We start from the raw sequence: 72,089 nt of genomic DNA, 5'->3' as shown, positions 1-72,089 counted from the left end.
TAAAAATGAAATTTTCCCAAAGAGGATGAGAAGCTTCGTGATCTAGACGCTTCCAGAGCGGCGAGCTGGAGGTTATTCGACACAGATGAGGTCGAATCCTCCCAACTTGGCCTCTCGGTCTTATCCCTATGAGCTACCTCCTTGATATGAGGGCCTAATCCTATCTTTGGAGAGGTCCTAACTCCCTTTCCCAACCTATATATTCATCCTCTCCCATTCCAAAATGGTTGGCTAGGTCAGAGGTTGGTTCGTCTATGTCTATTTGCACCCTTATACTAAGCTTGTGCCTAGAGGTTATTCATTAGACTTGGAGAAGGAGTACTTGGAGAGTTCTTTGCTTGGACTTGGATTACCACTGAAGGAGAGCCTTTCACCATCAAGGCTTTGGTTGCAAGCTTCCTTTTATTTCCTAATAATATACAACTTTTGGTTCATCTTCCAAAAATATATATGTTCATGTATTATTTAGCTTGACATTCCTTGATCAGTTAAGTAGGTTATTATTGGATTTGCTATTGGATTTGGCATGCTTTGTTGTCTCTTAATCACTTTTGTAGGTACATAAATGCTAAGAGAAGCAGGAACAAGTTTGTGACACAAGCGGTTCGAGGCCCTTAATAAAGGAAATTGGAATATCATCAGAACGAGGTAGGTCATCTCTTTTATTCTACTTTTCAATTATAACCTAGGAAGATGTCTAGTTGATTGTCACTTTGGTTGCTAGACCCACGCATTGGGCTAGAGGGATCATCACTATCTGCAGAGAGGATTAAACTTTTTAACATGAGGGATTTGTACCCTTACTTACTTGTTGAGTAAAAATAGACTTTTGGTGGTTCAAAAGCTTTCAATGGGGAGGAATGATCCCAGGGATAAAAAATATGCTCAAAAATCAAAGTGCTCATAATATCCTGAAACTGGTGCCAAGTTGTAGATCTCATTGTTCTAATTCCAATGATGCTAGAATCACATCAATTCAACACCGTATGAGGAAGTTATCACGTTATAAAGTTTTTGGCAAAGAACTGAAAAGTCAACTTGTAGGGTTGACTGGGCAGTTTGTACGATGATGTTAACAGGCTGACTCGGTAGTACATTGGTTGGATGACCCAAACTAGGATTGAAAAGTGTCACGATGTGATTAGTTGAAGGAGATTTGGTTTGGGTCAACCCCGGGCTACCACATTGGCCAATCAGAGGGTGCCACATGGCCTAATGAATGACTGCCACATGGCCTCGGGAAATGTGCCAAATTTTTGTTATTAGGATGGCACGCATTTACTAGGTTTGATCGTATGACCTCATACTTATCAACCAACCTTCGAACCGTTGCACCACCAGAATTCCTTGTTAATTCATAGTGGAAAATTTATATTTAAAATGAAGCCGTTTTGGTGTTAGTGGAAGGGGTGGGGAACATGGTCCCAATCACAGGTCATGTGGAGGTGAGGTGACTGTGGCACCAGGTGAGAGGACCAGGGAGGGAATCTCTACCCTCTGGTTTGAACAAACACCACGTAACCACCAACGGGTGTTGCGTAGGAAGGCTAATGCGTGGTGCCTAGCTTGCAGCCCCATGGCCCATCATATGACCAAGAACGTGGAAAGAATGGGCATGTGGCCTCTAGCTTGCACCCCTGGCTAAATTTGGAAGCACATGACAAACAAAAGGGTGAAGGAATAGGGCGTGGGGGCCAACTAACGGTCCGACATTTTTCACCATTTATGGCAGAATCAACACAAAACCCGCGCCAATTTATTGCCTAACAGATACACCAAGGAAGTATTTCGTTGTCAGTTTAGCCAATTTTGTAAATTTTGCAAAGAATATCAAGAAAATGAACAAGGAGGCCTAACTTGGCCATTTTCAGCCTTTTTGAGCACAAGAAGAGCTTACACAAGCGCTTTTGGGTGTTTGAACGCAATGGAAACATTATTTTTGTGATTTGAGCATTGTAAGTTGATGTAATTGACATTTTGAGAATATATTTAAAGGGCCAACATTGGAAGCTATAACCGAAGTTGTATCCCAGGAGGGGTGAACTTCATCATAAAATTATTGTTTTGTGATGCTACTTGTTGTCTATTTTTCTCTCTTTAAATATGCAAAAATGAACTAAGTTTAATAAGTTTATGTGTTTTTGAAAATTCGATTCATTGCCCACAATACATAAACTAGCTTGAAAACGTTTTCAAGAAACCTTCAATTTTTAAGTTTCAGATCAAGGATGAGTTGCTCAAGAAACAACATGAAGAAGATGATGAAAGGAGAAGAATAGAGATGAAAAGAAAAGGTAGTCCCAAGAGGAAGAAGCATCTCATAGTATGGAGGAAGAATAGTGGACTCAGGAGATAGAGGAAGAAGATACCACCTAGCTAATGGATGATGAACTAGGTTCCCCTGAAGAACCTCCTCTCACAGGTGGTCATCTTCTATTTGAAGAAATGGGAATCACTCCTCCACCTGCAGATAGAGTCATGGATGTGTGCAGTGTCACATTTGACCAAGATACGAAGAGGATTGTGCAATAGAGACGAAGGCACTTCTCAAATGATACTTAAAACCTAGTTTGAGTATTTACAGAAAAGGTGATAATTGTCGATACCAAAAGGAATCCTAGGGTAATCATGGTGGCAAATGTTTCTTTTGATAAAAAAGTGCAAGACAACTGTGAATATTTATTGTGTGAGAATTCTAGATTGAGGAAAGAACTGGTTTCATTGAAGCAACAGGAGAAACTCCTTGAAACAAAGAATCAACGATTATCTTCACATAATTACAACACAGCAGAATGGTAGTCAACCATGAAGGAGGAGCTAGGGTTGGTGGAGGACACCATGGCATGGTTATATGATGATATGATACTTATACATTGTGTGGTGGATCCTCTCATTGGCATTCATAAGAAAGCACAATAAGTGGTAAAAATACTGAACGTGGCAAATAGAGTAGTTGAACATATTCAAGAATGGGTTTCCAAGCACCCGGATGCTTTGCAGCATTTGGAAAATAAAGACAGGATTGTCGCATAGATGAATAGAGTTCATATGGGACTCCACCATCAGAACTACATGCGTCTTGCAGAACATTCGATTAGTACTATTTCTGCTTATAATCAACTGCATAATGGTTTCGAGTCTCTAACACATAAACATGAGATGACCGCAATAGGATCACTTGAAGAAATCAAGCAAGCATCAAGGAAATAATCTTCCAAGAGAAATCAGACAATATATAGAAAAAATCAAGCAAGCATTAGAATAGGAAGTCTTAGCGATTACCAAAGACATCATTCTCCAATATGCCATCGCATGAATCAAAGCTTATATGAAGCTCTCATGGCTATGGAATAATGTATGGTGGAGCTCCAATACTATATTGACGGAGGCACTGGAGGTGAAGATGTGTTATATAGGGGACTTTCCAGTTTGGGTCAAATTCATCTCAACGGAGTTCAGATAATGGAACACATACATCGTAAATGAGCTTCATGAGGAAGCAAATGATTTGTCTATTTGATAAGACTTTGTCCTATTCTCAATTTGTCTTATTAGGCCACGGTCTCATAAATAATTTGTCTTTTGTAATAAATGTTATGTAATGAAGTCCAAAAGACACATGTGGAATGTGAAAAGCATGGAATGTAAAGAGTTATGTATAGAATATGAACAACCATAGAAGTTAAAGAGTCATGATGAAGCTGAAAGGTCATTATCATTAGTTATAAATAACTCATCATAACTCAAGCTAAGGGCTTGGATTTTGTGTGTCTTGCCTTCGCTTCTCTTGTAGTGCATAGGAGATAGACCATTCTTTAAAGAATCAAGTTTTGGCTTCATGTTCCACTACTGGATATAAAGTTCATCCATGTAACAATGTAATTGGGACCTTTCATTCATAATCAGAAGCTCTATGAGCCGACACTTCTTCATACATGTATCACAGATATAGTAGGAATATTCTTGTTATGTTTGTGGTATATGTTTCTTTAATTACGTACTAAGTTTAATGAACTAATCCATTGCTTAGATGTGACTATTATTAAATAAGTGATGTTATGCTTTCGTGGTTTTTGTTTATTATGTGGACTAATCTACAGGTAATCAACAATCCTTTCTCTTTATCCCTGGGTCCCCCCTTTAGGATAATATTATTTCTTTTCTAACCAGGGGCTTGTTTCCCTTTACCAGTCATGGAATTTCCCTTGTGCACCTTACATTGGGTGTCTCACAATGTTTACATACTTTCTTCCCAAAGTAATGTTGTGATCTCTTTCTTGTGATTGCAACCAAGGCATATATTTGAAACCTTTCCAACAACAGCCAGATGATATAGTTTGATGGGACTCCCACACCAAATGATGTGAGGTCTATTTGGGACTTCACATTGGGGAGATCCCCTTACATGTTGGTGATATCCAACACCATCAACATGTCCTTTCATGTCTCTGTCATTAAGGCTCGTCCTCCAATGGAGTCTTTAAATTTGATTTGTAGTTTGATTGGAGTTGTTAGGTGAATGATGTAGAGCCTGATTATGTCTGATATTTTTTCACCATCAATGATTAGATCTAAAACATTTTCATTATCCAGGGTAATTTACTTGAAGGATTTGCCTCCCCTGCAATGGTGCCAAAATGTTATCACTTCGTAATTTTCCTAGCTGTGAAAGAAAATCCCAAAGCTAACAGTGAACTAGTCTTGGAGTTTGAAATTTATCCCTTCCAATCCATAGATGGGTCTCTCTTATAACTCAGTCACTCAATGTCACCACAACAACTATTTATTCAATTAGTACAATGGCTAGGTCTTTTGTAAAATGGGAAATGTAGGGTTTTGATTGGATTGAACAAAGTATAAACCATTGGCCATGGAGTCAAGCGTGAAATATCAATCAAAAGTCTTATATATTTGTTTTATGAGACATTACTTTCAAAATTCAAGATATATATTATTCCACTAGACCTAAAATTGTTGCAATATGGTGTTTGGAAAAAATAAAATTTCAATTAAAACATAACACTATCAATAGTGGATTATGTAATAATATTGTAAATACATAGAGAAATATCTGAATGTAATAGAGTAAAAAATGAAAGATGAATTTTATTCCAATTAATTAGAGAATCAAAAGATGAATTCCAATTCCATATAAGTTCATTTAGATACTAAGGAAATACAAAATATGAAATATTGAGCATGAAAACCATACACTAAGAAATAGACTGTGAAAACATCATAATATGAATCTTTGGAGTAATGAGTCAAGTACTTCTACTTGAATTGCTTTTATTAATATCAAATAAAAACATACACAATAAAAATCTCTAAATTTTCAAAATCCCACCCTCCCATTACAAATTCTCAAATATATAGAAATTACATAAGTTGTTACTAGTAGGAAACTAGCTTATCCATAAAAATAACAAAAGAACTACTTCGAACAACTTGCAAGATTTATGGAATGTGGTGCCTTCAAATATGGAAATAGTTGGAACTTTGATTATTCCTTGTCTTGAAATCTCTAACTAAGCCTTGAATCTTGAGTTTACCATCTCACTGTTGATTCTCATCCATAAAAAATGGGATTTGATTGCCAGATATGTCCGGTAACATTTGATTGTTTGGTTCTCTACTTGAAAACCTCTACCACATGTGGTTAATGACTAATAATATGTACCTGGAAATATTCGATTTTGATTCTTTGATGATATTATGCCTGAAAATGCTCAACTGTTGATTTCAATCTACCTTTGGGAAGTGCAGGAATATATTTATTGGCGAATCCTATAAAATATTTTCCAATGGATACAAATGATTGTACAACACCTCGTGTACCTTAGTTGCATTAGGAAGCCCTGTATTATTAAAATCCATAATATATAATCAACAAAATATCTAAAAAAATGATCATTGAAAGACTCAATGAATACTTCAATTGGAAATCTTTTGTTGCAACTTAGAGATTTAAAAGGATCCAACCAATCATCCTAGCTAGAACTAGTTTCAAGAACACATGCAACCTCATTAAATACCAAAGTCCTAGACCTTAATAATTACTTCCTTTTTATCAATCATGTCTTGTAGAATCTAGCTCAACATACAAAAATGAGGTTCTCCCTTCTTCCTGACATTGAAGAAAAATTGTGTCCAAATCAACTCCAAGGGTTTTCAAAGGGTTGTCTTCAACAACTTATGCCTTTCCCTTAACAATTTCCTTCACAAGAAATTTCAACCAAACTTGTACTTCACAAATATCTTGTCAAATAATTAATAATTTTTCATATGTAATAACATCCTACTGCCAGAAATAGTTGATTGTGGGAAAACTCTAACTAAAGAAGAAGGAAAATAATCCAATTGTTTTGTTGCTTTTAATAACATGCATTAATATTTCAAACATGGTGACTTCAACAGATTGGATGATAATTAGTTGTACCATGCTTCGGAGGCAATTTATGATCTCAAAAGACATTTGTGTTTTTGTATGTTGCTCTATGTGAAGACCTCCCATATAATTTCCACGCAAATCTTGCCTAGGTATATCTATTGACTGTTGGCATTGACAGGTTGACTAGCAGATGAATGCCCTGTTTCTAGTATCCTCCTAAAAATTGCACACAATTCCTTACACGTTGGTGACATATCCCTAGCAGACTTCACACATGGCTTTCATTTTGAAGGCTTTGTGTCATTAATAAGAATGACTAGGAGAAAATAATTTGAGGCACAGGTGGTCTCTCATTGAAAAATAAATTTCTTACTATCATTTGGCACTATGATTTGGGTGCATAGAGTTTGGACAAGAATTTTTTTATATTATTTATTATTTATTGTGTGGCTTTAATCCCACATGTTTGCGAAGATATTGAATTAATTTCTTTTTAATGCTCCTTAGCCACAAATTATTTCTCTACGTTGTTCACTTTTTACTCTCCTCTTCAACACTGGGCTTGGCACTTGACTTGGGTGTCGGGTTTTAGTATTGTGTTATGTTGACTTGTGGTTTGTGGTAATGCACATGTGTGGTTTGTAAAAACATCTTGGAGATTAGGCCGACAGACCCAATATTTTTAAATGAAACCTTGCATGAGCCCGAGAAAATTTAGGACCTTTTGATGATTAGCCTTCTTAACCTATTACACCCAATTTTCACTCAAATTATAATTTTTTTGAGAAAATTTATAAAAGAATGCATGTGATAACACTGATGATTAAGATGATGATTGAATAATTATAACTTATCTTCACCATGAAAAAAAATAATAAAGTTATTATCTATGAACCTCTTCTAAATCTTCGGTCAAAAGGGTGAAGAAGCCAAGGCCTTGGTTTCAAATTCCTCCATGAGAAGGTTTTCCACCACTTGGGAGAGAGGAGAGCCAATGGAAACCCAATAAAATTTTCTCATATAATTCACACTGAAAGCTCAATAAAGTGGAATTTGGGAAAATTATGGCTAACTTAGTGATATCAACATTAGTTATGAAGTTATTAACATCAATGGATTCATTAATGAGAATTTTCATGAATGGAGAAGGGACGTCAAATCTCACCAAAAATATTAGAGGGGTCAAGCTTGTTATCTTTGATCTCATTGACAAATGAAGGGAGTCCTTAACAAAGGAGTTGGTGAGGCCCACAAGGGGTTTAAGTTTTTGGACCAAGTGCTCAATGAGAAGATAAGTGGGCCCACCTATAGTATTAACAATGGGTTTCAAGGGGTGATCTTCTTTATGAATCTTGGTTGGGCCATAGTTTCTAGGTGTGAGGGGATTTATCTCAACTGGTTTCTTCCTTATATGGTTGAGGGCACTATCAAATCATATAGCATCTGCGATCCCCCTTGATATTTTCTTATGGGGACCCTTTACTTTTTATAGCTCCCATTATTGTTAAGGTGGTTCAACATTTTTTTCATAGAATCAACCATTTCTTCAATAATAGTACAACCTTATTAGCTTTAAGAACAACAATTCTATGGTTATTATTAATAACCTTCAAGTAAATGAAACAAAATCTTACTATTGTTTCTCTTAGGAGGCTTATCTCTGAATCTAAGGATAACAACACAATCCTCCATAATTACTTCTTTAGTGATTTATGGTAAATATTTAATACCAAATTCAATACTCCACATAATATCTTCAATAGGTATTTTTTTAGGGTTGATAGAAAAATTTAATCCTTTTCCTAAAAGATTACACATGTGTTTATCCAAAACAAAACTAGAGAGATTGACCACTTTCTTTCTAGGGGAAGAGGGAGTAACACTATTAGTAACTTCGTCCCTAATTAGGGTTCTAAGAAAGGGTAAAAAGAGAATAGAAGGAGGCAAGATGCAAGTATTAGAGGTAGGCGGCAAGCTCATGAGAGAGGAGGAATAGGAGTCGCACAAAGTAGAAAAAAGGGGAATGGACCTAGAGGAGACCAAGTTTAAGGAATTGATGACCATGGAAAGGGAAACCATGTTGGAGCACATTTGGTGATAATTTCACCAAATGACTTTTTTCAATAAGGAATTATTCTTAGAGTTGATATATTTTTCCATGAGAAAATTGAAATTCACCTACCTTAAAATGGACATTGAATATAATATTCACCTCCATTTATAAACTTTATGAAAAATATCACACCCTTAAAGTTTCCCTTGGTCTTCCATGGCATGCTAGATTTGGACATATTAGTTATAACAACCTTAGTTTATTGAAAATGAATGGTGTTTCTGATTTTCCTACTATATACCTAGGATGAAGCAATTTTATGCTTGTATCTTTGGAAAGCACAACAAACAACGCTTTCATGATTCTACTTCTATCACATGTAGAAAACTTGGAATGATACATTTTGATTTGTGTGGCCCTATGCTTGTCCCATCTACTGATGGAAACAAATATATGATGGACTTTATTGATGATTATACCAAAATATGCTAGGTGCACGTGTTGAAAAATAAATCTCAAGCTTTTGAAACTTTTAGAAATTTTCATGCATGGATTCAAAATGAAGCACAATCACTCATTGGATGTCTTCATACAGATAATGGAAGATAATATACATCTAATGAAATTGAACATTATCTTTTCCAACATGGGATTCAACATCAAACCACCATTCCACACAATCCTCAACAAAATGGTGTTGTTAAAAGAATGAACAAGACTATCTTAAATATGGTTCACTCCATGATGTTTTTCAAAAATATAAAGTTGATGTTTTGGGTTGATGCAATTCTTTGTATAGTATATGTCAAAACTAGGTGTCCATTTCATGCTCTTAAGAATACGACTCCTCTCAAAATGTTATATGGAGACATCCATTTTGTAAGGAATCTCAGGGTCTTTCGCTCCACCTAATATTCCTTGACTCCTAAGGAGAAAATAAATCATCTCAATGTGAGGAGTCACAAGTATATATTCTTCGGGCATTCAAATACCACTTACGAATATGGACTTTACGATGAGGTAAACAATAACATTATTCTTTCTAGAGGTGTATTTTTTTCTTGAACCTTCCAAGATTAACAATATTTTTGATGAACAACTTGATGATATTGATAGATTCACTAATGTAAAGACACATCATGAATTTAATGAGATTTTACATCTTGAATGGGGGATCCCTATCTTGGATCAATCTTTGGAATGTCATCTTGAAGCACTATCTTCCGCTCATGAAGTCCCAAACATTTCATCATATTAGGAAGATTATTTGACAGACATGATTGAGAGGATTGAAAGGTCAAATCTTGATGTAGCCCCATGCCAATTAGTGGAGCAACCTGTACCATCTCAGAAAGGTCCCCCAAAATTTCTCATCAAAACAATTGAAAGTGTTCATATTGATGAGGTCAAAAAGTTAGGAGCCAGATATTCCACTAAAAAATATGGAGGTGATGTAGATACTTCTGATTTAGTTGTTGATATGGATGTTCATGTTATTGTGTTTTAAATTTATCTACTAACTTTGAAGCAACTTCTTTTAAAGAAGTTACTTCTCATGATGAGTGGAATGCAAAATATATATGATGCTCTCATAAATAATGGAACAAGGAAGTTGGTGGATCCTGCATTTAGAACAAAACCAATTGGTTGCAAGTTGGTCTATAAGAACAAGTAAAAATCAAATGGCTCACTTGAAAAGTACAAAAAAAGGTTCATGGAAAAATATTTCCATGGATGATCTGAAATGCGGAAAATTAGATCATTCTTTCTCTCCTTGGCAAGAACAATTAAATGATGCTTCATGCAACTTTGTTAATTAGTTGTTAATTATGGATGGCTTAATCACATGTGAAATTAATTGTAAAGAACATTAAACAAAGGTTACACAAATCAACAAGATAGAGAACACCGATGTTGATGATGGAGTTCACCCTTCCTGAGCTACATCTCTGGGCCTTGCACAAAAGGCTAGGCCATGACTATTTTAGTGAAAAAGAGGTACATGACAATTGCTGACACAATTGCGGCTTTTTCCTCAAATTGGAAATGCTCTAGTGCAGAGAGCTCTCGAAACTTTACATAGACTTTCTTCAAGTGAATTAGTCAAATTCAGCAAAATAAAAGAGTCTTAGAATGTAGACTCAAACCTCTACTGAAAACAAGAAAACATCAATAGCAACCAGAATACAAATCAAACCTCCCTCAACTTGACATAGGAGTCAGATTGTCTTTGTACTGAAATTTGGAATTTCGGCTGCTTCATTCACTAAAAGGACCCTGTCAGTGTCTCCGGAGTACCTTGAAACCCTTGTCTAGGCTTTTGAATCACTCCATTTGGTTTACACATGACTCTGGAAAGCCCAAAACTAACTGGCTTATGACTTCAAGCTTCTTGATGCCTTGATCTGGCGCAATGGTTCTCTACCTTTTGCGCTCAAATCTAAACTTCAATTCTTGTAATCGAGTTGAGTCTACTACATTGTCTCTGTGTATGGATGGTGCATTCTTGCCTTCTTATAATCCCTCAAAACTATAATGGTAGAGTGTTTGTTTTAACAAACTATGTGATGACCAAATGAAATGGCTCAAATATAGTTTTAACAAACTATATCATAATATAGCTCCAAATAACATATGGTGGATTTAAAACTATTTCCAATAGTTTTGCACCATAATCAATTCAATTATATGTTTGGATATACTCCATAAACTTTGTGGAATCAATGTTGAACTCCATTTGATTTGAGGCATTAATGTTGTTGACACATAGTTTTAATGAACCCTATGCTAACTGCATTCTGCAATATATAACCACATTAATTTTAATCCTCTACACTTGTGACCCAAACACGTTTTCTGTACTTCGATGTTGGCATATCGTTGTAGCCACATAATGGAGAATTTTCAACGATGGCGCAATCACAATTTGGTTGCCTCAACTCCATTAGTCGACACCATTCTGGTGCATCAAATCCGATAGAATCCCTGTGCATGCAATCCTACTGCATTATCTCCGGCGCAGTCACACAAGTTCTGGTGCTTCCAATCTGGCAAGATCCTTGTGCATGCAATCTTGTTGCCTTATCTCACAATGTCGGTGCAATCTCGATGAATCCTTCGTCGATGAATTGGTGTTGGTATATCTCCACCTTCTGGTGGTTTTGACCTGCTCCATAGTGCCACCTCCACGCTGCTTAACTGTTGGCATACCTATTCTGGTCGCTTAGCACGTCAGTCCCGCGGTGATGTTGTGGCAGATCTCCATGGAAGAGTCATAACTCCCCAGTGGTTTCGTTGGACTACTTTCCAACACCTTTGTGCAGCTGTTCTGGATATCCATGCTACGTGGACCCTTCCATGGACTCCGCTGCAATCCTATTGACGTAGACGTAACAATGGTCATCCCCCATGGCACTATTGACTAACGCTGAATGGGCTAACATGGCAATGCAACATTCTTGAAGGCATGTTCGTTGTCGTTGCATATAACCTTCGAATTCGCCTTCTACAATGGACTCCGCGGTGGAAATTGATGTAACCATATTACATTCCATCATATGCATTTTGAATATGCCATTAAAATGACAGTTTTAAAAACATTCTGTGAAGGCATGTTCGTTGTCGTTGCATATAACCTTCGAATTCGCCTTCTACAATGGACTCCGCGGTGGAAATTGATGTAACCATATTACATTCCATCATATGCATTTTGAATATGCCATTAAAATGACATAGTTTTAAAATAATGTAACATTTGTTTTTGTATATAGTTTATAAACTATAACAATGCGCTATGTAAAAAGGTATTACAACCAAGGTTTTTACATATGCGCCTTCCTTGCCATTATTGTATTACAACATGTAGTTTTTCCACATAAACTTGAATATGACATTTTAAATGCAACATAACCTTTGCCACCATGGTTCTATATATGCGCACTATTATCATTTCAACCTTTGCACTAAGGTTTTTTGAAATAATTCCGACTTCACACTTTATGATATGGTTTTGTGACAAAGTTTTGTGCCACAACATATTTAAATATCATGTGCCCATGCTATGAAGTATAAACCCAAAATTTACCTTTCAATCTGCAGATGTGCACTTGAGATAGGATTCGACTTGATGCCACGTGTCAAATGATGGAAATACCATGTCGAGTGATGGAAACTCCATATGACCAGCCATGCCTCTTTTGTGCCTGTGCTTCATAAACTTTGACAAATGATTTATCCATCATCCGGAATCCAAATGAGAAACTGTAAGAAGCATCGGATTCAGAACGACAGACACTTCAACTTGATGTTGTTTTCAGGATGATCTGGGACTGCCCATTTTCTACACAAGTCGAAAACAAATTTGCTACATGGGACCATCTTGGTCATTAAGAAAATTTCGACTTAACCTACAAGATCCATTTTGGATCACTCCCAACAGAAAGAACTTTTGGTCCTCCAAAAGTTTTTATTACAAACATGAACTTGATTACAAACATGAGTTAATGTAAAAACCATCTAGACTCTAGTTACAAACTTTGACTAGGCCTACTATCAACAATTTACAAACTCACAGTTTATACATATGGCATGTTATTTGCCCAGTTCCAATCTGGAGACTTGCATTCCTTGGCTCCAGGTGCTTTTTTGATGTCTCTTACTTTGTTGATGTTGATGTTGTCTCTCGGGGTAGCATTAGACATTTGCTCGTCGAATGCCCTTTCAGCTTGCAATGTTGACAAACTCATTCTCTGGAGTTTGTGCTAGCTACCTTTTTATTGGACTTTTCCATACTTTGTCTAGATGTTGTAGAGTCCTTGTCTGACTAGAGTAAGATCTTCCCAGGATGCTTCTTACTAGCAGTGCTACATCATATTTCCATGGCTGAATTTTGATAGCACTTACTTTCTTGCTAAAAATTTTCTGCTTCCAACATTCTTCTACACAATGTGAATTACTACCACAAAATGTACATGGGTAAATCCTCTTGATAGCTTTTAACATTAATTTTTGACTTGAGGACTCAGCTTCTAAATCATTGCTTGATTGATTCAGCAGCTTACCTTTTCGGTCTTGCAGCTTTTTCGACATTAGATCTGAGTGTAAGGACCAACATCGATCCGCAATGTGACCAAAACTTCATGTTGTGGCTTTTCCTACATGGAGATTGGTTGGAGTCTACCCTGACCATGCTTTTCGAGGCCTTGTCCTTCCTGGTAACCCTCTTCAACATTAGCTTCATACCCATGCCTTTAGTATGCTTTTCAAATGCTACAATCTCTTGATCACTAGAAGACTTGTTCTTCTCCAAGTCTTTTCTTGGTGAGGCGGGTGCATAAGAAATTTCTTTAGAAGGTGAGGAAAAGCTTCTGATAGCTTCTTCTACTGACTGAGCTTTTGGAGTCGTGGATAATGATGAACTGTCTTCATCATCCATATGAAAAGGCGAGGTTTCATTTTTCCCTTCAGTAGATGAGCTATGAATTGAAGGATTGTTTATCCTTCGACTCTTTTGCAAAACTTCAATCTCTCGTTGGAGTCTTTGCTTGTCTTCCTCAGGATATTTCATCCGCCACAAAACATCATTTCTCAAAGCTTCAATCTTTGTCTAGAAACTTTGCTTATCTTCCTCCAGAGATTTCACCATCTGCCACAAAGCATCATTCTACTGCTTGAGCTGTCTGGAACTATTTTCCATTCTTGCACCAAAAAGAGCCAACCACCTCTGATACCAAAATATGATCTTAAATGCAGAAAAATAGATCTTAATATGATCTTAAATGCAGAAAAATAGATCTTTCTTTCTCTCCTTGGCAAGAATAATTAAATGATGCTCCATGTAACTTTGTTAATTATTTGTTCATTATGGATGACTTCATCACATGTGAAATTAACTATAAAGAAATTTTAAAAAAAGTTACACAAATCAACAAGATAGAGAACACTGATGTTGATGACGGAGTTCACCCCTCCTGGGCTACATCTTTGGGCCCTGCACAAACAGCTAGGCTGCTCATATTTCAGTGAAAAAGAGGTACATGAAAATTGTTGACACAGTTGCAGCTATTTCCTCAAATTGGAAATGATCTAGTGCATAGAGCTCTCGCAACTTTACATAGACTTTCTTCAAGTGACTTAGTCAAATTCAGCAAAATAAAAGAGTCTTAGAATGTAGACTTGGACCTCTACTGAAAACAAGCAAACATCAATAGCAACGAGAATACAAATCAAACCTCCCTCAACTTGACATAGGAGTCATATTTTCTCTGTACTGAAATCTAGAATTTTAGTTGCTTCATTCACTGAAAGGACCCTGTCAGTGTCTCCGAAGCACCTTGAAACCCCTGTCTAGGCTTTTGAATCACTCCATTTGGTTTCCATATGACTCCGGAAAGCCCAACTAGCTCACAACTTCAAGCTTCTTGATGCCTTGAACTGTCGCAATAGTTCTCTACCTTCTGCACTCAAATATGAACTTCAACTCTTGTAATCAAGTTAAGACTGTTGCACTGTCTCTGGCTATGGCTGGTGCGTTCCTGCCTTCTTATAATCCCTCAAAACTCTAATTTTAGAGTGTTTGTTTTAACAAACTATGTGATGGCCAAATTAAATGGCTCGAATATAGTTTTAACAAACTATATCATAATATAGCTCCAAATAATGTATGGTGGATTTAAAACTATTTCCTATAGTTTTTCACCATAATCGATTCAATTATACGTTTGGATATACTCCATCGGCTTTGCGGCATCAATGTTGAACTCCATTTGATTTGAGGCATTAATGTTGTTGACACATAGTTTTAATGAACCCTATGCTAACTACATTCCACAATATATAACCACATTAATTTTAATCCTCTGCGCTTGTGACCCGAACACGTTACTTGTACTCTGGTATTGGCATATTGGTGGAGCCATGTAATGGAGAATTTTCAACGTTGGTGCAATCACAATTTGGTTTCCTCAACTCCATTAGTCGACACCATTCTGGTGCATCAAATCCTATAGAATCCCTGTGCATGCAATCTTGTTGCATTATCTCTGACACAATCACACAAGTTCTGGTGCTTCCAATCCGGTAAGATCCCTATGCATGCAATCTTTTTGCCTTATCTCACAATGTCGGTGCAATCTCGATGAATATTTTTTCCACATAAACTTGAATATGAAATTTTAAATGCATCATAGCCTTTGCCACCATGGTTTAAATATGCACACTATTATCATTTCAACCTTTGCACTAAGGTTTTTTGAAATAATTTCGACTTCACACTTTATGATATGGTTTTGTGACAGTTTTGTGAGAAAACATATTTAAATATCATGTACCCATGCTATGAAGTATAACCCCAAATTTTACCTTTCAATATGCAGATGTTCACTTGAGATAGGATTCGACTTGATGTCACGTGTCAAATGATGAAAATACCATGTCGAGTGATGGAAACTCCATATGACTAGTTAGGCCTCTTTTGTGCATGTGCTTCATAAACTTTGACGGATGATTTCTCCATCATCCAGAGTCCAAATGAGAAACTGTAAGAAGTGCCAAATTCAGAATGATAGACACTTCAACTTGATGTTCTTTTTTGGATGATCTGGAACTGTACAAGTTGAATTTTTTTTTTTACATGGGACCATCTTGGTCGTTAAGAAAATTTCGACTTAGCCTACAAGATCCATTTTGGATCAAAGGAAATAAGGTGTTGAATAAGAGGAGACCTTTTCCCCCATAACAAAATGGGCCACCATCCGGACTCTATTTTCCCTAGTAACTCATAATGGACATAAATTTCATCAAATAGATGTGAAGCTTGTTTTCTTGAATGAATATTTGAAAGATAATGTCTTCATGTCTTGGAAGTTTTTTTTTGTGAAGGGACAAGAATAAAAAATATGTAAACACGTCAAATCCTTATATGGCCTAAAAAAATCATTGTGAGCCTGGCATGAAAAAATCACCAAGCATATTCTAAAATTGAATTTCAAACACTTTGATCTTGATGATGCAACTCCGCTTCTCAAGAAATCGAGAAAAATTGTTGTACATATTGTAGTGTATGTAGATGACCCATTGATGACAAGAAAAATTAAAGGTGTATTGTATCCATAAAGAAAGAATTGAATAGGGGATTTGAGATGACATATTTGGGACATCTTCAATACTTCTTAGGTATTGAAGTGATTCAGCATCCAAAGTACATATTCATCTCCCAACCCTCTTCATACTCTAATGGAAAATAATTTTAAGCTCTCATAAAAACAAGAGAATGGATTTGAAGATGAAACCAAGTATAGATAGTTTGCGGGAAGTCTTATCTACCTTACTACCACTAGACTAGATATTTCATTTATTTTTGGGATTCTTTCCAAGTTTATGCAAAAACCTTATGAGTGATATGGGTATGTTACAAAAGAGTTCTAAAATACTTAAAGGGAACTTAGTAATGTGGACTCAAATATTCACATGTATATGGATTCAAATTGATTGGATACTATAATTCAAACTTTGACCAAGACATATAAAATGGAGTGTTGAAATTAGGTTATCCCATGAGTCTTGAATCAACAATTGTGTAACAACCCCAAGTTAAAAGTTCATGTAATAAAAGTTAATAAAGGTAAAATAATACCACGATCAAGGGACACTTATTCCAAGTTGAATGTTGGGAAAAATATCCTAGTCGGCATCACTTGATGTCTTTATGGCTAAGGGAAATTGACAAAGGAAATAGCAAAGGCTTTGGAAAGGAAAGTGGAATTATTTGGCATTTAAGTTATGGAAATAAAGGAAATTAGGAGAAAATGGAGGTGAAAGGTCACAGGTTGCATGTGAGGAGGAAATTGAAAGTAGTGGAAAAATGAAGAAATTAGAGGCATAAATGATAAAAAAGTATTATGAGGATTAGTTTACAACCTTTTGTCAGTTTAGTGTTAGAATTTGTCTCAAAGAGGAGAAAGCACCAAGAGGAGAAAGGAAGTAAGCAAGCAAGGAAAGGAAAGGAAAAGAAAAGAAGGACAAGGAAAGCAAGGATCAAGTAGATTCAACAGGAATACTTGTAGGTAACATATTGCATGTGTGATTTCCTAGCTGCTTTTGACATGCATGGTATGTGCATGTTGTTATGTGGTTCTTTTGTTGTCATTGGCATGGATTTTTCGGGATTCGACAGTGGATTTTTGCCTAGTCTTGTAATTTCTAGATAGCCATGGTGTGATGGGATTCTTTATATGTTTGAGTTTTGGATTGCCCAATGGTTTCAGACTCCAGGGTGAGGTAGTCTTAGGAAAATTCCCAAAGGCCTAGGAATCCCTTGACCGGTAATGGTAGGATTATTACACGATAAATCCTAAGAGTGGAGACGAGAAAATTCCTTAAGGATAGTGAAGGAATCCGGAGGAATCCAAGCTCGGTTTGGTTTTGTGATCTCGGGATCAGTTTGGGTGAGATACTAGTATGGTGAGGGTGGAGGTGGTTTAACCTTTGGATTCCCTTGGTTGTTTATGGATTGGTTTATCCCATGATATCCCACATTCATGCTTGGAATATGGCACGAGGGTGACTGTTTGAAGAGAGATTTGGCTTAGCCAATATATGGTCAGGTGGAATGTGGAAGTCTCAAACCTGGCTAGTATTTTCCTATGGTTAATAAAAGATAAGTTTCTCTTGCTTTTGGTAAGGAAATGTACTGGTTAGTATGTGGCTTTAATGGTTGTTCTCTTATGGTTATTTATCTAGTTATATGCTAGTTATAAGCATGTTTTATGAAAGATATTAGTCATGGATATTTTCATTTTTTCATTCATAACCGAATAAGTAATGAATGGAATACCTAATTGGTGTTAAGACAACTAATGAGAGAAGGTAGTGACCCTTCTTGTCAAACCTTAGATAAGTTTTTAGATCCTATGTTAAGACTTGCATTCATGACTTGTAGGTTGCATGTTCATCATATGTTTGACGAAATGAATGTAATGGTTTGGATTGGTTAGGTCAAGTCCTTGATCAAGTTTTGTGTTAGAGCCTTTGTCTTGGTGTCAATTATTGTCTCGGAAAGTCTCATAAAGTTTCGGGAAATGGTTTAGAGGCTAGCCTTGAAAAATTGGCTTATATCTCGTAGTCTCTAACACAAAACTAGTTGAAAAAGACGATGGTCTCTCCCTTGTAGGAATTGTGGGTGCGACTGGAGGGTTCCAGTTGCATGCATGCCTTTTCATAGGAGCAATTGGGGGTTTAATTCATTGAAAGGCTAGCTTAACTCAGGGGTTGGGCACCTGGAGTGGTGGACTAGCTCCTGGGGGTACTGTAGCACCTTAGGGAGGTCTATAAGGCCTTTGTTTGTCGACTCTATTTCCTTAAGTTCATATAGGAGGTTGATTCTTATCATAGTGACCCTCAGCTCATGTTTACCCCGGGCAAGCTAGTGAAAGTGGGTAAATGTGGGAGGAGGCATTACATAGTGGTATCAGAGCATGGTTCAACACTTAGACTGAATGGTATAGATCCATGCTATTATGCACATTGTCATGGTTAAGGTTGTCATTCATGAGGTCATTTCATGTAGTTTATGTCATAATGATTCCATTAGTATGTTATGAGGTTGACATTTTGTTGAGATAGAGTAGGAGATTCAGATCATCAGAGTGAGGTTGCATCACTATACTTTGGGGTAAGAGCAATTCATCATATAGATACTGTATGTTTGCATGCAGGTATGTTGGTCAATGGTTTTTATATGCATTAGGGTTATGGACATTCTTGTCATTTTATCGTTGTTATGGTTACCTACATGATGGATGCTAGTTGATTAGTGTGGTCATATGCATATGCATCAGATAGTCATGATGGATAGTAACTTGTTGTTATATGCATTGTGGTAGTATGCATGATGGTTATGGTCATTGTACTTACGATCTTGATGTTATATGTATCATCCTAATTTGGATTGGGCTTATGCAAATGGTTAGGGTTATGAAATTCAGGTATGAGTCAATATTCTTGCGATATTGTGTCATAATAATCTAGACTGACTGTGCATATGTGATTGTTATGCATGCATGACAATTTTTTATGAGTTTAGGATGTGAACATGTTAGCTAGTTCCTGCTATGGATATCATGACCTTAATTATGTTTGGTTTGATATGTTGTGAAGTTATATCATGCTAATCTAGATTTGCAAACAAGATAGCCTCCCCTAAGATACATCGAGGTATGAGTTTGATTATGTCGTCTATTTGGTGTTTGCGTGTTTGATTATGTCGCCTATTTGGTATGAGTTTTCTTATGTCATATACTTGGTGCATGAATGTTTGGTTATTTCATCTATTTGGTGTTTGAGTTTTCGGTGTTTATTATGTCATCTATCTGTTGTTTGAATGTTTCACTAGTTGCATTATATGAGTTTGTATCTATTAGATTGCATGAAGGAATGATCTTGTTTGAGATAGTTGCACTAACACTATGTGCTGAGAACAACTGATATGTACATGAGTATAAGCAAGTGATAGTTGTACCATTATGTATTATTACTAATGAATGTGAGTTGATTGTTGATGATGACATGGTTGTTAGACTTGGTAAATCTTGATTTCAAATTAATAGATATGAGTTCTTAATCTTTGGAACATCTGGCTGACATGTGTGTCACAGTTACAAAGTAGCATGCTTGGCACACCAAGGTAAGATAAATAGTATATTGTTATTTATACACTGAGAGTTATGTGCCTATGGAAGTATGATATAGGGAATTGCATGGTAAAGATATTGCCATGAAATATTGGAAAAGGCTCAGGTTGAGGTTTCCTTTGGAAGTATTGGCAAGCAATGGGGATTGAGTCATGGTGTTTGTTGCTAGTATTGTGCTTTTGGTCTTTTGTGATTTGTTGTGCTTGATTGTGGTTTTGTTTATGTCTAGTGTATGGCTATACCACTTTGTTTGTGGTGTCGTATTTTTATTGGTTTTCATGGGTTTCTTTTGGTTCTTTCCTTTTATGTTTTGAGGGACTTGTGGATTGGTTAGGGAAATAGGAAATTTAGTGGAGCTGGGGGAGATCTGAATGAAGTCCAATATGTAATATAAGACTTGGATGAAGCTTGGTGCATGTATAAGGGCAGTGGAAGGCAAGAGTATGACAACCGGTTGGATTGGTGGGGTCCATTGGGGTAAATGGATGGTGGTAGGATAGTCATGAGAAAGATAACAGGAAAGGTAAGGTAAATGGATTTGAGGTGTTAAATGCCTTGGATATGTTGGGAACTATTGTTCTCAATGGTGTGCATGTGTTGCATGAATAAAGGGAGTTTTATTAACCTAGACCTTATGATATCTGGTAATTATGTTATGATCGTGATTATGCTAATGTGTATATATGTATGTATGTATGTCATTATTTGATAAGGTTGTCAATGATCATGATTGATTTATGCTAATGATTATATATATTTATGTATGTATGCCATTTTTCTAATAGGGTCATCAGAGATCATGACTGTTATATATGTATATGTATGTATGTATATATATATGTCATTGTTTGACAGGGTCATCAAGGATCATTCTTGTGGAGGAATTATTGCTAATGCAAGTGAATGGTATGAAGAGATTCCTAGTTTATGAGGAACCAAGTGGGAAGGGTAGCCCTGACAGATCTATGAGGTCAGTATCATGTGGATGTGAATGGACATTATGTGATTATATTATGTCTATGCTTATGTTATGGATAGGTAATGTTGAGGGATACATCAACAGAATGAAAATAGTATGATCTGTGGCATGCTGGGACAAGCATGGATAAGACACTAGAAGCAAGGTTGCTTGGTAATGACAATTTGGTCTTAGGATGTGCAGTATCGGTGTTGTGTACATGTAACATATGTAGTATTGTGTACATATGATGTTGTGTGCATGTTTCATATATTTGTTGTGTGCATGTTGCAAAATACTGTTGTGTGCATGATTGCACATGCGGTTATGGGTACCAATGGTGCTAAGTACATGTTGTATATGCAGTGCTATGTACAGATGGTGCTATGTACATTTGGTGTCGTGTACATGTTGTATATGTGTTGCTATGTACGTGGTGCAGTGTACATGTTGTACATGCGGTGTTGTGTACATATGGTGTGGTGTGCATAATTAGACATGTTGTGTTTCATGCATGTGGTGCTATGTAGATGTGGTACACGTGGTGTTGCGTGCATGTGGTGTTGTGTACATATGGTGCAGTGTGTATGATTGTACACGTGGTGTTGTGTGCATGTGGTGTTATGTACATTTGCTACATGTGGTGTTATGTACATTTGGTACATGTGGTATTGTGTATATGTTTTACAAATGGTGTTGTATACATGTGGTGATATGGACACATCGTACAATTGGTCTTGTGTACAGGTGGTGTTGTGGACACATTGTGTAGGTGGTGCGATGTACAGGTGGTTTTGTGCACACATTGTGCAGGTGGTGTTGTGTACGTGTGGTTTTGTGTATACATTATGCATGTGGCATTGTGTATAGGTGGTACTGTGTACATGTGGTATTGAGTACACATTGTACATGTTGTGTTGTGTATATTTGGTATGGTGTTATGGGTATTGTGTAGTAGTTTTAGCATGACATGTGTATTCGTGGTATTGTACAGTGTGTACGTATATCCATTGTGTTGTACACTAGGTGTAGGTGTATATGTCATGTTGTACGCCAAGTGTAGGTGTATGTATTTTGTTGTACAACGGTTGTAGGTGTACGTGTCGTGTTGTACACTAGGTGTAGGTGTATGTGTGGTGTTGTATGCTAGATGTAGGTGTATGTTTTTTGTTGTACATCGGGTGTTAGTACATGTGTTGTGCTGTACACTACGTGTAGGTGTATGTGTTGCATTACATACTGTGTATGTGTATGTGTTGTACAGTGTGATGGGACAAACATGTATGGTATTGTCTGGTCCTTGTTGTTGCTATTGAGGGTTGAGGCAATTTAGTCTCTGGGTGCCTTCGTTCATTGCTATTGATGGTTGAGGCGGTTTAGTCTCAGGATGCCCTTGTTGTTATTGAGGGTTGAGGTGGTTAGTCTCAGGATACCTTTGTTGCTTATATTGAGGGAGGAAGTGTTTCAGTCTCTAGATTACCTTTTTGATTAAAAAGAAGGCAATGGGTGCTTGTCAGATTTAGTGACTGATTCAGCATGTGTACAGAAAGGATAAAGAACAAAGGCAGAAGCAAAAGAATCATTTGAAAGATAAGCATCATTATTTTATTTCATTTTTATATTTGCATGTGATATATGACTTTGATTTATGATGGTTACATGTGATCTATGATTTTTATTTATGATGGTTATGTTTTGAGCTAACTAGATATGATATGTTTATACATGATGATTTGGTCAAACATCTTGTTTCACTTGTGATACGAAGTAAACAAAATTGTAAGTGTACCTTATTGACAAGCTACCAATGAGGTATGATTTAAATTTATTTCAATTCCTTTTGGGTCTAATGACAATTTTTTGCTTGGTACATGAAATCATGGTTGGAAATTCCCGGTTTGGGTGGTTGGTTGGAACTAGATTTAAGAATTAGTAGCAGCAACAAAAGGAATTGGAACTGGCAGCAGTGTACAAGTAAAGCTCTTTAGGAGTAGGGCCATTATGGGACACTGGTACCCAATAGTGTCCATTGATTTCCATAAGCATGCTATGACTGATATGATGGTTTTGAGGCAGGTATATACCTTGGTTGTTTGACCTTCCGATGCGAGGAAGTCTTGCCAAGGGATGGATCACTCGGGATATGGGATGCCAGGGAACTTGGAAGGTGAGTGATTGCACAAAAGGGAAGGACCAGATTACTTGAGGGATTGTGTATAAGAGAAGGGAAGGTCAGGGAATGGATTTGTTTTGGTCAGGAGAATTTCTATATGGAATCAAATGCACATTGGGAGTGTGCCTTGGAACAATGAATCGAAAATTGTTCATTGAGAGGATAAGTAGCGCAGGATTGTAACACTAGACATTAGATGTAGGTTTGAATTTGGAAGTGCATTCTAGACTTCCTGCGAAGGAGGTGAATCATGGTATTACTTTGAGGGTGGAGGTGTGGACCTTTAGACTCCCTTGTTGTAGATGCAAGCATCATATCATTTTATTATTTGTTTGAGTAAATGTGCACATGTGTATATGTGTACACTATTGTGAATATTGTATCGAGTTGGATTTATAAAGCTCCATAGACAGTATGGTTATTTTTCGGTTGAAGAAAATGTGCATAAGTATATGTAGTTGTTATTGTAAATATCGTAATGATTTGTGTTATAACTCTTTAGTACACGATATGGTTGTCCTATATTTAGCAGGTTGTTCATTGTAAATACTACAATGTGTTGGGTTATAAAGCTCTAGAGGCAGTATGTTTTTTATTTTCAACGATTTTGTTGGGTATAGGTGTGGTTTAACATCGAGGATGGTGTTCCCCTAAGGGGGAGGGGCCTGTAATAGCCCTGGGTTAAAAGTTCATGTAATAAAAGTTAATAAAGGTAAAATAAGACCACGGGCAAGGGAGACTTAGTCGAAGCTAAATGTTGGGAAAAATATCCTAGTGGGCATCACTTGATGTGTTTATGGCTAAGGGAAATTGGCAAAGGCAATGACAAAGGCTTTGGAAAGGAAAGTGCCATTATTTGGCATTTAAGTTATGAAAATAAAGGAAATTATGAGAAAAGGGAGGTGAAAGGTCACATGTTCCATGTGAGAAGGAAATTGAAAGAAAAAAGAGGAAAAATGAAGAAATTAGAGGCATAAATGATAAAAATGATCATTATGAGAATTTTGAGGTCTAAAATGGGCCTCCTAAGAAAAATGTACAACCAAAATGAAGTTTATAAGAACCAATAGGATTCAATATGATGATTTCAACCATGGGGGATGATTCACCATTTTTGGAGTAAAAAACTAAAAATATTGAAAAATAAAAATAATAAAACTACTTTTTCAACTCGTATACTCAACTTATATCTCTAAGGTTTTACTCGAATTTCAAACAGGAGTAATTTTTTTATGCAAAATTTAATTGCTTATCCAAGGAGTACCCATGTCGCATACTTTCGATGGACCCTGCTACACAAAAAATGAGAAATACATTAAAAAACATGATTGCAATAATGTTTTTCATGTATTTCTCATTTTCATGTAGCAGGTCCATCGAAAGTATGCAACATGGGTACTCCTTGGATGAGGAATGAAATTATGCATCCAACGAGTGTTGCTACTCAAAATTTGAGTGAACCCATAGGGAGATAAGTTGAAAATACGAGTTGAAAAAATAATTTTTTCTTTTTTCCCTCTAAAATTTGATCATGTAACCTAATCATATTTTATTATTTCCACTATTATTTTATAATTTCCTTAGGAGGCCCAATTTAGACTTCAAAATTCCCCTAATGTCTGAGGATAAGTTCATAGCCTTTTTCCAGTTTAGTGTTAGAATTTTTCTCAAAGAGGAGAAAGCACCAACAAGAGAAAGAAAGTAAGAAAGCACGAAAAGAAAAGGAAAAGCAAGGAAAGTAAAGGAAAAGCAAAGAAGGACAAGGAAAGAGAAGGAAATCAAGGGTCAAGTAGCTTCGATGGGAATACTTGCAGGGAAAATATTGCATGTGTGATTTCCTAGCTGGTTTTGACATGCATGGTATGTGCATGTTGGTATGTGGTTCTTTTGTTGTCATTGGCATGGATTTTCCCGGTATTCAACAATGGATTTTAGCCTAACCTTACGATTTCTAGATAGTCATGGTGTAATGGGATTATTTATCAGTTTGAGCTTTGGATTGTTGGATGGTTTCAGAATCCGTGGTGAGGTGGTCTTACAAAAATTCCCAAAGGCCTAGGAATCCCTTGACCAGTAATGGAAAGATACACAGTAAAGCCTAAGGGTGGAGATGGGAAAATTCCTCAAGGATGGTGAAGGAATCTGGAGGCATCCAAGCTTGGTTTGATTTTTTGATCTTAGGACCGGTTTAGGTGAGATCACGGTATGGTGAGGGTGGAGGTGGTTTAACCTATGGATTCCCTTAGTTTTTTATGGATTGGCTTATCCCATGAGATCCCACATTCATGCTTGGAATATAGCACGTGGATGATTGGTTGAAGAGATATTTGGCTCAGCTAATCTATGGTTGGGCTGAACATGGAAGTCCTGAACCCGGTTGGTGTTTTCCTATGGTTAAAGCTAAGTTTCTCCCGCTTTTCGTAAGGAAATGTATTGGTTATTATGTGGCTTTAACGATTATTCTCTTATGGTTATTTATCTCGTTATATGCTAGTTATAAGCATGTTTTTATGACATATCTTAGTCATATATAATTTCATATTTTCACTCATAACTGAATAAATAATGAATAAAATACCTAATTGGTGTTAAGACAACTAATGAGAGAAGGTAGTGACCCTTCTTGTTAAACCTCAAAGAATTTTTCATATCCTTATGTTCATACTTTCATTCATGACCTGTAGGTTACATGTTCATCATGTGTTTGATTGAATGATTTTCATGGTTGGGCTTGATTAGGTCAAGTACTTGATCAATTTTTGTGTTATAGGATTTGTCTTGGTGTCATTTATTATCTCAGAAAGTCTCATCAAGTTTCAGGTAGTGGTTTGGAGACTAGCCCTGAAAAAGTGGCTTAAATCTCGTAGTCTCTATGGAGCTATAAAAAGGGTCTCTTTCACCTCTAATTACCTCACATTAATATGTCAATCCGGGAACGTTTTGTTATTTCAAAGAGTGTCTCAGTCTGAGGCTATCATTTGCCAGAGTAATGCTAGTAGTACAGTGTTCAAAAATGCAAGAGTAAATGGATGCTTGTTTACAGCTAACTACTTCAAAAGATTAAACCACACATTCAGAAAACTAAGTAGTTTATCAGTCAAGGGTTCAGTAGCAATAACTCATCCCTTTGTAAACTGATGGAAAAGGAAACCAGAGAACAAATCGTGGATCTGGGAGCCAGACAATAGATGTCAATGCTCACTACAGCTTGAGATTGTTCTTCACACCAAAATAACAAATGACAGGAAATGAAACGGCAGATAAGAAATGGAAAAAAAATTAAGAAATAGAACAACAAACTTGAAATGGAACGACAACTAAGTCTAACAAGCAGTAACACCTTAGTCTACAAGATCAAATGCATTAATCGTGACCTACCGGAATCAAATGGCAATCCTTCACTCTTTAGGACGAATTGGACAACACACCCAAAATGGAACAGCACTGATTAATGATGAATTATAGAATAGCGCTTGAAAACCATATATACACACGACACACCTTAATAGTAATCTAATCCAGTTATCAATCTCAGTTAGAAAGAGTACGACTGCATTTCAAAATAGAAAAACATTGTTTATAGATCCATCAATCGCAAAGAACATAACTCCCAAGATGAATTCCGTAATGTCAATGAACAAGTGCACAACACAGAGGCTCTATAATTAAACAGCAACAGTATTCTGTAAAGACTAGCAGTATTATATCAACACTTAAAAGAACAGTGATATGATGCAGAGTCAATACAATAGTTCTGTCTTTAGAGACCTTAATAAGTTAAACATACAGAGCATGTGATGTAAACTACAAAACACATCAAATTACCAAATATCATCGATAAGCAAACCACACATAAACCAAACGTAATAATACAGGAGCAAGTGTCCTCCAGGGTCGAGCCCTTAGCCTCCAGGGGTACACCGCTTGAAGTTATTCCAGACTTAGAGATGAAATAGTAACCAAGTTTGTATTAATTCATGAAGCGGAATTACAATAAATCAGTCTTCAACGAGACTCGATGATCAAAGTTTTAATCTTAAAGGAAATTACATAAAACATAACAGATTCTCCCCTTCCTGAGCTAACAGTGATGCCCCTTTTATAATGGTGAAGGTGGAGATATCTAGGTGTAGAAATAGTAAAAGCAGCGATCCCTCAGGATCAAGGATCCTGAGGGATTCGCCGAACCGTTAGTCCTCAGTCATCTCTTTTCTTTCCTGCGCCGAGCCGATATCTCCACTTCCTTTCCAGGGCTGATTCGCTTTGATTTGCTTTGCCTTGTTTGCATCCGGTTCCCCGTCAAAGGGACAACAGTTAACCCGTCCTTGTCCTTTCCTTTGGAAAAACAGTGTCTCCTTTTTCCTCCGTTCTGCATAAGGAAATGAAAATTGTCAGCATTTTCGTCTTGCATATTAATCTCATAGCTTTTATTAAAATTCCTTATCATTTTCCTAGTTCATGATGCAAAAAGTTTGTAAGTTCTAATGAAAAGATGCTGAAATAATTACCAAAAACATACCTTCTTTAGTACTCCACACACCCCCTTGCTTACCCTTTTTCATGCCCTCATGAAAACATTGTAGTTGACATGTAAGGCAATGAGGGAGTAGGGTAGAGATGGAATCTCATGTGGAGGCCTACAACCATGATGTATAACTAGGTGTTCAAAGAAATGGCCTGTCTGACCCTCAGGCATCTCATACAGGGCTTGGTATCCGGGTGCAGGGTGCCAAATAATTGGACTTCGGAACCTACATCCTAACCAGAATGGCCCTGCCCTCAAGATGATTTCGCCATAGAGATGCAAGCGGTCGGTGGCTAATTTAAAATTTTCATGCTTAAATGGTTCCCTGAGCTAGATATTTGGATTAGAGATCTGATATCGAAATTTAGCCGCATCAATGGCAAGGTCTTTGATAGAGAGAAAGTATTATATTCCCTGTCGAATGATTTCCTTATGAATGGGTCCTAATGCCTCAATTACACCTGGAGTCTTCATGAGGTTTCTATGTGCTCTCCACAACTGTACTGGGTTCCTAGGCTCAGCCCTTATCCACAAATCTAATCCGTTTTCTTGCCTTTGGAAAGCATTATAGGCTTTAAGCCATTTAATTTGATTAACCCCAAATGAAATAAATGCCTGTAATTGGATATCCCCAACAAAAGGGCGAGGGTTTAGCTCGGTTTCCTGGTCTAATACAAGGTTATGTAAATAGAACTCACACAGTAGTCTCTGGACTTTTACCCCGTAGTGCTTACAACAGTTTATAAAATCATCGACGGTGTTAATTTGTATGGGAGCACCTGCTTTAACAGCCTTTATTTTCAATTGCAAATATCGTTCCAATAAAAACAAGGCATAATTCTTAGCAGGGGCTCTACATGCTAGGATTTCATTGTATAAAGAACACAAGGTATCCATCTGCTTGACAACTATATCTAACCTACGAGTTACCTTCGCGACATTTTCTTCTTCCCTTCGCCACCCTTCAAAGGCCTGGCTTTCGGATAGATTGACGTTCCTAAGTTGCTGTTGTAGCTCTTCATACTTTTCTCGAGGGACCGTTTGCTCTATAAGCTTTTCTGTTGCTTGCTGAGCTTGCACCAAACCCTTTCGTAGGGTTACCGTTCTCGAATCTCTTTCCCATGCGGCAGTGGAGACTGGGAGTTTTACCTGAATTTTTCTATTGCGTTGTTTTGCGTTCATGACCCTTATCACTCCCGAGGGTGGTGTCTCTGTCTAAATTTCCTTATCGCGGGTCAACATATCATCCATTTCTACCTTAACGTGGGTATCAGTCCAATGTTGTTCCTTTTTAATTGGAATAGCAGTCTGCTTCTCAACATCATTTGGAACAGCAGCCTGCTCTTCGACAGGGTTTTGAACAGCAGGACGGACTCTGGTCCTCCGATCCTTTGTCTTGAGGGGTTTTGCTGGGGTGTTGCATTTTTCCTTCCCAAAGTCCTTTTTACCCTTTTTCTTGCTTTTAAAATCCTAATCTGCTGTCGGAGCTAAACTATTACATTCAGTAGCCTCTGTTGTTCCTTCCATAATTTCTTAATTTCCTCAATTTCCTTAGAAGGAACAGCATACTGTTCACTGCGGTCTGGACTGTGACTAATTCCCTGATTTTCTCTCTGGGGTGCTTCTTCGTTGCTCTGCTCTGGTTGCTCTGGGGCAAGAACCCTAATTTCTTGGGTGACTTCCTTTTCTGCTCCCCTTTCCTCTGGAATTTCTTCTGGTGTCGTCTGGCTAGGAGCGGATTGTTCCTGTTCTGCATCTCCTGTCATATTTTCATCATGAACAGGCAGATTCTCTTCTTCTACCTCCTCTGCATGTAACTCTTCAGGTGCATTTCCCTCTGGAGGTTCCTCTTCGGCATGGAGATCCAATGGACTGGAAGGTTGGCCATATTCGCCCATATTGGCCAAAACTTTGGCCAATTCATCTTCTCTCAATGGATCTTGCAATGGGCTACCTTCCTGTTGTTCCATTTCCTCCTCCTGCTCAAATTGCTCGGTTTCTTCTTCCATTTCTTCTTCCTCTTTTTCCTACATTCCTTTCTCATTGTCTTCCCCTTCTAATTGTGGGGGTTGCTCATCTTCTATCTCTACTGGTTGGCTAGTGCTTCTTTGGGGCTTCTCTAGCCTCCCTCGTAGCCGTGCTAGCCGGACCGATTTCCTTCATTTTTCTGGACGCTTAGGTGTACTGGTGGCATGTTTACGTTTTGGGGATGGTGTGGTCAATCCCCCATCTATCATGGCAACTAGCTATTCCCAGCTGCTCTGCTGCTGGGTAAGGCTATGGCTGACTATTAACTGAATCAACCCATGATGACTAACAACTAACTCTACATGCTGTGCCTTTTTTATGCTCCGTGCAACGTCATGAAGTAATGAATTCAAAAATGCAGGTAAATTTACAGAGCATTTTTGCTTTAATACAGCTAAGAGTTTGAGATGTCGTGGTCTTACCACGTCTTTTCTGCCTTCACAGGTGATGTAGCTTTGAATGGTATTTGCTAATTCCGCCCATGGCTCTCCTAACGCTACTAGCAGAACCCCCTTTCCTCTAATTGTTAGGCTCTAGCCTTCCTCCTGGAAGCTTTCTATGATCTTCTGCAATCTCTCCTTCTTTAATGTCCATATAGGTCTAGTGGCTGGTAGTCCTGAGAATTCTGCGATTATGTCATCGGTGACTGCTATGTGTCTCCCCCTCACTGTGGAGTAATCCTCTTGCAAGTTCTGCAAGAATTCAATTGCTACAGTCTCGTTGGATTCCTGTAAGCGATTGAGATAAGTTAGTGACCCTGCTCTTGCCAGGATTTCCCATGCAACATCAGAGACTGTTAACACCTGCGGTTCTCTCCGAATCGATCTTCCTCCCATGTTTATGGTTTCGCTGTAAAATCTCAGGGTTTTAACAATGGAACGGCAGCTGTTCACGCTGTTGAAACATCGAGAGGCTGACAGACGCAAGACTCGCTCAAAATCTAATGCTGCAGAGTATACAATGGAAATGGCTTATGAACAGTAAGTCATGCAAAAAATAAAAAATAATATACCATTGAGCCGTGCTATTCCCAAGTACACAGCTTCCCGAATAGTGATCTGACATGTAATCCAGGGAATGATGAGGTTAACCTCCCCCCCGCAATGTGATAGGTCGTCCTAGCCATCAAATAAAGGAGCGGCGTGCCGTTCTGAAGCAGAGTCATAAAGGAACAACGTATGGCAATATGCCATGTTTACAAAAGTAGCAAATTACCGAAATCTAGGTGTAGAGTTGGATCGTTTAATACGTAAGAAACTGTGGTGATATGATGCGAGGCTGGGGGGATAGGACATCTGCCATGGATACGGAGTCTCATGCGGTCATTGTCAATTGTTTTGTCATGATTGGTGATAATAGATGTACATGCGTTGTATGGTTCGGGAAATAATATATGATTGATTACTAAGGTATAAGAAACTGAAGGGTGCTAATAACTTACCTATTGGTGTAAATAATGTGACTTCAATACCATTAACATTGCTCTGCTGCCGAAAGGTCTCCATAACCTTGGCAAAGTTGTTTATTTCACCCATGGAACCATGATCCTTTGTGTATGCTTAGGAAGTGTTGTGTGATGTCAAAATGTAGGCCATTATGCTGGCTTGGTGACCAGTTAGCCATAATGCCATTCACGAGGAAGGAGTGAAAGGTGGGCAGGTCGGCTCGTGGTGAGACCTCCTGTTCCAAGGGTTATTTATTTGATATACCTTTTGGACCATATCCCTGGTGTGGTGGCCATAGTGGGAATGCCACTTTGCTTTCATCCTCATGATCATGGGAGGCTGGCTCTTAATGAGACCCCCTATCCTGCATTTGACAACTTATAAGTCATTAAGACATCATTGTTTGCTCTTTTTTCTTTCTTTTTCATAAAGCACTTTCCCTATTTATACACAAAGGGTGGTTCAACACTCCTTAAGAGTAGGAATGGTGGAATAAGTCTTAACATCTCAATAGGAAGATATAAACCCTTTGCTCTTATTCCTGAATAATAATCAAAGAGGATTAAAAGGGACCAAAATGATAAAGATAACCAATCAGAGCAGAGTTAGTAGAACAATGACAGCAAAAGATAATGAGTAAGTGTGTCCTTCCTTCTGCCCTCTTACCAATTCAGAGCAATTTCTTATAAAAATAGCAATTTTATGATTCACTGATTTCAGTGTGTTGTGGTTTTGTATCCATTGCATAAGTGCATAGCTGTATTCTAAAAGACTTGAAAGAACAGGAACAGTAAGAATCCTTTATTTAGAATAGCAAGGGGAACTAGCTGTTTCAAAAAGGGAGAGCAAGAGAATGCAAGTGGTGTTCCTTTTGGAAAAAAAAACAACAAAAGATCAAAAATGTTGTTCCTTTTCCAAATGCTATTCCTTTGAAAAAGGAACAACAAAGATCGAAAACGTTGTTCCTTTGGAAAAGGAACAACAAAACATACTGTCGTTCCTTTGGAAAAGGAACAGCAGAAATTGAAAATGTTGTTCCTTTGGAAAAGGAACAACAAAAATCGAAAATGTTGTTCCTTTGGAAAAGGAATAGAAAAACATGCAAATGTCGTTCCTTTGGAAAAGGAACAACAAAAATCGGAAATGTTGTTCCTTTGGAAAATGAACAGCAAAACACGCAAATGTCGTTCCTTTGGAAAAGGAACAGCAAAAATCGAAAATGATGTTCCTTTGGAAAAGGAACAACAAAACACGTAAATGCTGTTCCTTTGGATAAGGAACAGCAAAAATCGAAAATGTTGTTCCTTTTCCAACATGCAAATGTCGTTCATTTGGAAAAGGAACATCAAAAATCGAAAATGTTGTTCCTTTGGAAAAGGAACAGCAAAACACACAAATGTCGTTCCTTTGGAAAAGGAATAGCAGAAATCGAAAATGTTGTTCCTTTGGAAAAGGAACAGTAAAACACAGAAATGCCATTCCTTTGGAAAAGGAACAGCAAAACACACAAATGTCGTTCCTTTGGAAAAGGAACAGCAAAAATCGAAAATGTTGTTCCTTTGGAAAAGGAACAACAAAACACGCAAATGCCGTTCCTTTGGAAAAGGAACAGCAGAAATCGAAAATGTTGTTTCTTTGGAAAAGGAACAACAAAAAGCAAAGAAAAAGAACAAAATTAAAGCAAAATGACGGCTGATCCAGAGGGTGTTGTTCTTTTGAAAAAGGAACAGCAGGAAGAAAATGTTGTCCTTTGAGAAAAGGAACAACAAAAATAACAACATTGCTGTTGCATTGAAAAGTAACGACAAAGCGTTGATTCAAAAAAATGTACAAAAAAAAGAAAAGAAATTATGTACAAATTGTGAAAAGAAATCAATTTCTCAATGAATCACAGGTGAGGAAGACTCCTCTCCCTCCCCCAAAATTTCCATATCAGAGTCTTGGCGTAGCTGCTGGCAGAAGGACTCCCGAGTGAGTGGTTTGCAATAAAGACGAACTCGGTGGCCATTTGCCTTGACGGCATATCCAGAACCGTCAATAGTTATTAGAGTAAGGGAACCATTGTCATGTACTTTCTGGATTTCGTATGGTCCCAACCAACAAGTCTGGAGTTTCCCAGGGAAGTCCTGAAACCTAGAATCGTACAAAAGTGCCCAGTCGCCTTCGTGGAAGACTTTATTTTTAATGAGAGCATCATGCCATTTAGCTCGCTGCTGTTGGATCAGTGCAGTGTTTTGAAGTGCAGAGAGCCTAATTTCGTCCAGCTCATTGATCTGCTGCAATCGATTAATCTGTGCCTCGGTTATATCTAAGCCAACTTCCTGTGTTGTTCGCAATGTTTGGATTTTTATTTTCTATGGGGAAAATGGGTTGTTTTCCAAACACTAATTGATAAGGTGAGTAACCAGTGGTACTTCTCCATGTTGTTCTATAAGCCCACAGTGCTTCGGGTAGTCTGGCAGCCCGATCACGTCTATGTGACACAATGGTTTTCGTTAGGATTGCTTCTATTATTTTGTTGCTGCTTTCTACCTGACCATTTGCCTGTGGGTGGTATGGAGTAGTGATTTTATGCTGGACATGATAGTTGTTAAGTGTTGCAGCTATTTTGCTCCCAGCAAACTGTGGTCCACCATCTGTAATTATCTCTCTTAGAAGGCCATAATGCACAAATAGATGGAACAGGAACTGTATGACAGAATCCTCTGTAGCTCTTGGCAATGCCTCTGCTTCAACCCACTTGGTGACATATTCTGTTGCCACCAAAATATACGTTTTCTGGTTTGATGATGGGTTAATTGGTCCAACGAAATCAAGGGCCCATCGCTCGAATGGTTCGATGACTAGTTGTGGTTTCGAAGGCATCTCATCAGACTGACCAGGGCGTCCTGCTCTCTGGCAACTGTCACAAGCTTGGACAAATTTCTTTGCATCTTTGAAAATCGTGGGCCAATAATACCCTATTTGCAGCACCTTATGTCTAATTCTGCGATCGGCGAAATGTCTGCCACATGGTCCGTCATGGTAGTTTTTTAAAATGTCAAAGATTTCATCTTCTCGAACGCATCTCCTGATATGCATGTTTGGCCCTGTGTGGAACAAATAGCCCCCAATCCAAGAAAATCGAGCACTCCGCTAAACAATCTGTTTTCGTTCATTAGGGGTTAAATGCTTTGGTAATTTACCTACTGCTAGGTAATTGGCAACATCAGCATACCAGGGTGTTTGAACAGCCACATCAAATAGATGCTCGTCCGAAAATTGATCTTCAACTGCTGCTGCATCGATTGGCTTTGGCATTCTTGAGAGAAAATCGGCTACAGGGTTTTCTTTTCCAGGTCGATCCTTGATTGTAATATTAAATTCCTGCAATAAAATCAGCCATCTAGTTATTCTACCATTTGTGATAGGCTTGTTTGCTAAATATTTTATGGTAGAATGATCTGTGTACAAGATAACAGGATATCCAGTAATGTAATGTCTAAACTTATTGACAACATGTATTATAGCTAGAAATTCTTTTTCAGTAACAGTGTAGTTTAATTCAGTAGGGGATAAATTTTTGCTGATGTAATAAATTGCATATGGTTTTTTATCCTCTTCCTGCCCAAGGACTGCTCCAATGGCTGTATCTGAGGCATCAGATGATATCTGAAATGGCAAATCCCAATTTGGTCCTCGAAGGACTGGGGCTGTGGACACAAGCTTCTTCAGATCCTAGAAAGCATGTTCACATTTTTCTGTCCAAAGAAAATCAACGTTACCAGTTAGTGCATACAAAGGTGCGGCAATATGCAAATAATGTTCTATAAATCTCCTATAATAACCAGAAAATCCAAGAAAACTGCGTACCTCCGCTTGAGTGGTAGGAGTAGGAATAAGCAAAATTATTTGGATTTGGGCTGGGTCTACCTGAATGCCAGCTGCTGAAATATAGTGTCCTAGGATAAGTCCTTCAGTCATCATCATATAGCATTTTTCATGGCTTAAACAAAGCCTGGTAGCAATGCAGCGTTGTAGGAATTTTTCTAGTGTATCCCATGCTGGATCGAAATCATCTCCGTATGGTGTAAAGTCATCCATGTATACTTCAAGTCCTTCATTTATTAAGTCTGCAAAAATGCTAGGATAGCCCTTTGGAATGTGGCAGGAGAATTGCATAAGCCAAAAGGTAGAACTCGGTAGGAAAATGTTCCCCAAGGACAAGTAAAAGTAGTTTTGTCTTGGTCTTCAGGGGCAATCTGAATCTGATTGTATCCACTGAAGCCATCCAGGAAAGAAAAGAATTTCTTTCCTGCCAAAGTGTCTAATACTTGGCCGATGAATGGGAGAGGTAAGTGGTCTTTTTGTGTTGCTTTATTTAGCTCTCTGTAGTCCACACAGATTCTCCATTTCCCATTCTTTTTAGGTACCACCACAAGTGGAGAGACTCATTTACTATCGGAGATAGGGTAGATGAAATTGACATCTAAAAGTTTTTGAAGTTCAGCTTTTACCACATCTTTTAGATGAGGGTTAAGTCTCCTCTGAGGCTGACGAACATGTCTCGCATCTTTTTCTATATAAATGTGGTGTGTACATAATTGGGGGTCAATTCCTTTCATATCATGGTAGCCCCATGCAAATGCTTATTTATATTTCTTTAACAAATGGATGAGCTTCATTTCTTGTTCGGATGTGAGGTTGGCATTAATGTTTAAGGTTTTTCCCCGTTCAATTTCCACAATTTTACTATTTGCAACAGAGGTAACATGTATTGTTTGATCATGTGTATCTTTAAGAGGATCTTCTTCTAATTCGTTATCAAATGCTGCCTTTATCATGTGACATTGTGTGCGGGATGTGAGTTCAGTTTGACTAATAAAATTATTAATGGCATCGTCTTTTGTTTGGTCTTTGAAATCAAGTGCCTCTTGTATAGTTAATGGAAATCTAATGTTATCAGTAAGGTATGATACAGGGTGCCTATTAGTTTTGATTATTGTGACACTTGGCTGTGTTGGAGGATATAGAACTAAGTTCTTGATATTTGGTCCTCTGGTTATGGTCACATTTCCTTGCCGGCAGCAAATATAAGCATCGGCAGTGGCAAGCCAAGGTTTACCTAAAATCAATGGATGTCCATCAAATCGTGTTTTTGGATTTATTATCAGAAAATCAGTTGGATATTCCCAGGAGTCAACAGAGACCATGACATCATGTAGTGTGCCCTCCGGCCTAACCACAGATCGATCAACCAATTCTAGCAAGGTAGAGGTGGGTTCTACAGATGTAATGCCTAGCTTTTGGCAAGTAGTGGTTGTTAAGATATTGATTGCAGCTCCTAGATCAACTAAGGCATTGGGAAGGGTCTGACCATAAATTTGCACAGTTACTATTGGATTTCCTGGGTCTTCGTATTTAATGGGTGTTTCTTTTCCTGATAATAAGTCAGATAGAGTGCCAACTACTTGGAATCTTGGATTATTTGTTATATTCCTCCTTGGTTTCTTTACACACAATTCTTTGATAGTTTTTGCATATATCGGGATGTCTTGAATGGCTTGGAGGAATGGAATTTTTATGTACAAATTTTGTAATTCTCCCAGAATGTCAAAATCAGGATAGTGTATGGGTCGAGGTATGATTAATCGTTCTGGGAACGGGGGAGAGGATGTGGTTGATTGATTATGAGTTGGTTGTTTATTCACATCCTCTTCTTGTGACAGATGTTCTCTGGGTAACTGATTTTCAACCTGAACTATCTTATCTCCCTCGGTTTCAATAATACGCCCAGATCTTAACTGAAGATCATTACACTCCCTCAGATCGGCTCCTATCTCTAGTGTTTCTATGATTTGGACAGATTGGACCAGTCTATTTTTTAGATTGGGGTTGGGTTGGGCTGGGAGTTGCGGTCTCAGATTAGACTGGGGATTTTGTTGTAAGGTTGGCAGTGTAGGTTGAGGGAGCGGAATGGTTCCTACTGGCTGATGCATCGGTCTCTGCCAGTTTGTCTGCCAGGCTGAACTTTGTGAAGTAGGGGGAGTCCATTGTGGTGGGTATGCGTTACTTTGCCAATATGGTGGGGTATAAGGAAGATTCGGCCAACCAGATTGGCTTGTCTGATTCAGCCACGGGGTTGAGGAAGGAAACGACTGTAGTGACTAGTTTGGAAACGGGGGTTGGGATTGACTTTGCCACATATTATATTATTGAGCATTATACTGCGGAGACTGAAAAGAAGAAGTTGGGTCTGGAAACATACCAGATTGTCGCGGCTGCCACTGATGGCGCTGGTTGAGCAAATACACCGATTCTGGCTCTTCTTCTGCTTCCTTATATACTGCTTTTAATCCGAGAAGTGAGGGACAGCTTTCCGTAAGGTGATATTTTGTGCAGATGGCACATGTTTGGACTGCATCCAGTGGACACTCCTTATGGCTATGCTTTTTCCTACATCAGGGACAGAAGACTGCCAAATTCTATTCTGCCTCCATTTGCTTCTGTTTGGCCTGCATAATATCAAATTGTGTAGTTAGTATCCCTAGTATATCAGTTTTAAAATTTTCCAATAAATTTCTAATTTCTACACGCATTACTCCTTTTGTCAAAATTTTATTATCTCTTACAAACCTGTCATGTTCTGCCAGTTTTTATCTTGTGCTGCCTCTCGAACTCCTGATACATAAATCAATAATGTCAGCAAAATTTTCTTGATAAATATCTCCTTTTCCCATAATGTTTAATGTTTCAATCCATTGTTCCTTCATGCCCCTTATTAATGGTGTTTTTAACACATTATCAGGTAAAGGTAGTGATGCATAAGGAGATCTTTGAAGATTATACTGAAAACGTTCCACGTACTCCTCTAATGTTTCGTTTGGTATAGCTATCATCTGGAAGATTTCATCCTTCAGTTCTCTAGACCTGCAATAGTCCTGATATTTTTTTAGAAAAGATTCTTTCATTTGATCCCAGTTATTTATAACCCCACCACCTAATCCCATAAACCATCTTAAAGCAGCCCCTTTTAATGTAGAGGGAAATAATTTTAGTTTCTGGGGGTCAGTGGTGTAATCATGTCCCCTACACAGCACATCGAATTCAAATAGAAATGCATCTGGGTCTTCCGATGTAAGACCGTGGAATGTAGAGATATGTTGAAGAGGGATTGCTTTCATAGGCACATTTGCTGCAGAATCCACTATGGGGTATTGTAATGTAGAGGTTTGGGTGTTTGGCTGGTTTTGAACCATTTGGTCGAATATATGCCAATAACCTTCTAGGATATCTAGGAGGGTATTCCTAGGTTGGGGTGGAATGGCTTTAACAAGACTGATTTTAATAGCACTTCCTCTATCTGGGATAATGAGAGTGCCTAATGTCTGAGGAGATTGAGTTTCTTCAAAAATTATTTTTGCAGCACTTCCCTTGTCTAAACTGTTCAATGGCTGAGTTGTCCCAAGAGGAGCTCTTCGTTCCTCGGTTTCCCCTGTCTCTCCTCCTCCTTCACAAAGATTACTAAAATTCCCTTCCTGCAATAACTCTGGAGTAGAATTTTCAATTTCTTGAAAGTCCTGCTCTTCAGTTTGGCTATGCACCTCAGCAAAGGCTACAGATGGTGATCTTGTGGCCTGAATGGAACTAGTAGGCTGTCGAGAAATAACTTTTCTGGGTCCTACTGAGGGCTGAGATTCTGCTTTCTTGAAGATTTCGTCTATGAAGGTTGATCGGCCAAGGGTCACCGACCCCTTAGCTTTTTCTGGCTTGGGTAGAGGTTTGGAATTCTTTTCTGGCTTTTTCTGCTTAGTCATGCACACAAATCAACTACTAAATTCTACCCAAACAAAACAACAGAAAATCTGTAGGAAAGCGGGAAGAGGAGCAGGGTTGTTACGTGCTCCACACGTAGGTTCTTACCTTCCGTTTTTAAAACCCAATTCTTCCCTAGCAGGTTCATACACTACTCTGAAAAAAGAACAAATGGCTACACTCTTTCCCCAACAAAGGTGCCAAAATGTGGAGCTATAAAAAGGGTCTCTTTCACCTCTAATTACCTCACATTAATATGTCAATCCAGGAACGTTTTGTTATTTCAAAGAGTGTCTCAGTCTGAGGCCATCATTTGCCAGAGTAATGCTAGTAGTACAGTGTTCAAAAATGCAAGAGTAAATGGATGCTTGTTTACAGCTAACTACTTCAAAAGATTAAACCACACATTCAGAAAACTAAGCAGTTTATCAGTCAAGGGTTCAGTAGCAATAACTCATCCCTTTGTAAACTGATGGAAAAGGAAACCAGAGAACAGATCATGGATTTGGGAGCCGGACAGTAGATGTCAATGCTCACTACAGCTTGAGATCGTTCTTCACACCAAAATAACAAATGACAGGGAATGAAACGGTAGATAAGAAATGGAACAGCAATTAAGAAATAGAACAACAAACCTGAAATGGAACGGCAACTAAGTCTAACAAGCAGTAACACCTTAGTCTGCAAGATCAAATGCATTAATCGTGACCTATCAGAATCAAATGGCAATCCTTCACTCTTTTGGACGAATTGGACAACACACCCAAAATGGAACAACACTGATTAATGATGAATTATAGAATAGCGCTTGAAAACCATATATACACACGACACACCTTAATAGTAATCTGATCCAGTTATCAATCTTAGTTAGAAAGAGTACGACTGCATTTCAAACCAGAACAGCATTGTTTATAGATCCATCAATCGCAAAGAACATAACTCCCAAGATGAATTCCATAATGTCAATGAACAAGTTCACAACACATAGGCTCTGTAATTAAACAACAACAGTATTCTGTAAAGACTAGCAGTATTATATCAACACTTAAAGGAACAGTGATACGATGCAGAGTCAATACAATAATTCTGTCTTTAGAGACCTTAATAAATTAAACATACAGAGCATGTGATGTAAACTACAAAACACATCAGATTACCAAATATCGTCGATAAGCAAACTACGCATAAACCAAACGTAATAATACAGGAGCAAGTGTCCTCCAGGGCCGGGCCCTTAGCCTCCAGGGGTACACCGCTTGAAGTTATTCCAGACTTAGAGATGAAATAGTAACCAAGTTTGTATTAATGCATGAAGCGGAATTACAATAAATCAGTCTTCAACGAGACTCGATGATCAAAGTTTTGATCTTAAAGGAAATTACATAAAACATAACAGATTCTCCCCTTCCTGAGCTAACAGTGTTGCCCCTTTTATAATGGTGAAGGCGGAGATATCTAGGTGCAGAAATAGTAAAAGTAGCGATCCCTCAGGATCAAGGATCCTGAGGGATTCGCCGAACCGTTAGTCCTCATTCATCTCTTTTCTTTCCTGCGCCGAGCCGATATCTCCACTTCCTTTCTAGGGCTGATTCGCTTTGATTTGCTTTGCCTTGTTTGCATCCGGTTCCCCGTCAAAGGGACAACGGTTAACCCATACTTGTCCTTTCCTTTGGAACAACAGTTTGTCGTTTTTCCTCTGTTCTGCATAAGAAAATGACAATTGTCAGCGTTTTCGTCTTGCATATTAATCTCACAAGTTTTATTACAATTCCTTATCATTTTCCTAGTTCATGATGCAAAAGATTTGTAAGTTCTAATGAAAAGATGCTGAAATAATTACCAAAAACATACCTTCTTTAGTACTCCACAGTCTCTGACAAAGAAATGGCTGAAAAAGACTAAATTCTCTCCCTTGTAGGCATTGTGGGAGTGACTAGAGGGTTCCAATTGCATGCATGCCTTGACATGGGAGCGAATGGGGGTTTAATTCATTGAAAGGCTAGGTTAAATTAGGTTTTGGGAACCTGAAGTGGTGGATTATCTCCTGGGGGTCCTGTAGCACTTGAAGGAGGTGTGTAAGGTCCTATTTTGTCGACTCCATTTCCTTAAGGTCGTATAGGAGGTTGACTCTTATCATAGTGAACCTCAACTCATGTTTACCCCAGTTAAGCCAGAGAAAGTGGGTAAATGTGGGAAGAGGTGTTAGAAATTGTCTCCTAGAGGTCACAACAATAGTTAGTTCCAACATATTCCACAACAAAGGAAGAATATGTGGCAACTGGAGAAGCAACAAAGGATATTATGTGGATGATGAAAATACTTGAATATCTGCAATATAAACAAGTGAATTCTATTCCTATTGTAGTTGAAAATGCTTCTACAATCAGGTTGGCCAAGAATCCCAAATTCTATAATTGAACCAAGTACATCAATACAAAATATCATTTTATACAATATCATATGGAGGCCAAGACCATTCATTTGAGACATTGATCCACAACCTATCAAATTGTGTACATCTTCACTAAAGCACTCAGAAGAGAAAAGTTTTAAAAGTTTAGGATGGTTCTAGGACTCACAAATGCCCCTTTGGATTAAGCGAGGGAATGTTGGACACATAATCGTTTGGGATTTTGTGTTAATTGTAAATGTTGTAAATAATAGAAAATGAAGAGTCATAGGTGGATAGAAAGAGTCAGTTTACCTTGGAATATGAAACCAAAGGTTGCATAAATTGTTTTATATAACATATTGCTCATTAATATGAATCATCCAACATTGGAGTTATTGACATGTATGAAATTGGTTATACTAAACTAGCAAGTAATCTAAAAGGATTTGGGTGAGAATTCCTTTCAGTATATTTTTTATATTTATTGACAAGAGCATGATTAGAGTAATGTATGTCATTAATACCCAAGTAAGGTATGGTAATGGTAGGAACTTGTAGGTGTGTAAATATTCGTGAAATATTTGTGTTGCATTCATCACTGTTGAATGAGTAAATCACATGAGCTTAAATTATGAAGGCTAACTCAATGTGAGAATGCATTAAGGAGACACATGTTTATGTTGAACGACATTGAAATGATTTCATTTTTATGGAAGGGAAGTCCTTCCAATAATCCAGGAAAGAGAGTTGATAGTGAAGGTGATTAAAATTCATGAGTATTAACACATAGGTTGATTGAAAGAAATACCTAATGGAATTATGTAATGTTTAGTATGTTAATATTGCATATATGATGAATGATTGTTTCACTCCATTTGATATAAGTAACATTTGAAAATAATTTAAATTCTAATATGTGAAAATTTTGAAATCATTGGACAAGAACTATGTATATAAACACCCACCTGTGTTTGGTTGATTGAAAGTTCAAGTTACAACTAGAATGGTCTTGGATATGGAAATGAGTATAAGTCCATAATGAAGACTAGGTGCTACCACTACTACAATATTGAAATATTGCAAGGAGGAATATCATACTTGGGAAATTTGATTTCCTGTATGAAACAAATTTAGAAATTGAATTTGTGTGAAACAAGTTTAAAATATTTTTGGTTGAAATTACTATGATGATAGCTCATGCTAATTGTATGGACATGATGCAGGTTAGATAATGGATCTATCTAGGGAGGATAGATCATGGATTTTGATCTAGAAAACATGGAAAATAGGCTATTGTTGTGACATAGGAACCCTATGATATTCCATGATCATCATTGACATGTGCTATGCTATTTTTGAGTATGCTAGGGGACACCTTGGATATAAGACTCTATAAGTATCAATAATATTTTATTGTAAGGAAGCCTTAGCAAATTATGGGTCACTCAAGTGACCATGTAACAAAGAATTGGATACATAAGGTTGGAGGGTGAGTGACTACAAGAGTTTGGAGGCTTGAGTAAATAACATGCTAACTTCATTTGTGAGTGCATTGGGTGTATTCTAGAGAACAATGAGCCAAGTTCTATTTGTTGTGTCCATATGGATGTGGATATATAATCATACAAAAGGGTATTGTGTTTAAGTGTATAATTTATCTTGACTTATGAATGTTAATGGAAAACTTATGTGTAGAAGTGGTTATAATATATGATTGTTATAGGCATATGCTTGAATGCTAGAAGTTTGAAGGTGGTTCAGACCATGCAAAGGGTGACACTGCTTAAGCAATTGAAGGAGGAAGACATAGCGATTGTTTCTAATATGAAGAGAGAATCGAGGATAGTGTTATTTAAAGGAAGATGGTTTGTAATGTACCCATTTTTATCCCTTAATTAAATGTGTAATTAATTATGCCAATTGTGTTTCATTTCTAGCATGGATATTTAATTATTATGCCATGATCATTAGCACATGTTTTCTAAATATCTTGTCCTCTTGTTAATAGAAAATGTTGTAACAATACTAGGTTAAAATTTCATGTAATAAAGGAAAAATAAGGCCAAGGTCATGGGACATGTATTCCAAGTTGAATGTTGGGAAAAACATCCTAGTGGGTGTTAATTTGGTTTATTATGGCTAAAGGAAATTGGAAAAGGCTTTGGAAAAGAAAGAGGCATTAATTGGTAATTTATTTATGAAAATAAAGGAAACTAGGAGAAAAGGAAGGTGAAAGGTTATAGATTCCATGTGAGGAGGAAATTGAAGAAAAATAATGGAAATTGAAAAAAATAGAGGCCTCATTAATAAAAAGGATTTTGAGGATCAGTGTTAGTTCAATTTTGGAGCTCTCTCTCTATTCTCTCTATTCTCTCATACTCTTTCACACTTAGAAAATTTTTGGATCACTCTAGCTTTGGAGAAAGGAAGGCAAAGGAAGGAAAAGGAGGAAAAGGGAAGAAAATATAAACCAAGCAAGAGTTGTATCAAGTGGCTATAGTGGGATTACTTGCAGGTATCGAATTACATGTATGATTTCCTTGCTAGTTTTGGCATGCATGGTACATGCATGTGGGTTTTTGGTTCTTTTGTTTTCATTGGCATGGGTTTTTTTAGGTGTGAAGTGGTTTCAACATCGCCTTGCCGTTTCTGGATAGCCATGGTGTGATGGGGTTCTTTCATTTGGCTGAGTTGGATTGTTGGATGGTTTTGGAACCGTGTGAGGTGGTCTCAAGAATTTTCCAAAGGCATCAAAATCCCTTGATCGGTAATGGTGGGATTCATGGTAAAGCTAGAGGGTGGAGATGGGAATTTCCCCAAGGTATTGGTGAAGAAATTTAGAGGCATCCATGCTTGTTAGGCCTAGTGATCCCTTGATTGGTAATGATGGGATTGCAGTAAAGCATGTAGTGTATGTTTCTTTGCTTGGGCATAGGAATCCCTTGAACAGTAATGGCGGGATATATGATAAAGCCCGAGAATCTCTGCTTTGTTTTGTTGTGAGTCCTACATTCATTCTTGGAATATGGAACAAGGGTGATTAGCTGAAAGAAAATTTTGGTTTAGCCTAATCTATGGTCAGGTGGTACGTGGAAGTCCCTGATTGGTTGGATTTTCATATGTTAATAAGAACTCATTTCTTCTTATATTTCTTGAATATTTATGCTTATTATTACGTAGCTTTGATGGTTGTTCTATCATTGTTAGTATTCTGGTTATATGATGGTTATAAGCATGGTTAATGACAGACTTGAGTTATGGCTCTCATCATGTTTTGATTAGTAAATGAATGCTTAATGAATGTATGACCTAATATATGATAATGCATCTATTGTGAGAGGGCGTCAGACCTTCTTGACGAATCTCATATAAGTATGAGGCCCTTATGTTTAGATGTGTATTTACAACGTGTACATTACATGTTCATGATGTGTTTGATGAAATGCCTCTCATGGTTGGGATGAGTCTGGTTAGGTTCTTGTTGAAGTTCTACTTTAGAGGCCTTGCCTCCTTATTATTTATCATCTCTAAGAGTTTCATTAAGTTCTAAGCATAGGCCTTGGTCCTAGCCTTGAAAATGTGGCTTAGATCTCGGGGTTGTTGGCAAATAACTAAGTGAAAAAGGCTATAGTCGCTGAGATGCATGCTCATGAGAGTGACTGGGGGGTCTCAAGCACTAGCTTGCCTATCATGGGAGCGATTGAGAGCCCAAATCAGTGAAAAACTAACTTAACTCAGGGGTTAGGCACCTGAGGTGTTTAGTTAGCTCCTGGGGGTCTTATAAAACCTAAGGGAGTTCTGTAAAGTTTTGGTTCATTGGTTCCACTTCCTTAACTGTACTTAGGGAGTTGAATCATATCATAGTAACTATTTGTCACATATTTACCCCGATGGACCAGTAAGCTTGGGTAAGTGTGGGAGGAGGGTGTTACAAATGGAAACAATTGATGGATTTTCGAATGCCAATAGGGGCCATGATACTAGGAGTAAGGAATAATGTGGGGACCAATAAGGAATTTCTACATGTCTATTAAATATCAAGCCAACTCTATAAACCAACCTAGTGAACTATTCTTTATTTCTCCCCTTTTTCATAAATCCAAGGCAATCATTGAATGGTTGTAAGGAGGTTGGTGGAAGTTGACACCTCCCAAATTATGAGAGCTTGGGAGGGTAGTTGAGAGAATCCTCTTAACAGTAAATGTAAGGAATGGGTTGAATAAAATCATGGTGGAGTGTGGAAGACAAAAATATGCATGGGAAAAATAAAATCGTGGATGAGTGAAGGCAATGAAGATGAATGAGGAAGAGGATAGTTGAGATTTGTGTAGAGCCATTGCTAGTGAGAATATAGTTGAAAAGCATGGCTTGACAGCCTAATTCACATTAGAAACTATCTAAACTCAATTGGAACATGAAACTATAGTATAAGGCCTCGTTGGATGCACGTGATTTCTAAACTCAATTGGAACATGAAACTATAGTATAAGGCCTCGTTGGATGCACGTGACACATTGTAAGGATGAGTTCTTTGAGGTACTACGAAGTGGCAAAAGGGAGCTCACTCATGTGTTGTGCAAAGTTAGCAGAAGGGGCATGTGAGGATTACATGGGTCTTGAGATCCAAATGGAAGTTTCCTTGTGAGAATGTCCCTTAAGAGGATATCATTTGCCCATATATTCTAACATTTTTTTATATTTTCCCTAGTGGTGGTGATGGTGGTGGTGGTGGTGGTGGTGGTGTGTGTGTGTGTGTTGGGATGTGAATGTAGGTAAGTTAACTAGGGTAAATAATTATTTAGTTGTAATGTTGTTTTCTTCCTTGATACAAGAGAAAATCCATTTTTATTGATGTAATAAGATATATGTGAAAATAAATAAATGAAGGAGCACTCTTTGCTCCTTGTGTGCATCATAGGCTGCATCGTTTTTTTTATAGCTTGTATAATAACAGAGATCAAGTTAAAATCCTTGTTTCTTAAAATATTTGCAAAATATTAAGTCTAGTCACATGTGTGGAATGAATTATTAATAGAATCATGAATGTTAAGCATGCATTACATACATGGATCATACAATGAGGGTATATATTTGAGCTCAAATAATTTACATTTTACACTTGGTTGAATGAATGAATAAATGAATGAAAGAGGAAAATTCTAATCACTGCATTTAGGAATTAAGTTAGTTTTCCAATATTTTATTCCATGGAATTCATTTTTCAAGCCAATATTTGATCTGAACTTAAACAGGAATGCAAAAAAATATAGATCTAACCATAAATATAAATTTGCAGCAGAAATAACACTTCATTTCATTAATATCAAAGAATTTAAATATGCTTGCATACAAAATGGAAATAAATTTGCTTGGGCGATGGTATCTTATCTCTGAGAAGAGATGTGGCAGATAAATGCCTATGAATTGTGTTAAAATGAGTCTCAAAGGCCTATTTATTATTGATAAACAATGGAAAACCATAAACATCTAAAAATATAACCCTAGGAAATGAAGCACCAAAACTGTGGGACCCATTGGGGTAAATTGGTACATAAATTTCCCCGAGTCGCAACTGTGGCATACGATATTCATTTAACACACATGATACCTTGTTAGAAATATATATCCAACTACAACTGTTAATTGCAAATATTGATCAACAACTCCCATTTTCCAAAAAAATGTCGTTTAGGGCCTCAAAATGGCTCCAGAAGTTCAGGACCCGAAAAGCTGTTAAAAATAGTAAATTATGCTACAATTAAGGAAACTAAAAAACTAAAAGAAATAATAGTGGGGATCCAAGTGGAATAGGAATGTGGATAGAAATATCCACCTAGATCAATCATCCCCCCTTAGGAAGCAATGATCCCCATTGCGTTGAGTGCCTCCATGAGATGGGAAAACTTTTGCTGAACTTAGTCCCTAGTGAGCCACTTCCCTTGGTGCAGGAGTTGGCCAAATTTGATAACCTGATACAGTTGGATATTCTTTTGGCAAGTGTTCTTGATTTACATTTCCATGATTCATTCAGTTGTAGCATGTTCCATGCAGTCTAGTTTTAACTCTGTTAGTGTGAGTTGTTCTGCAATGTCGGATGTGTCCAGTAATGGTGGAAAGTATGGCCAAAGGCAGTCTACATTGAACATTGGGTGCAAGCCAAGGAATAGTGGAATACTAAGCTTGAAGGCATTGTCCCCTACAACCTTGGTGATGATGTACGACCCATATCAGAGTGGGTGAAGCTTGTGATGGGCCCCAAAGAGGCACTCCTTTTACAAATGTAGGTAAACTTTGTCGCCATCCTGGAAATTGTGTGGCACCCGATGTTGATCATGTTGTTGCTTTTACTTAGCATTGGTTATGTCCAATATGTCATGGAGCTGCTAGTGGATGTGTTGAATGCACTTAATAAAGTTTTTATCCCTATTAGCTTTGGATTGGACATGAGCCGAATCTGCCTGGGTAGCTATAAATGGTATGGCCACATCAATTGGACATAATGGCTGGAATCCCAACCCAACCTAAAAGGGATTGTGGCATGTTGAGATATGGAGAGATCTATTGTAGTTGTGCTAGACATAGGGAAGGATTTCATCCCATGTGTGTGGATGCTTCGATTTGCACATGCACAAAATGTGTACAATCATCATGTTGACAACCTCTTTTTGGCCATCAATTTGGGGGTGGAAAGTCATGGACTTAGTCAGCTTGGTGTCCAACATTGACTAGAGGCTTGACCAAAATGTACTTAGGAACTTGTTGCCCCGATCTAAGATAATGGAATGTGGGATACCAAAGTGTACCCACACTTGTTCAAAGAAGAGCTTAGCAGAGGCTTATGTAGTGATACTCTTCTTGCAGGCCGCCATAATGGCCATCTTAGAGAATATGTCGATGACCACGAAAACATAGTCGTTGGCATGCTTAGTAGAAGGAAGGCTCGACATGTAATCCATGGAGATGAATTCCCAATGTCGACTAGGAGTAGGAAAAGGAGTATATAGGCCTTGCTTCTTAATGGCTGGTTTGGCAATGGCTTAGACATTACAGGATATGATGTACTTCCCAACATCATGTTGAAGGTTCAACCAATAAAAGTACTTCTACATCACTGCCACTATTTTCTCTACCCCAAAATGTCTAGTGACTCGACTGTAGTGTGCCTCCCAAATCATCTTGGCATGCTCACTTAAAGGAACATAGATGTGTCCCAGGTGGAATCACAATGCATCTTGGAGGTGAAAATTTAGAACTTTCTTGCCTTCCAAGAGCATCTGGTATGCGTTGTTGAATTCTAGATCACTCTTGTAAAGATGTGGCCACCTCGAAGTCTCGTGCCCACAAGAGTTGAGCACAATGATCAATGCCATAATCAGTAGTCGACTGAGGCAGTCTACAACATTATTGATGTTTCCCTTCTTGTACTTAATTTTCAAATGGAACTGTTGCATGTATGTGGACCATTTTTCATGGAGATCGTTTTGTAACTTCCCTTGGTTTGTATGAACTAAAGGGGTTGGTGATCTGTGTGTATAATCATTTCCTTCCCCAAAATGTAATGCTTCCATTGTCGGTAGGCCTACATAATTGAATACATCTCTTTAATGTAGGTGGGATAGTTTCAGGCTTTGTCTAAAAGTGTCTCACTATGATATGCCACTCAATGCCCCTGTTGACTAAGAACTACACCAATAGCATAGTCAAAGGCATATGTCTCAATCTCAAATGGTTTTTGTAGGTCTGGTAATGTGAGCACTAGTGCAAAGCAGAGGTGACACTTCAACTTGGCAAATGTCTTCTGTTGGGATTTGGACCAAAATAAATTTTCTTTCGCTCTGCCCTTGGTGACTTGACTTAAAGGCCAAGTGATATGAGATAACCCCAACACGAACCTACAGTAGAAATTGGTAAGACCTAAAAATATGCAGAGATCTGTTAAATTGGTTGGGGCTAGCCAATCACGAATGAATTGTATCTTGGCTAGGTCCACATGCACACCTCGCTCATCAATGATGTACCGTAGATATTGAACATGGGTCATACCAAAAGTTCATTTCTCCAAGTTGGCACACAACTTGTGTTATCGCAAGGTTTGGAGGACTTGTCGAATATGGTGGAGGTGCTCTTCCCAACTTTAGCTAAATATCAGGATGTCATCCAAATACACCACCACGCATGAATTGGTGAATAGTCGCAAGATGTCATCCATATTTCTCATGAAGGTTGCATGGGCATTTTGATGAGCCTTAGTATTGCAACAAGAATGTTGCAACTCCCAAGGCTACCGACTTTAAATATCAACCCGGGGTTCGTACAGACTTAAGAGGTGTCACCACTATATGTGAAACATACAATGTGTACTTCCTTTGTTGTCATGATGTAATGGAGTGCATGTATTGAACTCAAATCCTAAACTAATTTCAAAAAATGAAATGTTCGAAATGGAACCTTAACCTATTGCAAGAAAGAAAGTACAAGGAAAGAGACGGAAATTCAATGCTAAATCATACCATTTCCTAATTAACTACCAAGAAACTATGCTTTGCAATAATACTAAATTATCATGAACCAAATGCTATTATCTAAGCTTGGAGGTAAGAATCATAAAAAATCACTAATGTGCAAGTAAAGGGACTGAAATAAATCTGTTTTTGTCTTTTTGTCTTTTCATGAAAAATCAAGTATGCAAACTAATTTCCTTTGGTGATGTGGAAAGTGAATTTAAGGATGTTGGAGGTTGGATGGAAGGATTAGGAGATGGTTGGATGGTGTGGGAGACCCTTGGGAGGCTTTTGGTGACTTCCTAGAGGTTTTCCATCAATTCGGCCTCAAAACAGGTCTTTTCAGGAAAACCTACAAGATGTACTAGAAACCTACAGGATCATTACAGGAAACCTACAGGATACAATCGAGAGAAAAATGTGAGGTATTGGAGGTGATGGGAAGCCTAGGAAAGTTTTTTGATGGGTGGAATGGAGTGGGAAAATTCCTAGGATCACTCGGAACTCAAAACCAAAGTCGAGAGATGGATGGATTCGCTCGAGAGGCTTGTAGAAGTTTCCTTGTGAAATGATGAAATTGGTGAGGGTTTAATGACTAATAAAATCAAATCCAAATTGTATGGGACCAATTTTTTTATCAACTAGGATGTCTTAGGTCCCTATTACAAGTGGAATCACTCAAAAAGACCTATGTTAACCCATGCAAAAAAAATAAAAAACATTACTAGTCAAAAATCTAAAAATTTGAGAACTAGTGAGCTAGTGAATCTAAGAAATGCCAAAACAAATGAAGTGCAAATGTAATGGGGTGATTTTTTTTATGAACTAGAATTTTTTTGTGATCTAATGCAAGTGGAATCAATTTGAATGAAACTCGTTAGCATGCTCTAAAAAATAGCATAACTTTATTGTTATTTGCTAAAAAATAGTTCCAACAATGTAGATTTGGGAATGAGAAGACCAATCCAAGCAACTCAATGATTATTATGAACTTCCAAAGCTTTTCCAAGGATGAAATAATGCTTGTGATCCTGAAAAATAACTTACATCAACCATTTAATCCAATCCTACAACAAGAAATCGTTAATACTAAATGCATAAATAGAAAGAAATAAAAACTAGAGATGCATGTGAATAAGCAATGAAAAGAAGGAAAGAAAATGATACAAAAGCGATCTAAGGTTCCTAGGATGGCCAAGCCCAAGGAAACTCAAAGACCTATGGAGGAGAATAAGATTTAGAAGCTGAACATGACACCAATCTTCATTATTTTCGTCAATAGAATACATCCCTGCAAGAAAATACAATGGAGCTGCAGAATACAAGCTCTCTCCACAATAACACTAATGAAAAACTCCTTTCCTAGAGGTAAATTCGACTTGGTACTTATAAAAAATGATTAGGAATTATTCCCCATGAATGGAGGAAGATTTCCCACCAAAATCCCTTTATTAGTGGATCTAGTCCCCAATACTAGAAATTTGCATTAAATGGCAGGGAACACATTCCTAGATTTTCTCAATCATTCCCTAGAGGCAAATTCAACTTGGTACTTATACAAAATGATTAAGAATCATTCCCCATGGATGGAGGAAGCTTTCCCCACCGAAATCCCTTGATTAGTGGATCTGCTCCGTTGATTGGTGGATCTGCTCCCTTGATTAGTGGAACACATTCCTAGATTTTCTCAATCATTGAAGTTCCACAATTTGTGCCATAATTCTATAATATCTTGTTGACTTATTATTTATCATTGATCCTCCAGTAGTAAGGAACAAGTCCCTAAATTATCTCCTCCTCCAACTCTTCATAATCTGCCCAATATTCTCATAATATTTCATAAAAAATAAATGATATTAGGCACAAATATTTAATTATTCATAAACCTTCATAAGGAATATATTAAATTTAAAATAAATTATTTAATGAAAAAAGAGGGGTTTAATGTGTTGAAGGATGGTCATAGGCCTTAATTTATGTTTTAAATTAGAGGCATGGACCTTAATTTATGTCTAATTTAGAGGCCTATCATACCCCCTACTGAAAGTGTTCCTCATCCTATGAGCAACTTAGTGACCTCATTGTGCCTCATCCATGGCCCCGGTGGCCTCTCTCTTGTTCTTTAAGAATCTTGGTTGTAAGCTCTGCAAGGACAAGCCAAAAAACATATTTGCGCAAAGAAAAATCCTTGTTTCTTGAGACCATTAGTTTGCCTTCTTCTCCTTATTCAAGATGGTTCTTGATTGTTTTTTCAGTTTGGCAAGGTCTTCCACGCCCTTATCAACATTATGCTACCTTGTTCTACCATTTATTTTCCCTACGACTGCCTCCTGTAGGATTTTTGGGTCACTGTAATTCCTACAGGATCATCTTGTAGAAAACACAGTCCCTTTGTAAACTAAAGTAAAGGAGTGGAAAAAATGACATGAATGGTGGAGGAACGAATGGTAATGAGTGGTAAAACAAAAATGTGAGTGACAAGGGTCTCTTTGTGATCCTCCTTTACTCTTTTACCGCCCTTCTTGCTGACCTGCAAATGGAAATTTCATGAAAATGGAGAGGATGCTCTCTTTTTTTTTTTTTTCCAAGAATGAAATGGGATGGATGAATGATGAATAGATAGTGAATATGAAGTGGATGGAGGGCTTGGAGTGTTGTGGTGACCTTGGCCTTTGTAAAAATTTCTTCTTTTAACTGCTGTCCTCATTCCTTCAAATGATCACCCTTCATAATTTGACTTTTCAACATTGCATGAGTGAAGGAGTGAGTTGCAATTAACTAGCTGAAGGTGACTGAGACTACTGACCAATCCTTAGCTTATAAAACCTCATCTCTCATGCATTGACAACAAATTTCTAACTATAATATGCTCAAGAGAAGAGGTCAAGAATATTGCATACCTGTACCTACCTGATGGTTGTTGGAGAGACATGCATGTTTCTACTGAGTCGATGTTGATGTGCAGGTGTTGGATGGTGATGTTGATGATCCTGATGCTACTAGTAAGCTCTGGAGGAGCTTCTTTGACCTCTAGATCTACTTTAAAACTACTCACTGCCAATCCTGAAGGTGATCTTTTGTATCCTATAGGTTTACAGGACAACGACTTGTTTTGTCCATATCTCCCAAACGGTAGACTCGATTGAGCTGAAACTTGTTGAGCATGTTTCCATCATCATTATGCACCTCCCCATAGAAATAGTTTGGTTAATGGATGTACGGATCTCGAGAAAAACTAACAATGACTGAAGGTGATGGAGGCCAATTTCTTGGAAACCGTGCATTGGAATTTGCTGAAATTGCTTGGGCATGTTACCATCATCCATATGCATCTCACCATGAAATAATTTTTAAATAGATGCACGACGAAAATGCAAAAATGGCTGAAGGTGATGAAGGCCAATTTCTTGGAAATCGTGCACTGGAATTTGTTGAAACTACTTGAGCATGTTACCATCATCCATATGCATATTCTCCTAAAACCACTTGGCAAATGGATGCATGATTTTCAAGTTATGGCAAAAACAAATTTCTTCTCTATGTATTTTTGTATCCTGTAGTAAAACAGAGCATCGTGTAGTTTTTAGGACAACAAGCAAACTGAATGGTAGAAGCTTGAGAATGATGGGTGGATGTTGAAAATAGATGAGGGTAATGGATTGGCATGGCCTTGGCCTTGTTGGATCATTTTAGAAAAGGAGGAGAAAGTCAAAATTTGACTTCTTTTCACTAGGCTTAACCAATTTTCCTTTTGGTACCAACTTGTTCTTTTTGCTTGCAGATGTTGGAGAGTACATGCATTTATCAAAGAGATGCATGGAGCAAGGATTTCTTTTGTTTTTTTTTCTCCTTTTTCTTCTAGGCCTACTAGTTGCCTCAATGAGGTTTTCAACTAGTAGGTCTACCTAGGCGCCTCAAAGGAGGTTTTCACCTAGGATCTTTTCTTTTTTTTCTCTTTTTATTTTTTCCCAACCCATTGACCACCTTATGGAGGTTTTCAATCAATGAGTCAATCTAAGGCACCTCAAAGGAGGTTTTCACTTGAGATTTTTTTCTTTTTTTCTCTTATTTTTCAATTTATTTTTTTTACCCTACTCTACTTGAAAAACAAAATCACTTTCAAGTATAAGAATACTTCCAATGGAGCCATGTGCACATCAAGATGATAGAAAAACTAATGTGTAGGCTTCAGATGTATGCTTTTACATTTTCTTGAATTTGAGAGACCAAATGATTTGATTTTGATGATATCAAGCACAATTGAAGAAGAGGGTATTGTTGCAACTTAATGACTGTCTAAAACCATATTTCAATATAGTTGTGATGCCCCTATTCCACTTGCTGATTTGGATCATTCTTCATGTCTTCTTCTACCATGACCTTCAAATATTCCTCTTTTTGTTGATTTTTCTCTTGAATACATGGAGGATTTGATGGTATCCACGAGGGAGTTCTCTCGATCTCTTATTTTGATGTCTGCTCTTCATCAATCGTGGCCCATGGTTATGTGGTCTTCTTATTTGAATCTTCTTCTTTTGGATGTGGTCCTTCAATGATATCAAGATGATATATTTTTTGCAATACTCTTCTTGAGCTATGGTGAATACCATTGATCTCAAGAGGATATGTTTGGAAGTGTTGTACCTCAGCATTGTAAGTGGGCTGAGCTACTTCAATGTGTGGGTTTGGAAATGGTGGTACAGGTAGTTGAGTGGGAATGCATATTTGAGATGGATGTGGATGGGGTTGTGGTTGTGGTGGAGGTGAATGGTAAGGATAACATGGAGTTTGGTATGGAGGATATTGAGGAAAATACTGAGGATATTGTGGATGGCTCCCATAAGTTCCTTTCCAACCTTGTTGCCAATATTGTTTTTCGAGTTGAGATAGCCAATGTTGCCAAAGAAAGGGTGTGTTCCAATTACTTTGAGGTGGATGTGCATAAGCTTGAAATTGTGAATTAGGCTCTTTCATCATATGAGGCTGAATAGGTTGCCATGGTCCTCTTGGAGCTACATAACATTGTTGCATTGGCAATTGACTTGCTCCATTGCCCTCTTGGTAAACTTCCTTCAACCTTGGTAATGATGGACAATGTTTAACATCATGTGATTCTGAAACACAAATATCAACATTTTCTTTTCCTTCATCTTGCATTCTTAACATTTTTACTTGTTTTGTTAGATTGCTAAGAATTTTTGTTTTAAAATCATCAAACAAATTTCCAAGTTTAGCTTGACTTACCGATCTTGATGTTGATTTACCTACTCTTGCTTTTTCTCTTGATATGTCTTTGCATGCTTCACAAATTTCCTCAAATGATAATTGATATACATCACCTCTACTCATGAGATTGAGATCAATCCACTAATCCCTAATTGTTCTAAGTAAGAGGTTTTTTTAGTGTGTCAGATCCTAAATGATGTAGTTTTTCCCTCTTAACATTATACATGAACCTCTCTATCAGATCCTCTAGACTCTCATATTCTCTTTGGTTCATTCTAAATATTTCTTCTTTAAGATCACTATCTTTATATTTTTATAGGAATATATTTTGCATATCATTCCATGATCTTATTGAATTAATCCCTAAACTCATGAACCATTTAAGAGCTCTATTCTTCAAAGTTATCGGAAAAAATATCAATTTTTGAGTTTTTAATAAGTAACCATAAGATCTACAAGAAATTTCAAATTCAAAGAGAAAGGTTTCTGGATCCTCTGACCTTAGACCATGAAATTTTGGAAGAAAATATGGAGGGATGTTCTTCATGTGCACACTACCATCAGTATCTTGAATGGGAAATCTGAGAGGATCTTCCTCATTGTCATGATCTCCCTCCATTTCTTCTACATTCTTTGCCATCTTCTTCTTCTACCTGCAAAAGTGAACGGTGATATGGCTCTTATTGCACCATGTGATCAAATGGGCAAGTGGGTTGGTGTTGGAGAAATTTTGTTTTTGTTTTTATGATTGAATGAAAACTATAATGCAATGCAATTTTCTACTTTGAAATTAAATATGTCTAATGAAAATATTTTTTGTTTTTGCAAAACTAAAAATGAATGAATCAACTAGGGAAGAAAACAATGCATACTTGGACACCTCCCCGTCAATGGCACCAAAAAGTGATGAGCCTCAAAATTGCAACAAGAATGCTACAACTCCCAAGGCTACCGACTTTAAATATCAACCTGAGGTTAGTACAAACTTAAGAGGTGTAGGCACTATATGTGTGGCATACAATGTGTACTTCCTTTGCTATCATGATGCAATGGAGTGCATGTATTGAAGTCAAATCCTAAAATAATTTTAGAAAATGAAATGTTCGAAATGGAACCTTAACCTATTCCAAGAAAGAAAGTACAAGGAAAGAGACGGAAATTCAATGCTAAATCACACCATTTCCTAATTAACTGGCAAGAAACTATGCTTTGCAATAATGCTAAATTATCATGAACCAAATCTTACTATCTAAGCATGGAATTAAGAAGCATCAAACATCACTAATGTGCAAGTAAAGGGACTAAAATAAATCTGTTTTTGTCCTTTTGTCTTTTCATGCAAAATCAAGTATGCAAACTAATTTCCTTTGGTGATGTGGCAAGTGAATTTAAGGATGTTGGAGGTTGGATGGAAGAGTTAGGAGATGGTTGGATGGCATGGGAGACCCTTCGGAGGATTTTGGTGACTTCCTAGAGGCTTTCCATCAATTTTGCCTCAAAATAGGTTGTTTCTTGAAAAACTACAAGATGTACTAGAAACCTACACGATGATCTTGTAGGAATTACAGAAAACCTACAGGATACAATCGAGAGAAAAATGTGAGGTTTTGGAGGTGATGGGAGGCCTAGGAAAGGTGTTTGATGGGTGGAATGGAGTGGGAAAATTCCTAGGATCACTCAAAACTCAAAACCAAAGTCGGGAGATGGATGGATTTGCTCAAAAGGCTTGGAGAAGTTTCCTTATGAAATGATGAAATTAATGAGGGTTTAATGACTAAGAAAATAAAATCCAAATTGTATGGGAAATATTTTTTTATTAAATAGGATGTCTTAGGTCCCTATTCCAAGTGGAATCACTCAAAAATACCTATGTTAACCCATGCAAAAAAAAAAAATAGAAAACATTACTAGTCGAAAATCTAGAAATTTGAGAACTAGTGAGCTAGTGAATCTAAGAAATGCCTAACCAAATCAAGTGAAAATGAAATGGGGTAATTTTTGTTATGAAATAGAATTTTTTTGTGATCTAATGCAAGTGGAATCATGTCAATTTAAGCTCGTTAGCATGCTCTAACAAATAGCAGAAATTTACAGTTCTTTGCTAAAAAGGAGGTCCAATAATCTAGATGTGGGAATGAGAAAACCAAACCAAGCAACTCAATGATTATTATTAACTTCCAAAGCTTTTCCAATGATGAAATAATGCTTTTTATCCTGCAAAAGAACTTACATCAACCATTTAACTCAATCCTACAACAAGAAATCATTAATACTAAATGCAGAAATTGAAAGAAATAAAAACTAGAGATGCATGTGAATAAGCAATGAAAAGAAGGAAAGAAAATGATGCAAAAGGGCTCTGAGGTTCCTGGGATGGCCAAGCCCAAGGAAAATCAGAGACCTATGGAGGAGAACAATATTTAGAAGCTGAACATGACACCAAACTTCATTATTTTCGTCAATAAAATTACATCTTTGCAAGAAAATACAATGGAGTTGCAAGAATACAAGCTCTCTCCACAATAACACGAATGAAAAACTCCTTTCCTAGAGGCAAATTCAACTTGGTACTTATACAAAATGATTAGGAATCATTCCCCATGAATGGAGGAAGCTTTCCCCACCAAAATCCCTTGATTAGTGGATCTAGTCCCCAATACTAGGAATTTGGATTAAATGGTAGGGAACACATTCCTAGATTTTCTCAATCATTCCCTAGAGGAAAATTCAACTTGGTACTTATAAAAAATTATTAAGAATCATTCCCCATGGATGGAGAAAGCTTTCCCCACCGAAATCCCTTGATTAGTGGATCTGCTCCTTGTTTAGTGGAACACATTCCTAGATTTTCTCAATCATTGGAGTTCCACAATTTATGCCATAATTCCATAGTATCTTATTGACTTATTATTTATTATTGATCCTCCAGTAGTAGGGAAAAATTCCCTAAATTATCTCCTCCTTCAACTCGTCATAATCTGCCCAATATTCTCATAATATTCCACAAAAAATAAATAATATTAGACACAAATATTCAATTATTCATAAACCTTCCTAATTAATATATTAAAGTTAAAAATAAATTATCTAATGCAAAAAGAGAGGTTTAATGTGCTGAAGGATGGTCATAGGCCTTAATTTATGTTCTAAATTAGAGGCATGAGGCTTAATTTATGTCTAATTTAGAGGCCCATCACATTTATCAACCTAAAAGGCATGACCAGTCATTTTAAAAGGCCCTCCTTGGATTTGAAGGTAGTCTTCCACACAATGGAGGGTTTGATTGGCATCTGGTGATGATCGGACTTCAAGTCAATATTGTTGAAATATTTGGCCCCCTTGAGCTAGTCGAGAAGGTCCTGAATCTGTGGGATTGGATACCTCTTCCAGATAATGATCTTGTTCAGCGCCCAATATTCAATACATAATCTCCAAGTCTTGTCCTTCTTCCGTACAAACACGATTGGGATCCCATAGAGTGATGAACTTGGTCTGATATGTCCTTTCTGCAACAACTCCTGAATGTACTTCTTGATTTCATCGTTCTCCATAACAGATCGTTGATAGAACAATCCATTGGGCATCAGTGCACTTGGGGTCAGATAGAGTGAGTGCTTGACATGACAGTGTAGAGGTACCCCTATGGGTGAGGTGAAAATGTACTTGTACCCCTCCACAACCTTGTCTATCTACTGTTGTTGTGCAGAGGAGCCTTGTCTAGACATCGTGGCCACAATCTTCTTCTTTCCCTGAGAGTGAATCATAAGAAAAACAAGTTTCCCAGTCTTGGAAATGATCTTACTGCATTGCTTCATAGTGATGAAAGAGATGGTGGTAGTTGGTGCTACCTTCGGTATCATGTACAACTTATTGCCCAAAGTAATAATAACAGTGTGAGGCCTAGACTCATACACAACATGTCGCTTCCACAAGTATGGTTTTCCTAATAATACATCACAAACTTCAAGAGGAGTAACATCACACAGTACCTCATCTGTGAAGGGCTTGATGTTGTAGGGAAGGCGACACTGTTGGCTAACATGAAGATCTCATCCTTAGTGAAGCCACCCAATGGTGTATGGATGCAGGTGTGTTGTGGTCGGTAGGCCCAATCACTTCACGACCTCTGCTAAAATGAGGTTCTTTTTTCTCCTCTTGTCGATAATGAACTGCAAAGGAGAACCCTTCACCCAAATTTATGAGTGGAAGAGGCGTTGCCCCTCCTGTACATATTTAGATTCATTCTTATAGATATTGGTGGTGGAAATGGTGGAACTGGGCTCCATGTCAATAATATGCTTCCCTTTGTCATTCCCCTTTCTGCGCTCTGACTCAGAGGTGGAACATGCATCTGAATTGGAAGCCTTCAACTCGACCACCAATGATTGCTTGGCCCGACACTCACTTGTGATGTGGGTGGGGCTCTTATGGGACTCACACCATTTTCTCGTATCCTTATTTTTCTTTGTGGTGTTGTTCTTTTCTTGTGGCTTCGACAGGTTGTCCTGGGTTGCCCTACCTTGGCTTTATCCTTTGCTCTACAATTTGGAGGTGCCTTTCACTTGCTTTGGATTCACAAATCCAAAGTCTCTCTTCTTCTGTTAAAATTTTTGCTCAATCTTGACAGCATATCGATAGGCCGTGTCGAGCAAGGAGATGTCCAGGAACTCCATCTCATCCTAGATGTACTTGTGTAGACAACCGCAGTACTTGAGTACCAAATGTCACTTATAATCCTTCATACCCAACTACATGCGAAGGGTATGAAAATTTTTTGTGAACTCCGACACGTCTTGGTCCCTTCCCTGCCACAGCATGTTCCACTTTATGTATTTATCCTCATAGCTCCCAACAGGGTAATACTGCTCCTCAATAGTGTCTCGGAAAGAATTCCAAGTGGGTGCAACTGAAAATAGTGAGGGTGCACTCTCGTCCCTCTTCTCACAGTAGGTTTCCCAATAGTCGTTGATGTGGGGGGCGACTTTGAGGATTGCAAAAGTAATATTTTCTTGGTTGGAAAAATCATGAATCGAAAAATATCCTTCTAGCATATTTAACCATTTATCTATGACATTTTCATCTATCTGACCTTCAAATATGAGGATGTTAAAGTTGAATTGTACCTTAAAGGGTGTGGTGGTTCTAGAATGGCTACTGAAAGGAGATGCATTGTGCCGCAAAAGCATTTGGGCAAAGTTGTCCATCATCACATTCCTTTGTTGCTCGAGGGCTTTTTCGAGCAATATTTTGAAAGGATCTCTTCCCCCCTTGTATTTCTTTTCTTTTTCCATGGGAGGTCATCGGGGTTTGCGAGGTTGGTCTTGCAAAGGTTCAACCAGTTCAAGCCCTAACTCCTTATACTCTCACCTTGTTGGAGACATGCAAATAAAAAAAGAGAAAGAGCAGACCGCTTTGATACCACTGATCCGAACTTAAACATGAACATAACAAAATATAGATATAACCATAAATACAGAGTTGCAGCAAAAATAACACTTCATTTCATTAATATCAAAGAACTGAAATATGCTTACATACAAAATGGAAATAAACTAGCTCGAGCGATGGTAGCTTATCTTTGAGAAGAGATGTGGTGGATACATGCCTCTGAACTATGTTACAATGAGGCTCGAAGGCCTATTTATTATTGAGAAATAATGGAAAACCCTAAACATCCAAAAAGCTAATCTTAGGAGATGAAGCGCCAAAAAAGTGGGCCCCGTTGGTGTAAATCGGTACTTCAATTTTCCAGGGTCGTAACTTTGGCATACAATCTTCATTTGACATGCATGATACCTTGTTAGAAAGATCTGTCCTACTACAACTTTTTATTGCAAATGTGAGTCAAAGACTCACATTTTCCCATTTTCCAAAAAACCATCGTTTAAGGCCTCAAAATGGCTTCTAAAGTTCAGGACCCAAAAAACTACCAAAAATAGTAAATTGTGCTACACTTAAGGAAACTAAAAAACTAAAAGAAACAATGGCGGGGGTCCAAGTGGAATAGGCAAGTGGCCAACAATATCCACCTAGATCAATATTATATTTTTCTCTATGTGCTCATATGTTGAAATATTTAATATTGGATTGACTACTGTGCTTCTTGTGTATGAAAGGTTCAAATGTTGTGATAATACAAACATGAATGATTTCAATATGGTTGATGCATTGTTATTGTTTAAGTGTTATGAGCTCAGGTGATGTATATTTGAATTCTAAATTATTAAAATGATTTAAACATGTATGATGATATAATTGAGATTTGCTTAAATGAGAGGATAACATTTAAAGTCCTTTTATAGAAATATTAATATTCGGTTTAATTCTTTAAAAGGTTTTGTTGCTAAATACTTGATTTGGTTTTGGTTGGATGATTAGTGACTAGAATTGAGAGATAGTCTAATAGGATCTCTATTTAAAATAGAGATGTTGCTTTAAATAATTAATTAAGTACAAGAGGTCCCAGTGGACCTTAGACTTGATTATTTTGTGAATAAACCCTATAGAACAACATAATTGCTCTTTGTTGTCTAAAAAATAAAAGGGATCCCTCTTTGAAAGAGAGACTCTTGCAAGATTAAGAAAATAAGTCAATGTACATTTTTTTAATAAATATAAAAAATCAATAAAATGTTATGGTCCTATAACCTTGATTACTAAACCTCCTTATGAAGGATATACAAGTCTGAGCCCTTGGAAGTATAGCCATATTCCTTGAGTAAAAACTCATAATATGATGTTGGTACCTTGCTCATAAGTTTGAGCAAGTATGAAGTTTAAAGGCATGTGACTCTTTTTCTTGCCTAGTAGACGCAAGAGGAGGCCTCAGAGAAGTGTTTTTCCCTTAAAAAAAACATAGTTTTTGTAGGATAACTTAAAAGAAAATTGGAAATACTTTTTTAAGAGAAATCTAGAAACTTTGTGTATTACATGAAGAAAAAATCGATACAATAATTATGCATTGCATGAAGAAAAACTCCTTGCAATATAATAAGGGATAAGCATTTGAGTTGAAAGTAAGGGGAGCATGGAGCTATGTATCACATTTGAAATTATTTTGGTGTGATACACCACACTTAAGAAATTTAAAAGCATGAAATGTTGCAAAAAACCAAAATTTGGAGGTATGATATGGGGTAGAAAGGAAAAGTGTTGGGTGTGGACCCTGATTATCTTCTGTATTCAAAGGTGTCGCCACATTGGACCCCAGTTTGAAATGGGGCGGCAATTCCACCCGTAAAATATTCGATGCAGGGGGGCCGTTCATTAGGCTGAGATCTGATGGTAGAAGTTATGTTTAATTTAGGGTTTTTTGCCCTAGAAGGCGACCCCTCACTATATATGAGGGAATTGTATTGCGTCTATGTAGAAGAGAAGATTTGTATTCTGAGTGAGGAAGAGAGAGGAGATTGAGAGCGAAGAGGGAGTTATAGAAGATTTGTTGTAGGTTTTATCTCTTCAGTTTGCTGGATAATATAAATCGAAGGACTGGTTGTTTATCCGTGGACGTAGCTCAAACTGGGTGAACCACGTATCTCTGTGTCTCTCTTGTTTTATGTTTTTTCTGTGTTTATATCTCTGCAATATTTTATGTGTTCCATTGCTCTGTAATATATAATTTTCTAACAACTGGTATCAGAGCCGAAGGTCTATTTGGCTGATAAATTCACAAGAGAGAAGGATTCCTGGTTCGAGTGGGAGAAATGGTGAAAGATGGTAGGTTTAGGGTCGAAAAATTCAATGGCCAAAACTACCAGCTGTGGAAGATGCAGATGGAAGATTATCTGTATCAAAGAGATATGTACCAACCATTGAGCGGAAAGACAAAGAAGCCGACGAGTATGATAGACACAGAATGGGATATTCTCGACAGAAAAGCACTTGTAACAATATGGCTATGCCTAGCGGTGTCGGTAGTGTTTAATATTTCAAAGGAAATGACAACAGAGGGTTTAGTGTCGACATTGGCCAAACTATATGAAAAACCCTCGGCGTCAAATAAGGTATTTCTTATGAAGCGTTTATTTAATATGAAGATGTCATAAGGTGGATCCGTTTTTGATCATTTAAATGAATTTAATATAGTTACCAGTCAGTTAAGTTCTGTAGGGGTAACTTTTGATGATGAAGTTAGGGCTCTGTTATTTCTGTGCTCATTGCCAGAAAGTTGGAATGGTTTAGTTATGGCCATTAGTAACTCTGTCTCTGGATCTAGTACTTTAAAGTTTGATGATGTTGTCGATGCAATCCTTAGTGAGGAAATGCGACGGAAAAGCTCCGGTGAGACATCAAGTAATGCTTTGACTGCAGAGGGTAGGGGAAGAAAAATGGAAAGAGGAAAGAGCCTAGGATATCGTAGTAAGTCAAGAAAAGGCAAATCCAAGTCCAGATCGGGGATAGTATGCTGGAAATGTGGGAAGAAAGGACACCTGAAGAAAGACTGCAAGTCTCGAAAGGGAAAATAAGGAGATGTGCAGCAAGAAACTAATCATGAAGCGAATGTAACAAGTGATGTGTTGCAAGATGCTTTAATTCTTTCATTAGAAAATATTATTGATGCCTAGGTGGTAGATTCAGGGGCCTCATTCCATGCCACACCTGATAGGAAACATTTTTATGATTATGTTCAAGAAGATTTTGGACAGGTTCGATTGGGTGATGATAAACCCTGTAAAATCATTGGAATGGGTACATTTTTCATAAAACAATGAAATGGAAATCAATGGCTCTTGAAGGAGGTAAGGCATGTCCCAGATCTGAAGAAAAATATGATTTCAACAGGGTAGTTGGGAGGTGAAGGTTGTGTAACTACTTTCACAGATAAAACCTGGAAGGTCACTAAAGGATCCCTGGTAATAGCGAAAGGAGGAAAGGTTGGTACATTGTATTTATGAAATGGTATTTCTAATTCTGTTAATGCTTTAACCTCTATAGGAGAAGATATAGCATTGTGGCATCATAGGCTCGGGCACATGAGTGAGAAGGGGATGCAGATTCTTCACTCAAGAAATTTGTTGCCAGGTTTGAGGCATGTGGATTTAAAATTCTGTGATAATTGTGTTTCTGGAAAATAGAAGAGAGTCAGATTCCTTAGAGTTGGGAAAGAAAAGAAGAGAGAAAAATTAGATCTTGTGCATACAAATATATGGGGACCTGCTCAGGTATCATCTCTTGGTGGCTCTCATTATTATGTTACTTTTATTAATGATGCAACTAGAAAAACCTGGATTTATTGTATTCGAAATAAATCTGATGTATTTGATACTTTCAAGAAATGGAAAGCTTTGGTTAAAAATGAGACAGGAAAAAGGTTGAAGTGTCTCAGATCAGACAATGGAGGTGAATATTGCAGCAAAGAGTTTGATAGGTACTGTTCATAGAATGGAATTCGTAGAGAGAAGACAGTTCCAGGAACACCACAAGAAAATTGTGTCAGAAAGGATGAACAAGACAATCATGGAGCGTGCAAGGTGCATGAGATTGCATGCAGGATTGCCTTTACAATTTTGGGTAGATGCTGTAGATACTGTTTTTATCTAATAAACAGAGGGCCTTCAAGTTCCTTGGATGGTGATATTCCAGAGGAGGCATGGACGGGTAAAAAGGTAAACTACTCTTTTTAAAGAATTTTGGTTGTGAAGCCTTTGTCCACATTAATAAAGAAAATAGAACAAAGCTTGAGTCAAAATCAAAGAAATGTACCTTTATTGGATATGTTGTTAATGATTTTGGTTATCACTTTTATGATTATGAAAAACACAAAATCATTAGGAGCAGAGATGTCATATTCAATGAAAAGGTTTTGTATAAGGATCAGTTGTAGGAAAAGAAACAAGAAAAAGAAAACAGAGAATACACAATGCTTGACAAGATCACAGAAAAAGTGATGGTGCCTGAAAATCATAATGATCAACAGCTAGAACAACAACCACAACAGCAACAAGCACCTCAAACACCTGAAAGAAGTGTTAGAAGATCTACCAGGATAAGTAGACCCCCTAAACGATACTCTCCTTCATTATATTATGTATTATTGACTGATTCTCGTGAACCAGAATGTTATGAAGAAGCAGTGCAGGAAGAAACCAGGAAGAAGTGGGAGCAAGCCATGAAAGAAGATATGGACTCCTTAGCACTTAACCAAACTTAGGACTTAGTCAGGTTGCCTGCAGGAAAAACAACATTGCAGAATAAATGGGTTTACAAGTTGAAGGAAGAAGATGGAGGTAGAAAGAGGTATAAAGCTAGACTTGTGGTGAAAGGGTTTGAATAGAAAAAGGGTATAGACTTTGATGAAATATTTTCTCCTATTGTTAAAATGACTTCAATCAGAACTATTTTAAGTCTAGTAGCAGTTGAAGATTTTCATCTTGAGCAGTTAGATGTAAAGATATCCTTTCTCCATGGGGATTTGGAGGAAGAGATATATATGCGGTAGCCACAAGGATATGAGGTAAAAGGGAAGGAGAAACTAGTGTGCAGGTTGAAGAAGAGCTTGTATGGCTTAAAACAGGCTCCAAGGCAATGGTATCTAAAATTTGACAGGTTTATGTTTGAACAAGGTTATACTAGATGTCACTCTAATCATTGTGTTTATCTCAAAATGCAAAATGATGGCAGCTATATTATATTTTTATTGTATGTAGATGACATGATTGTTGCAAGTTCTAACATGTAGGAAATAAATGTGCTCAAAATAAAATTGGCAAACTCATTTGCAATGAAGGATTTGGGTGCTGCAAAACAAATCCTTGGTATAAGAATAACTAGAGACAGGAAGAATCGCAAATTAACAGTGTCTCAAAGTGAGTACATAGAAAAGGTGTTGAAAAGGTTTAATATGCAGAATGAAAAACCAATTAGTATACCTTGGCTATCCATTTCAAATTAAGTAAGGCGGAGTGTTCGAAGACTCAAGAAGAAATGGCTCATATGTCTAAAGTTCCATATGCATCAACAATTGGAAGCTTAATGTATGCAATGGTCTGCACAAGGCCTGATATTGCACATGCAATGGGAGTTGTTAGCAGGTACATGAACAATCCAGGAAAAGAACATTGGATGGTGGTGAAGTGGATTCTCAGGTATTTGAGAGGTACCAAAAATCAAGCATTATGCTTTGGTGGTTCAAACATTGCTCTACAAGGATATGTTGATGCAAATATGGCGGGTGATAGAGATAACAAAAGGAGCACAACAGGGTATGTGTTTACTATAGGTGGAACAACTGTTAGTTCGGTCTCAAAACTGCAAAGTGTTGTTGCACTCTCAACAATAGAAGCAGAGTATGTTGCTGCTACAGAGGCTAGTAAAGAAATGATTTGGTTACAAGGGTTTCTGGATGAATTGGGTAAGAAGCAGGAGTTGGGCAGGTTATACAGTGATAGCCATAATGCCATACATCTTGCAAAGAACTCTGCATTTCATTCCAATACTAAGCATATACATCTCAAGTACCATTTTATATGGTTAGCGTTGGAAGATGGACAATTGAAGCTAGAAAAGGTACACACTAGCCAAACTCCTGCAGATATGTTAACAAAAGTTGTAACTAGGGAAAAACTGAGAATCTGCTCAATTTCAATTGGTCTTCAATTATGATGAAGAAGATGAGAAACAACCAGGTCCAAAGTGGAGTCATTGTCCAGAAAATGAAGCAGCAATGGAGTTTCTATAATCAGTCTCCAACTGGGAGATTGTTGGGTGTGGAGCCTGATTATCTTCTGTATTCAAAGCTATCGGCACATTGGACCCCAGTTCGTTGCCGCCCGTAAAATATTCGTTGTTGGGGGGGGGGGGTCCAGGTGGGGTTGCGACCTTTTGGGAGCCCCCCCCACTAGGGTAGTGCCCCCGAAGCTAAGAATAGATGTAGAATTGCCTTGTAAAATGTTGTAATTTCTTAGTCAATCTAGGTCGTTCATTAGGCTTAGATCTGACGGTAGAAGTTATGTTTAATTTAGGGTTTTTTTTTCCCTAGAAGGCAACCCCTCGCTATATATGAAGGAATTTTATTACGTCTATGTAGAAGAGAAGATCTGTATTCTGAGTGAGGAAGAGAGAGGAGATTGAGAGCGAAGAGGGAGTTACAACGGATTTGCTATAGGTTGTATCTCTTTAGTTTGCTGGATAATATAAATCGAAGGACTAGTTGTTTCTCCATGGACATAGCCCAAACTGGGTGAACCATGTATATCTGTGTCTCTCTTGTTTTATGTGTTTTCTGTGTTTATATTTATGCAATATTTTATGTGTTCCATTGCTCTGTAATATATATTTTTCTAACAAAAAGAAGAAGGATGGAAGGAGGAGGGGAAATACATTTGTCACATGAAAGAAAACTTGGTGTGATGTGACATATCACACCATAAAAATTTATGGTGTGATATGTCACTAGAAATAAAGCTTTCTTATGATGTGAAAAGAGAGAAATGATGCATTTATTACGACAAGGAAAACTTTCTCCAATGCAATACATTGTGGCATAAAAATTTATGGTGCGAAATGTCACACTGGATAAAATGTTCAAGGATGTGATACACCATAATAGAGCAAGTTTTCTAGGATGAAATAAGCCAAAGAGCGTGTTAGTGCCTAAATCTACCTCAGGCTGAGAAAGGTAGGATCTAGGATAACATCAAACCACGCTTAACCTGGTAGCTAGCCCTACCAGGTCGGGAGAGGGCTCTCTCCTTGTCAATCTCAGCAAAATATGATCAATGAGGCTTGAGATGACTGATGTGAAGATTGATTTTAGGCTAGGTATGTGTGCAGAAGAGTTTGAGTGAATTTGATGAAGTTTTGTTGGCTCAAATGGAAAGGCAGATTTGGGTCTGGGGAATGAGGCTCAGTTTTGCAGAGATCTCTATGGGGCAAGGTAGGCAAATGATTTGGTACTTCAAATTGAATGAAATGGAGAGCTTTTAGATAGGTGAGGAGTTGAAGAGGGCAAGAAAACCTCAGGGATCCTCTTCAAACAACTGAAAACATAAATAACTAAGTAAACCCTCGGTAGAGCACTGCAATTTCAATGGATTCTACCTTTATCCTTGTTTGTTTTAGTTAATATGGAGAAAAAGAGATGATGGCATACATAAAACACATGTGAACTTATGATTTACAGAAGGAAACACAATAACAAAGCAAGATGCCACATGAATCCCATAAAGTGTTGTAAACCTTGGTCTATTCCTTAGCCAAATTGTTGAAATGTGTATACAATGAAGCTCTTAGCTTTCCTAAAAGTCCAACCTTTCCTAATGACTGAAAAATCACAAGATATAGGCAAACAACAACTCATCCTAGCCTCTAGGGGTTGAGCTCATAAGTTTAGGAGCTGCTCCAACAAATTCTAAACTGAGAACTAAAAAGTAGGCAGTGGAACAGCTTGCCTCTAAAAACTAGGGAACTGATTCATTCAGTTGCAAACTACCTTTTCATGGATGAATCTACCTCTATGAGTGAAAATTTAGCATAATTACATCAAGATCCATAAAATTACATTAAATTACATCATGAGTTTTACATTTAGAAGGAGAAAAGTCAAATTGTCAAGAAACTAGGTGAAAAACAGAGTATTTTTGGTCAAACTGAGCAAAATTTCCCCAATGCGCCGCGCTGATTTCCTTATGTGTAGTGCCTTTTTGTAGCTGCTTTTGGAAGCCTTCCTGGTGTCCAAATTTGCTCCAAGTGTGCTTCTTGGAAAGGTCTATCTGTCTACTTTCCAGGACAAGTGGAATTTTTGAATTTTTCCTCCATTTTCCCCTCCAAAACTATGTCCTCCCAACACTGCTTCTTGTGTGTCCAAAAAGGGGCAGAAAGGTCATTTTTGGGGTGTTTTTGACCTTTTTGGGGGCTCAAAACCTGTCAAAATTTCTTAGAAATTTGTGAGCATGCATATTTTTTCATGAAAAATCCAAAAATGCTAAGTTTTCATCAAAAGGAGACCCCCATCAAAAGCGAGCGCCAAGTGGCGCGGCACATTGGGCAGAAAAACCTGTGTTTTGGCCCAAAAATTCCAAAATTGCAAAAAGTGTCCCAAATTTTTTGAAATTTGGGTTGAGTGTCCTCCATTAAGTGTTGTCTTGCGCTAAGGAAGCCTCATCCAAGATCTGAAGTCTATCTTGTGCCTTTCGCTTCCTCGATGCCTTCTTCAACTTGGCCTTCAAGTTCCTGATTCTTGCCTTGCAACTTTTGTTTTTCACCAAGTAATGGTAGGCCATGTGCCTCAACATAGTTTTCTCCCTGTTGGCCTTCTCTAGCAACTTTTCTAAGTGGATATTTGTTCTCTCAAGCCAAGACTCACGATCAGCATTGATTTCTTGTTCAAGTGGGGTGAGCTTCACTTTCCTCCTTTTGGCAACTTGCCAGTTTTCTCGTATGTTTTGTAGCTCCATAATCGTTTGTTGATCCTCTAGCTGCTTGTTTCTTTGCTCCAGGTATTTGATTATCCACTTAGCTCTTTCTAGGTTGAGGGACAAATCATTAATGTCCGCCTGTTGCTCCTGAATGATCTCCTTGAGCTTTGAGCTTTGTGGGCCCAAATCAGTGTCATCATCCTGAATGAGAATGAAATCTGTCTCCTGCTCTCCTGAAGGCCCCTCATCATGTAATGGCCGCTTGCCCTTGTCCTAAACCTGCTCTGCTGATGGAGGAAGCGAGACCCCTTCCACCCTGGGTGGAGATAATACTCGCTTTGCTGCTGCAAACAACCTTCTAGTGCCCTTTTGATAGGTGACAAACACTGGCACACTAGCGGTCTGTGTCTCATGACTCTCCTGTTGATGTGAAGGTCCACCTATCTCATGAAAATTTGCTGGAGGCACTTGAGGACCTGTGAAGACCTCATGAGAAATTAAATCCTCCCATGAGATGTTCTGGAAACCAAGCTGATGCATGGCCACAATTTTGATTAGTGCAAAATGGTATATTCTGTTATACTATTGCTAAGGAGTCTTCCCTTGCACTAGGGTGGTCATCTTCTCAATATTCCGGCAAATGAAGTAGGGGAGATTCATCATTCTCACCCTAGTAAAGTGCATCAACAATCTGATATGATAGGCATATAGGCAAGAAAACCGACCCTCACAGCTGAAATACTTAATTATGAGTTTCATCAAGGGAGCATATGAGTCTTTCAGGTACCGAAAGGGGAAAACTCTACTAAGATGTATTTGATAACCAGCCTTGATGTAAGGCTCATAATGTTCTCTGTCAATTTTCTTCCTTTCATTCCACTACTCACCGACATTTGGAATGCCAGTTGCTAGAGAAATAGACTCCGGTGTCAAGGTGAATGTCACATCGGCTAGAGTGACTTGGTCATTATGTATATGGAGTACAAACAACCGGGCCAACTCATGATGGTACTGGACTCTCTCAACCATCTCGTAGAACTGATAACAGGATTGGTGTTGAAAACATGTGATAGTAAGAGGGCAAGCCTGCAGCTCGGCAAGTGAAGTAGGCTCCTCTCATATATGCTTACCACCCTTATGAGGTCTCCTTGGTGCATGCATTTCTCTAGGAGAGTCACTGTGTGTCTCTTCATCTCGGTCATAAGAAGGATTAGATTCCATGTTTGCCAAATGTTTGAGTTGTCTTAGATGAGTATAAAGAGATTTTAGGTGTCTTTGATTTTTTGCTGCCAAATGTATGAAAATGTATGAGGGACTGTGAAGGGAGAGGGTAAGAGGGGTTTTGGGAATGTTGCTAACTGGATTTTGGGGAATAAAAGGGTTTTAGGGACAGTAATTAGGCTTTGGAATAGCAATTAGTGTTTAGGAATTTGTAGCTAGGGTTTGGGAAAGTGAGAATTGGGGGTTTGGGGTGAATAAATTTAGGGATATGGGGATTAGGGAATGAGTTGATGAAACTGGACAATAAATTAGGGAATCAAAGGGTGAGGGAGTGATGGAGTGGATTTGAAAACAAAAACTCAAACTACAAACCCTAAGCAATTGTTTTTGAGCAAAAATTGCAAGGAGGTAGGGTTTGAAAAATTTCTCACTAAATCACCATAAACATCTAGAGACACACATTCATTGGCATTGGAAGAATGTTTGACTTACTTGGACAGGTGGCAACTGAGCAAATTTAGCAATTGGATGAGTTTCGTGGGTGAAATTAGGCTTGCAGCTCTATGTGCCGCACCACAAACCCAACGCACCGCGCCTTCTCTATGCGTCGTGCCAGTGTATTTTTTGCACTGTGGAGGGCGGCCCAATGTGCCGCACCAGCTCTATGCGCCGTGCCTATGACCCAATGCGCTGCACCCCTGAAACTTGAACTGTTTGCTGCGATTTTCCTTCCACGACCTTGCTCTAAGTTCCTCTTTCTCTTTTGGATGCAAATGAGTTTTTTAAACACAAGAAATGGCTTATATACAAAAGACTTTAATTTTTCACTCATAAAACCCACTTTTGTAATGTTTACATTTGACATTTTCTTTTCAAACTCTGTTTTTAGGCAGTTTTGCTTTATTTTTGCCTTTGATGAACTGAATGATTTGACTTTTTGTTTGCCTTGCAGGTGATGGAGATGCTAAAGCTTGGCAAGGTGACCAGGGTTGCCACTGAAGCTGTTACATATGAAAAACTGAAATTACATCAAATTTTATACATGAAAACATAGAATACTCTGTTTTTCCTCAAAATAGGGTTTTGAGGAAAAATAAGTCTCTGAGCATGTGATTATGGAATTTATTGGTACTGGAACTTTATTCAACCTCCTCATGCGCCTGCTGACCGTTATTGAACATTTTGAAGACCTTTTTGACAAAACCCTAGACCTAATGAAACTGAAACCCTAAAAATGACTCTTGCAGATTTAAAAACAAAAAATGACTACAAATGATCTTGATGAATGGAAATGGGCCAGCAGGTAAAGGACATGAGGGAAAATGTACAACAAGCCAC

The sequence above is a fragment of the Pinus tabuliformis genome, chromosome 5_2 (genome assembly GCF_031772625.1).
Source record: "Pinus tabuliformis cultivar Carrire ecotype Pingquan chromosome 5_2, CPIR1, whole genome shotgun sequence".
Lineage (NCBI taxonomy): Eukaryota > Viridiplantae > Streptophyta > Pinopsida > Pinales > Pinaceae > Pinus > Pinus tabuliformis.
The sequence above is the reverse complement of the archived record's forward strand: the minus strand, read 5'-3'. Positions refer to the sequence as shown.